This window comes from Hyperolius riggenbachi, chromosome 3 (assembly GCF_040937935.1).
Source record: "Hyperolius riggenbachi isolate aHypRig1 chromosome 3, aHypRig1.pri, whole genome shotgun sequence".
NCBI classification, from domain to species: Eukaryota; Metazoa; Chordata; class Amphibia; order Anura; family Hyperoliidae; genus Hyperolius; species Hyperolius riggenbachi.
The window spans coordinates 107,926,276-107,998,364 of record NC_090648.1 but is presented as its reverse complement, the minus strand read 5'-3'; the positions used below and the strand labels follow the sequence as shown (position 1 = coordinate 107,998,364).

The 72,089-nt window shown below is 44.5% G+C and overlaps 1 protein-coding gene across 1 annotated transcript; it reads right to left on the bottom strand.

Annotated features, from left to right (window-relative positions):
* Positions 1–28,588: 28,588 nt before the first annotated feature.
* On the bottom strand, positions 28,589–57,434 carry SFRP1 (secreted frizzled related protein 1). Its single transcript, XM_068274738.1, has 3 exons — positions 56,532–57,434; positions 31,719–31,796; positions 28,589–29,427 (listed from the first exon to the last, which is right to left on the bottom strand). Exons 1-3 carry the CDS (start codon positions 57,055–57,057, stop codon positions 29,105–29,107), a joined length of 927 nt encoding a protein of 308 aa, XP_068130839.1. The 5' UTR covers positions 57,058–57,434; the 3' UTR covers positions 28,589–29,104.
* Between the last annotated feature and the right edge of the window lie 14,655 nt (positions 57,435–72,089).

Genomic DNA, 72,089 nt, shown 5'->3' with positions numbered 1-72,089 from the left:
AGGGAAATTCATGTTATCTAGATAAGGTGTGCATTGCTAGTGTAACGTAAAACAACCCCATAGTATGTTATCCACATGTGAATTTTTGTACTTGGGTTGCTGGATGTAACAGTTGTATTAATTATGTACTATACAGTATATAAAAGTTCATTTATTTCAGAAATTCAACTTAAAGGGATACTGTAAGGGGGTCGGGGGAAAATGAGTTGAAGTTAACCGGGGCTTCTAATGGTCCCCCGCAGACATCCTGTGCCCGGGCAGCCACTTCCCGATGCTCCGGCCCCGCCTCCGGGTCACTTCTGGAATTTCAGACTTTAAAGTCTGAAAACCACTGCGCCTGCGTTGCCGTGTCCTCCCTTCCGCTGATGGCACCAGGAGCGTACTGTGCAGGCCCAGTATGATCTGTGTCTGCGCTGGGTAAATTCAACTCATTTTCCCCTGACCCCCTTACAGTATCCCTTTAAGGTGAAACTAATATATGAAATAGATTAATTACATGCAAAGCCAGCTATTTCAAGCCTTTACTTTTTTTTTTTTATTTTGATGATTATGGCTTACAGCTTATGAAAACCCCAAAATCAAAATCTCAGACTATTAGAATATTGTGAAGATGTTCAATACTCTAGGCTCAAAGTAAGTATTTTAGACTCTAATTAGCTAATTAATCCAAAAACACCTGCAAAGGGTTCCTATTTCATATATTAGTCTCATATTAGTCTTTTAAAGGACTACTGTAGGGGGGTTGGGGGAAAATGAGTTGAACTTACCCGGGGCTTCTAATGGTCCCCCGCAGACATCCTGTGCCCGCGCAGCCACTCACCGATGCTCCGGGCCCCGCCTCCGGTTCACTTTTGGAATTTCCGACTTTAAAGTCGGAAAACCACTCAGCCTGCACAGCCGCAAGCTCCCTCCTGCTGACATCACCAGGAATGTATTGCGCAGGCCCAGTATGGTCTGTGCCTGCGCAGTACGCACCTGGTAATGTCATCGGGAGCGAGGACATGGCCATGTAGGCACAGTGGTTTTCCGACTTTAAAGTCTGAAACTCCAGAAGTGAACCGGAGGCGGGGCCGGAGCATCGGTGAGCGGCTGCGCGGGCACAGGATGTCTGCGGGGGACCATAAGAAGCCCCTGGTAAGTTCAACTCATTTTCCTCCGACCCCCTACAGTAGTCCTTTAAGTAAAATTACTGAACTAAATGGACTTTTTGCACAATATTCAAATTTTTCGAGTTTCGCCTGTCTGCGAGCTGCAATACCTCTTTACCACGAGGAGAGGGAGTCTTAGTGTAGAGGTAATTGTTCTGTAAACATGTTTCAGCTTCCATGAAGTAGCCACATGATCAGATTCTGGATACCAAAGGTTACTTTGACAAATTTATAATGAAATCCATGTACAGCAGAGTACCATTTATCCAGAACACAACTAACCTGAAGTCTCAACCAACCAGAACAAATCTTCGGCAGTACTATAGTGGTGAAGGCCAATTGTTTTAGGCCTTTTGTTGGCTCTGCTGTGCTGAAACACTGGGTTCCACTTCCATGCCCCTCACAAGGTTAATATACTTTCAAATACCGTATTTTAACATTTAATAGAAAGTTCAGCAGTTATTAATACCCCAACCCATTTCTCCTACCCTCCTCCCTTTACCTGCTTTTTCCTCTCTCCCTCACCAAAGCCGCCTGACTTTTGAGCCTCCCAACATCCCAATGTACATTTAAGCTGTTCCAACCTGTACCAAACAGCACATTTATATGAAGACACGAGATCTTGTATTTCTGTTGGAGCAAAGTTATAAACAATAAATGCTTTCCACCTGATAGATCTTTTGTTGTCTATTTCTTTTCTTATGTTTGCATAATTTTAGAGAGAGCAGCCATTTCTGACTGCTGTGTTCCAGGCTTAAAGAAATCAGAAAGATTGGCTATAATGCTGTCTACCTTTTGCCATTGATAGTGGTCATAACTAAGCCAATGGGCTCTGGAAGGATGCTGAAGGAGGAGTGCACTGGTCAGATAGGTGAGAACGCTCTGCTGTGTGCACTCTGCAACAAATCGAGGCCTCGGAAGGGCCTCCATTATTTGTCACAGCATGCCTATAGTGATTCCCCTTAAAGTGAACCTAAAGTCAGTAAAAAAAAACGAGATTAACTCACCTGGGGGTTCCCTCAGCCCCCTGCAGACGATCGGTGCCCTCGCAGCTCCGCTCCGATGTCCCAGGACCCGCCGGTGAGCACTTCCGGTTTGGCCGTCACCGGTCGACAGGCATGGGAACGCGAGTGATTGTTCGCGTTCCCAGCCTGTATATCGCCCCCTATGCTGCTATTGCGACCTCCTGGCCGCAATAGCAGCATAGGGGGCGATATACAGGCTGGGAACGCGAACAATCACTCGCGTTCCCATGCCTGTCGGCCGGTGACGGCCAGACCGGAAGTGCTCGCCGGCGGGTCCTGGGACATCGGAGCGGAGCTGCGAGGGCACCGATCGTCTGCAGGGGGCTGAGGGAACCCCCAGGTGAGTTAATCTCGTTTTTTTTTACTAACTTTAGGTTCACTTTAAAGAACAAGCGACACCCATGCTAACCTAGAAATAAAAAACACATATATAAGTAGATAAATACTAGTTCTACTTACATAACAGATGCATTGTGCTATCCACGTAATGATTCCTGTGAGTTTTTTAAAGGAAAAGCAGAAAATCCTATTCTAGGCAGTGGCCATTTTGCCAAGCTAATGCTGACATCATATCCTCCCTGACTCTTGTTTTCCCCCCTTCCCTCTCTTGCTCATTGTGTATTCATTAGCTGCCCTCCTCCCAGAGTCTTCAGACACTCCCACTGAGGTGTATACTAGGAAGTGCACTGTCTTATCTTCCAATCGCTGAGTCACCTCAACCTTGCTTGTAAACACAAGTGATCAGAGGGTGTTTCAACTTAAGCAGCTAGATAGGGAAATAAATGGAAGAGGAGGAATATATTATAGATAAAAAGAACCCCCAGCATTCAACAGTTTGGCACTAGGGCCAGTGCTCCTAAAGTATGTGATAACTCCAAACCATAACAGCAGAAAAAGTTTTGCAAGTTTTAAATGCAGGATTAGCATCTTTATCACTTAATACACTCTCTCAGACCAGTTGCTGTTGAAATTTGATTTTTATGGTGACAATACCGCTTTAAAGAGGAACTGTAACAAAGGATTGAACTTCATCCCAATCAGTAGCTGATACCTCCTCTTTCCACAAGAAGCCTTTACCTTTTCTTGAATAGATCATCAGGGGCAGAGGCAGACATAGGCCCGTGCAAGCCGTGCAGCCGCACAGGGTCCCCATGTCCTCTAGGGCCCATGCAATTGCACCTGTTATGCTGGGAATACAAGATAAGATTTTTCAGCAGATTTACTGTCCGATTTTCCAATTGTATTCCTGATCTATTTCCATTCACTTCTACGAGAAATCGATCAGAAAAACAATCGAAAATCAGATCAGACATGTCGGAAATTATCTATCGAACCATCTATCTGTCAAAAAATCGCATGGTGTATTCCCAGCATTGGGGCCTGTTTATTCTCTAGACTTTTCTCCATGTATTTCTCACGGAAATTTAAGAGAAACAATGATAATAACTTGTACCCCGGTTATATACAAGTTTAAAATGTGTGCCACATTAATACAGTGCCTACAGAATGTGACCTAGTCTCATGTGCTTTTATCTTATCAGCATTGTTTGGATCCAACCATGATCTGTTATGACCATGGCCACTTACATGGGGCCCACTTCATTTATTCTGCACCGGGGCCTATCGTTGTCTTTATCCACCACTGATCAGGGGGGTCTGTATGACTGATATTGTGGTGAAATCCCACGCACGGTGTGATCCTGATATATCTTCTAGGAAGCCTTGTTGCATTGTGGGAAATAATGACTGTTTCCAACAGGCAAGCAACCAGTATCTCCCTCTTTGCCTATGTACTGTATATCCATAAAAAAACATCCTTTTAGCCTATCGCATTGTTAGGGGGTGTGGTTATAGACAGGGCAGGGCCAAGGCAGAGGCGAGAGAGTCTCCAGCCTCAGGGCACAGTGTAGGAGGGGGCACACATCTCACTCAGCTATCATTCCCCTATTATGTTTGAAGCAGAGAGAAATAAGAAAAGGGAATACATGGCATGGACTGCAAGACATATAACTAGAGATTAAGGTGTTGGGGGCCCTGGGGAGCGTCTTAGTCTAATAGCAATCAGTGTGTGATGGGATGGCTGGGGTGGGAGGGATGGAGGGGCGCACTCTGGTGTCTCAGCCTTGGGTGCTGGAGGACCTTGTCCCGGCTCTGGTTATAAATAATGGTAGTTGGTGCTGGTTTTTTTTCATGTCTGCCAGTAGTAAAGATGATTATGTGCAGGCTGAATGTGGATCATACAAAATGAACAAATTACATGGTGAATATCAATAATTTCTGTATCCCGCTTCTATTTTTTAACTTCTCACTTTGCAATGTATTGATTTATTTATTTGCCTTTTCGCTAAAGTTTCTCTTTAACCCATTAGCAACTTCAGTAGAGTTACCTCATTTGAGATAAGTGCAATGCTTTTGACTTCAATCGGCAAACCTGGTTGTGCTCTAAATTCGTGAAATGCTTTGATCACTCTGTCTCTACTAGCAAAACATATAGAAACTGAAAGCAGAAGTCCTCTGTTATTGTCTCACACTGCCCTCTAGTGACAAGTGGCCATAAATACACATTACAGCAGTACTAATTAGAAGCATGGGAATGTAACAAATAAGAAATTTAAAAAAAGTGCTAAAATAAATTGCCCAGGAACACTTGCAAGCCTCTAAATACATTGGCTGCTAAAGGGTTAAGGGGGAAGACTTGCAGCGGCACATACAGTCGACTTTGGGGCCCTAGGCGATTATCCAGTTTGGAAGTGCTGTTCCTGCTGCAGAAAGATTCATGCAGCACTGATATATGTTTGTAGCAATTTTAAAAAAGAGAGAAGATTTAGGAGAACATAAATAATACTCTCCAATCAGAGGTCAGGACAAATTCTGCGCTCCTCTGTGCTTTATCAGGAATCAGGTCCATAGAAGAGAAAGATAAAAGTGATGGAAGGATGAGTATATATTAGTACATAGGGAAGGCAGCTCCCCTCTGACAGACATATATTTACTTTGCTAGTTCCTGGAATTACATCTGGCACAGCTAACTCACGCAGTTATTGTCTTAGAAGGGAACAAATTCCATTAAAGCTCAGTAAGAAGAGCTGTGCATTTTATTCTGATAATTATCATTAATGCAAATTGAATTATCTCTTATTTGTTCCTCTCCTTGCCTGTAATAAGAGTTCATTCCTAAAAAAAAAGTAAGTACTGTAATTTCCGCACACACTGGCATATGCAGGCATGCTCAAATCCGTATTCGGGAGATACCCGGATACTTCTATAAACCTGTGCGGGGGGGGGGGGGGGGTCAATCTTACCTGTCTGACGTCTTCTTGCTCCGTCCCTCGGCGCCTCCCACGATGCGCTCCACGCGGCGATCTTGTGACTTCAAGCACTTCCTCTTTCCGGGTTGAAGGAGGAAGTGTTTGGAGTCACGCAATGCCCGTGGAGCGCATCGTGGGAGGCGCCGAGGGACGGAGCAAGAAGATGTCAGACAGGTAAGATTGCCCCCCCCCCCCTGCATAGGTTTACTGGGAGATTTCCGGATAGAACTACCCGGGCATCTCCCGAATTCGGATTTCAGCATGCCTGGGCATACGTACAGTGTGCTGGGGCTGAAACATGTATGCACAAGGAAGAGGAAAGACGTCCAAGAAAACAGCACCAATCAGATGTAAATGTTGAAAAAATATTGATACAAGATCTTTATTATAACATGATCAATAATAGTTCAATACTTTGTGATAGTACAATGCAGTTACAAACACATTAAACACCCCAATAATACTCTGCCATTGCATAATAACCAAATTGATTTTCCTGGTGCCTCCATGGCATCATAACAGCTGGGTTAGCTCCGCCCCCTAACCCCATAGGACAAAGATTTCTATAAGTTACCTCCTTATCTGCGGCCCCATATTCTTTTTTTCTGTCCTCCTTCAGGACATAGGTTTCTATGCGGTGTCCCTTTAAAATTTAAACTTTTCCCAGCAGGTTTACCTTTTCCTGCTGGATGACTTTGTGTTGAATGCTAAACGCTTCTGAACAAAGGATCCGGGTGCCTGTACCGGAATCCGTGTCCAGAGTTCACAATGTGGCTAGGTCACGTGCGTGCAAGCTGTAGGTATCATGTTATCTTTACCTCCGTTAGGATCCTTTTTAATCTAGTTTCTATTTATCTGTGCGACGCAAACATTCCGATTTATATTATATTGGTGGTTCAGTGGTATAGGTACTGTCTCTTACCAGCAGGGATTGACAGGCGGCGGGGATCAGCTCGGCGTCTTCCTGGTCCCATCAGCCTTTCAGTGACGTCTCTAGTGCACGTGCGCGCACGAGCCGGTGGATTTTGTGTAGGAGCAGGGCAGTGGGCGTTGCGCGGCTCGGCCGGTGACGTGTTGCCCTTCTATGCGTGCCGTCTGCCATGTTGCTTCAGGGCAGACGGGCGGCTACACTGAGCATCCTCAGGACCGGGGGAGGTCCTGAGTGTATTTAAGCAGCCACTAAAGCGCTCTTCTCCGAGCTAGGAGCTGGAGACGCTGGTGGATGACTGCTTGAGTATAGCAGCACTAGTTTTCTGCAGGTACTTCCCTGAGTTAAGCACGGGTATTATTAAAGTATATGTAGATATTCCTGTTGAGACGGGGTCAATCTAATTATTCCAAGAGCAACAAGTCTGCTACAACCAGCCAGGAGACCCTAGAGAAATCTTTTTGAAGGTATGCCCACCCACACCGGTCAAGTAGGGACAAGACTCACCTTGTTCACCCAGATGTGGGTGGAGAAAACAACAGACTCTTGGACTCTAAACACTGTCAAGCACGGCCACAACTGTATATTCAAGAGAAAACCACCGAACATGTTTATACAAACAAGAATTCCTCAAAATCAGGAAAAAAGACGATGTGTATTTCAATATGTGGAATCATTAGTAGCGCAAAATGCAATAGAAGAGGTGCCACTACATCACAGATTCGGAGGGGTGTATTCCAGAGTTTTCCTGGTAAAGAAAAAAATGGAAGACTGGAGACCAATGATAGACCTCAGAATGCTGAACAAACATATACTACTTCAAAAATTTAAAATGGAATCCTTACAATCCATAACATAATTAGTTCTGGAAGGAGACTTCATGCTTTCAATAGATCTAAAGGACGCTTATCTCCATGTACCAATACACCAACAGTTCAGAATGTTTCTAAGGTTCCATTTTGCAAATATCCACTTCCAGTTCAAAGCACTACCGTTCGGTCTATCCACATCCCCAAGGGTATTTACAAAAATACTGCAAATAACGATCGCACTCATCAGAGAAAAGAAGATACGCATATTCCATTATTTAGAGGACATACTAATCCTGGCACAATCAGAGACAGAACTTCTAATGCACAGAGATATAGCCCTCACTCTTCACCAAGAGATGGGGTGGTGCATAAACTGGGAAAAAAGTCAGTTACTTCCTACAAAAAAGATGGTCTACTTAGGAGCACTGTTTGACACGACTCGGACCATAATATCTCTGGCGGAAGAAAAAGCTTGCCACTTAGTGAACACTGTGAAGAAACTAATTCAATCAACCTGGGTTATAGCCAGACAATGTCTCAAGGTACTGGGACTGATGGCCTCCACTATCCCGACAGTGAGGTGGAGTCATTGGCATATGAGATCGCTACAATGTCACTTTCTGAACACCTGGAACAAAACAAATCTGTCTCAGAAAATATATATGCCGTGGGAAATAAAAGAAGATCTGAAATGGTGGATAGACATTCACAATCTTATACAGGGGAAGACGTTCTTAATCCCGAATTGGATTGTGATAACAACCGATGCCAGTGCATGGGGTTGGGGAGCCCACTGCCAAGGCCAAATGATAGCAAGACAGGATCATACCCCTTCCAATATATTAGAATTGAGAGCCGTTCGGATGGCACTGTTGAAACTAACTCCAGTATTGAGCAAGCAGTCAGTGTTAGTGATATTGGACAACAGTTACAGGACAACTGTCTCTTATATAAAGAGACAAGGTGGAACTCACAGTCGAACTCTGTTAGAAGAAGTAAAACCTTTAATGGCTTGGGCTCAAGAGAAATATTTTAGAAATCTCTGCAACATGTATTCCTGGCAAGGAGAATTTGACAGCGGATCGATTATCCAGGGGATGGCAGAACAACAATGAATGGTCTCTGTAGACAGCGGAGTACGACAGGATAGTGAAAATTTGGGGCCTACCCGAAATAGATCTTTTTGCCTTCAACCATGGCGGCCAACATTAGTTTATGCGTTTCCTCCAGTTCCATTGATTCTACATTTCTTGAAACGTTTCGAGTGGGAAAACTTGACAGCTATTGCCATAATACCGAACTGGCCGAGACGAATATGGTATCCACTCCTACTCCAACTCAACACGATGGAGCCAATCAGGCTGAAAGTGACCAAACAATTATTGACTCAAGGGAACACGTGTCATCTGAATCCAGACAGACTATTGTTAACGGCATGGAGGCTGAAAGGTCAAGGTTAGAACAATTAGCATGTGCAGAATCTGTAATACAAACACTGTTAAAGTCAAGGAAAGCAACAACTAATGCTATCTATTCCAGAGTGTGGGGAGAATTTCAAGAATTTCTAAAGGAACAAAACCTTGATACTTCAGACATAAGAACTAACCACATCATTTCCTTCCTACAAAGAGGATTAGAGTTAGAACTTGGATATAATACTCTAAAATTGCAAATCTCAGCTTTGTCAGCGATAATGGGGAGGCCTTGGGGCGAAAGATCCTCTAGTGCAACAGTTCTTAAAAGCAGTGTTAAAAATAAGACCTCCAAGAAGGGAATTCTATCCTAAATGGGATCTAACAGTGGTCTTGGACTATTTTATCAAAACCCCCATTTTTTCCTCATGAAAATTGCACTTTGCACTGCAGCAAGGATGTCAGAATTACATACTATTGGTTGCAAATAACCTTCCCTCACTTTCTATCAAGATAGAGTGGTCTTACGTCCAATGGAGCGTCTTCTGCCAAAAGTGGTATCCCCATTTCATCTTAAAGCAGTAGGATCAGCCATACTATGCCAGGGAAAAAAACACATATATAAGTAGATAAATACTTGATCTACTTACATAACACATGTATTATACTGTCCACGTTTTGATTTCAGTGAATGTTATATAGTAAATTATGAGAATTCTGTTCCTGGTGGGGGCCATGTCTTTTGCCCACAGTTAAGGCTAACTCGTGATGTCATTTCTGCCCTTTACTTTTTTTCTTGTCTCCTCCAATCGCTGAGTCACCTCAGCCTTGCTTGTAAACACAAGTGAATAGGGGATTAGGTTTCAGATAAAAAGCTGGCAGGGAAATAAAGGGAAGAGGAGGAATAGATTATAGATAAAAAGAACCCCCAGCATGCAATTCTTTGGCACGACTACTAAAGGGCCAGTGTTCCTTAAGTATGTGATAACTCCAAATCATAACAGCAGAAAAAGTTTTGAAAGTTTTGAATGCAGGATTAGCATCTTTATCATTTAATACACTCAGACCAGTTGCTGTTGAAATTTGATTTTTATGGTGACGATACCGCTTTAATGCAGAATGGACACTCTCTAACATGTATCAAGACTTGCAATTGCAGTCTGCACACCCTTTATGTGTACCTTCAATGATAAAGGCATATTTGAACTTAACAAAATCCTTTAGAGCTTCAGACCAATTGTTTGTTGTACCAACAGGCCAAAGGAGAGGGCAAGGAGCCTCCAAATGAACTATTGCTGCTTGGTTAACGAAATTGATTAAAAGGACATATACTATGTCAAATCTGGAACCTCCACAAAATGTCACAACCCATTCGACCAGAGGCATCTCCTCAGTGGCGTAGCTAAGGAGCTGTGGGCCCCGATGCAAGTTTTACAATAGGGCCCCACTATATACATAGCAATTGATACGGCACACCAAAACCTACCAATGGCAACTACAGTGTCAGAGGTGCAAGAAGGGGATGGGGAGCTGTTTGTTAATGATCCCTACTATTCAAAGCATCTATAGAAGTGATTATTATGAACACAGGACCAATAGAGAGCTAATACTGTAATTGAGGGAGGGCCCTTCAAGGCCCCTTTGGCCCAAGGGCCCCGATGCGGTGGCTACCTCTGCGCCCCTGCATCTCCTCTTCCTGGGCATGCTTAGCGGGGGTGTCTTCAATGGCAATCTGTAGATCTGCTAGTCGGTCTTCAAGGAACACTTTTGTAGATCACTATAAAATTGACTTGTCAACACTTGCTTCTGCACAATTTGTACTGAATGTAGCGAGCAATGTGAATTGTGAAAAAGTGTGAAACTTGCTATTGTGGTCCCGCCCATTATTCTGGGTAGATAGTTAGGACCCAGCTGTTATGATGCCATGGAGGCAACAGGAAAACTGGAAAATTGAATACCTACAGTAATTTTCCTTTCCTGGTGCATACTCCATGGCAGCATAACAGACCCTCCCAATGTTCTTCGGAGGAGATAGCAATTAGAATATGGGGCCGCAGATAAGGAGGTAACTTATAGAAATCTTTGTCCTATGGGGTTAGGGAGCAGAGCTAACCCAGCTGTTATGCTGCCATGGAGTATGCACCAGGAAAGGAAAATTACTGTAGGTAAGTATTCCATTTTCCTGTTATATTGCCCAAAAGACGGATACATTGTTAACATAAGGGGTTGAGATTGAACCTTCTGGGTGACCTGGGTTTAGTAAGCAGTGATAACAACCATTTTATGCTATATGTGCTAATTCAATGCATAAGTGCTAGGGATGGACGGAAATGTCAATTTCCTATTCAACAGAAATTCCAATTTACGCAAATGTCAGTTGCCGATTCCACAGATTTCTGATTTCCAACAAGTCTTTTTTTGATCATTTTTTGTATTGTCTGATTGGCCAAATACTTCTGGGTTGACTCTGCATTCTATGGTTGGTCCAATACTACTGAGGTCCGCAATTGTGGTAAAATTACCAAGTTGCAGTAATGCTGTATTTCCGCGGAAATCTTATTTCCTAGTTGCGACCTGAAATGCTGATTTCTGATCAGAAATGCGGAACTTTCAATTCTGCGGAATGTGATTGAGCATCCCTAATAAATAATTGCTACAGTGGAACAGTATCATGCTGTGAAAGGGCCAATCAAAGAGCAATTACAGTGAGTAAATACCTCAAAAAAATCCCAAATAATCACATGAAATTGTGCAAAATGTCACCATGTCACCAAAAATATGCCAAGGGAGCAGCCTATGAAGTGTTAATAAAGAGAAAGGGGGATACTTATTCCAGATAAGACCCTAGAGTATGTTGGGAAGTCCTCCGCCCATCTTTGCCAACATTCCTTGCCCACTCTGCACCTGGTTACCTTACCTGGGCTAAGTATCTTCCTTTCTTATGCACTTTATTAACACTTCACAGGCTTCTCCTTGGGCATATCTTTTGGTTACATTTTGCACAATCTCATATGATTATTTTGGATTTTTTTGAGGAATTTGCTCATTGTAATTGCACTTTGATTGGCACTGTCACCAATATACTACTGTTCCACTGTAACACTTATGCACTTTTCATGGCATAAAATGGTCGTTATTATTAATTATCTACTAAACCCGGGTTCAGTCAGCTATGTGGAGTCATCTGCATAAAGCCTCTCTCTGTGGGATGTGTTAGAGAAGCCTTGTGATTTAGGCAGGCTCCATCTTGCTCAAAGAGTCTCCTGCCTTCAGTTAGTTACACATATCAATTATAGGCTAGCACATCTGCCAAGTGCATTGATCCCTATCTGACTGGAATTCGGCCACACATTGATTAATGCCCCAGCTGTTTGGCCAACTCAATTTTGAAAGATTTTAGCAGAAATCTATTAAGCATCAAATAAACACCAAGCAATGAAGTGCAGCGTTGTGTGGGCCATTGATCTCCTACTTCTCCTGCCCTACCACCTTCACACATAGAGCTATTCCAACATGCCTGGAGAGACTTTCAAACCATAAACTGCTCAAATTTTGAGTTTGGATATGTTGGGCAATAGATGATCAAAGTGACTGAATGAGCCAGAAATCAGTTGGAAAAACAAATACATCTACAGTGGTGTGAAAAAGTATTTGCCCCCTTCCTGATTTCTTATTCTTTTGCATGTTTGTCACGCTTAAATGTTTCTGCTCATCAAAAACCGTTAACTATTAGTCAAAGATAACATAATTGAACACAAAATGCAGTTTTAAATGATAGTTTTTATTATTTAGTGAGAAAAAAAACTCAAAACCTACATGGCCCTGTGTGAAAAAGAAATTGCCCCCTGAACCTAATAACTGGTTGGGCCACCCTTAGCAGCAATAACTGCAATCAAGCGTTTGCGATAACTTGCAACAAGTCTTTTACAGCGCTCTGGAGGAATTTTGGCCCACTCATCTTTGTTGTAATTCAGCTTTATTTGAGGGTTTTCTAGCATGAACCGCCTTTTTAAGGTCATGGCACAACATCTCAATAGGATTCAGGTCAGGACTTTGACTAGGCCACTCCAAAGTCTTCATTTTGTTTTTCTTCAGCCATTCAGAGGTGGATTTGCTGGTGTGTTTTGGGTCATTGTCCTGCTGCAGCACCCAAGATCGCTTCAGCTTGAGTTGACGAACAGATGGCCGGACATTCTCTTTCAGGATTTTTTGGTAGACAGTAGAATTCATGGTTCCATCTATCACAGCAAGCCTTCCAGGTCCTGAAGCAGCAAAACAACCCCAGACCATCACACTACCACCACCATATTTTACTGTTGGTATGATGTTCTTTTGCTGAAATGCTGTGTTACTTCTACGCCAGATGTAATAGGACACGCACCTTCCAAAAAGTTCAACTTTTGTCTCGTCGGTCCACAAGGTATTTTCCCAAAATTCTTGGCAATCATTGAGATGTTTTTTTAGCAAAATTGAGACGAGCCTTAATGTTCTTTTTGCTTAAAAGTGGTTTGCGCCTTGGATATCTTCCATGCAGGCCGTTTTTGCCCAGTCCCTTTCTTATGGTGGAGTCATGAACACTGACCTTAATTGAGGCAAGTGAGGCCTGCAGTTCTTTCGATGTTGTCCTGAGGTCTTTTGTGGCCTTTCAGGTGAGTTTTCTCTGCGCTCTTGGGGTAATATTGGTCGGCCGCCCACTCCTGGGAAGGTTCATCACTGTTCCATGTTTTTGCCATTTGTGGATAATGGCTCTCACTGTGGTTTGCTGGAGTCCCAAAGCTTTAGAAATGGCTTTATAACCTTTACCGGACTGATAGATCTCAATTACAATACTTTTGTTTTCATTTGTTCCTGAATTTCTTTGGATCTTGGCATGATGTCTAGCTTTTGAGGTGCTTTTGGACTACTTCTCTGTGTCAGATAGCTCCTATTTAAGTGATTTCTTGATTGAAACAGGTGTGCTAGTAATCAGGCCTGGGGGTGACTACAGAAATTGAACTCAGGTGTGATAAACCACAGTTAAGTTATTTTTTAACAAGGGGGGGCAATCACTTTTTCACACATGGCCATGTAGATTTGGAGTTTTTTTTCTCACTAAATGATAAAAACCATCATTTAAAACTGCAGTTTGTGTTCAATTATGTTATCTTTGACTAATAGTTAACGGTTTTTGATGAGCAGAAACATTTAAGTGTGACAAACATGCAAAAGAATAAGATATCAGGAAGGGGGCAAATAGTTTTTCACACCACTGTATATACCTGCAGCTTTGATGTATGAGCACCTGGTGGTGCTGTAGCATATTGTGCACGTTGGTGGATGACAATATTGTCATAGTGATTACCTCTGAAGGAAAAGTAATCTCTGGATCATCTTTAAAGGGTACCTGAAGTGCCATGTGACATGATAAAATAAACATTGGTACATATAATATTAGACCTAGTAAGAAATTCTGTGAAGTCCCTTTCTGTTTTCCAGTACCGCAAGAGTTAAAAGAAACCTGTGTTATTTATGTGAAAGAGCTTGTCGACAGCTTGTCAAATTCAGTCCGGTTTCCTAAAAAGTAAATAGAGGCTAAAACAGTTGAGAAACAGTGATAAGGCTTCTTCTAATGAGGTTTAATTGCAGTAAAATGTAGAAAGTCATTACTTCTCTTTCATTTTAACCAGGAAGAGTAGGGATTCCAGACAGCAACTGTGACATTCTGATGCAATCTTAAAAGCCATTAAACTGACAATAAAAATATGAGACTCATTTCCATGTTATTAATGTTTTATTTATTATCCGTGCTATACATGGGATTAACTATCTCAGAAGTTTATTTTCACTTCAGGTTCACCCTAATTAGTTTTTTTTGGTTTTCATTTGAAGAAACTTGTCTAGTAGTAACGCAAAAGTGGCTTTTGATCTGGGGTCCATGCCCGGGATCGATAGCCAGCATGGCCACCTCCAGTTTCTGCAGCCAGGCTGACAGGCCTCCTCTGTTCTCACCTCTGGCCAATTTTACAACCTCCATGTAGTATGAGAGCACAATCTGTACATTGTATCACCTAGATATTTGGGTTGAAAAAAGACACACGTCCATACAATTCAACCAGAAAATAAGGTACAACACCAGCCTACTCTCTCACATATCCCTGTTGATCCAGAGGAAGGTGAGAAACCCTTACAAGGCATGGGCCATTTAGACCCAAAAGGGAAAAAAATTCCTTTCCGACTCCAGATGGCAATCAGATAAAATCCCTGGATCAACACCACTGGGAATTACCTAGTAATTAAAGTAAAAATCTATTGGACCATATACTACACAGAGGTGGCCAATCAAACGTGGATGTGTGTACCAAACTTTAAAAGTGCCACCACTTACATTTACACACAATTAATCTGTTGTATGATATGAAGAAAATCTGACAATGCAGAAAATGAGTAGGGTCACTACCATGCATACCATGCTAATGGTACCAGAAATGGATAAAAATAAAATGGGGCCTTAGGAAAGATAGCAGTTTTTGCACACCGCTGATAGTCACTTGGCTTTCTTTAGTAAGATTTGGTGGGGTCTAGCATCCACCAGGCCCCTAGACTCCCTCCAGGCCCAAGGTAACTGCCTAGGTTTGCGTTGTGGATGATCCAGTTTGAATGGTACTCCTGCATTTGCCAGCGGAACTGTCGTGTTTGCTTTACCCCTGGTTTTTACAGCATTTCCTAGAAGTTGGGGATTCTAACCTTTAATCCTAGTGATAAACAGAAGAATGCATTCTACATATTAATACAGTCCAGGTGTTTCTCTCATAAGCCAGAAGCAGTCTGTGGGGTGCTTTACAAAGGCAAAGGGGAGTACAAGGTTAATCTGCCATCACTTCATACCTGCAGTCGCTTACAGAGAGGTTTCTGGGATTTTTGTCAAGTCACCCGCCTAGGATGGGACATTTGAGAGATTTCCCTCACCCAGTGTGCGTTACATGTATATGTGCAGCATGCAATGTTCACTGCGGCCTGTGTGAGCTCTGTGGATCAGTGAAGGGTTAAATCCGGCTTTTTAATTAGAAAAGGAGAGGAATGTGCCGGGCTGAATCATGGCTCATAGGGGAAGTATTCCGGATATCTCCCTCCTGCAGGGACACATCTGACTTGTATTAAAGATGAACTCCGAGCGGAACTGTAGTGGAGCGGGTGCAGCCGCCGGCCGCTGCACACTACTCAGTCGTACTTAAAGTGCTTCTCTGCTCACAGAAATAGGACAGTGTTTCTTTGTTTATAGCCAGGCTGGAATCCAATAGCTTATTATTTATGGACATTATTAACATTATGTCCTGAGGTATTGATGCACAGATTGCTGTTGGAGAGTGTGGAGCTTCCAGGAAGCCAGAAATTTGGGTGCCCTCCCAGGTAGTGCATAGGAGCAGGGGTAGGTCACATGGTTGCAGTCCACACCGGGCTTTACCTGACTCCAATGCTTCCTCCATCCAAGACGGAAGGATGAAGTAATACAGTCTCGTGAAGTGCGGCATGGACGCTAACCTCCCCCTGTCCCTTTCAATTAACCGAGGTTCTGAAGTGTGTAGCATGACGAATTCCGGGTTTCCAAAGTAGGAAATCCAGATTTGAAAAGCAATATTAATTTCCAGCACCTGGACTAGACCATTGGACTGGCAGCAAACTATGGCACTCCCCTCTGCCAGTCCTTGTAGAATGCACTGTGGCATCTCTGTGTTTTATATACACATTAAAACAAGATAATCAAGCTGAGAAAATGCCCCGGTGTATTTTGGTGGGGAAGGGAACGGGAAGTGGACAGATAGGGTTAGGCATAATGGGGGAGGAGGGATAAGTTAGGGATGGAGATTAGTGAGGGTCAGTTAAAGTTAAGCATCGGTTGTAGTGGTTGGTTAGGGTTAGGCATTGGTGGGGGGATCGGTTAGGCATAGTTGGGGGGGTCAGTTAAGGTAAGGCATTGGTGGGGGGTAAAAGGGTATTCTAAGCTACCTTTTTGGAATGTGATCATAGCTGTCACATGACCTGTACACTTTTCAACTTTGTGGTCGCCTCCTGTCACTGAAGAAGGGGTCTGTTGTGTTGAACGCTAATGCGAATATTATAATTTACAGTAGGTACTCTACAGTGCTATGGAGGATGATGGCACCATACAAATAAAAAATAATAATGATAAGGATGGGAGCTTTTGTCAGTCTTCCAGAACACTACTTCGCAGGGCTCAGTCAAGAAGAATTAGTGCACAACAGTGGACCTGTAGTTGGACTGAGTTGGTAGGAAATGAAAGATAGCAGTTTTTTTGTTTTGTTTTTCTTTTCGCGAGTGGAATTTATCTCTGTGGAAAGAAAAATGAAATTTCCTGCATATCACTGGATGCTTTATTGGCCGGGGTAGATATATTCCTTTAGTAAAATCATATTTTGTGGCTATGAACAGATGATGTTTGGGTTGTTTTGTGGCTTAATCAGGAAATTTCACAACAGCACAATACAACGTGATATTAATATAGTGCAGATGTGCTGAAAGCACCCAAAGAGCGCAAAGCAAGAAACACTTCTGCAAGTGTGGGGAGTCGCAGCAACCAATCACAGAGAAGCTATTGTTTCATATGCAATAACAAAATTTACAATATAGGTATCTGATGATGGCAGCATCTCTAAGGGCCTATTTCCACTATCGCGAATTCGCATGCGTTGCATAGCCAGTACAAGTGAATGGGACTGTTTCCACTTGTCAGGATTTCTGAGCATTTTCGTCCGCGTCAAAAATTTGCATGGCAGAGCTATCAGAATTCGCATACCGCTATGCGGGTGTATGCAAATTTTCATGTGAATTCGCATGAAATCAATTGAAAAGCACATAGGCACGGCCACGGTTAAATTCGCATACAGCGGCATTCATGCGAATTCGCAAATGAAAATTCGCATGCAAATTTTTTCCGCGGCGATTCGCACCGCACAAGTGGAAAGTCAGACTGCATAGCTGAATTAGTTTTTTGTTTTTCTCTCTTCAGTATTCTAGTGTAGTGCAGAAGTGTTGCACAGAAGGTCTTATTGTGCATCATTAAACCATTATATTTACCTATGTGGTTTGTTCTTTATGGAGGTAAGAATTGTCTACTCCTATACAGTACTATTTAGAGATTATAATATACCTTTTGGGCGCCTCCAATAGTTTGTTTTACATTAGTTCTACCAGTATTGGACACCCGGGCCCATATGCAATTCACTTTTTCTCCTGAGTTTCCTCCTAGGTGATATTTTCACAACTTGTCATAAAAAGACTTTTAAGCCACCAGCAAGCAAGAAAAATACTCAAAATAATTTTGATAGCACTTTTTCACCTACTTTTTTGGCGCTTTTTTGTAATGCTTTTTTGTAATGCTAAAAAGCTAGTTTAAAGAGAAGATGAAAATTATCTCCTAGCAGATAACTCAGGTGAAAAATGTAATTGCATATGGGCCCCGGTGTCACAATAACACAAGGAGAGCGACCGGCCAGTATCTGCACAGCAGACCTGGGGCTTGATTCACAAAGCGGTGCTAACTGTTAGCACGCTTGTGAAAAGCCCCTTATCACGTGTAAAGAAACTTAGCACGTGCTAATTAGCGCTTGCTAATTAGCAAAGTACCGCGCGCAAAACTTTGCACACGCAAAGGTTGGTGCGCACGGAAAATGGCTCACCCTATGCGCCTATAAGGTCGCATTGGATGCGCCCTAAACGTCGCATGGGTGCGCCGTTTTTGTTGCACCCGGTGCCATGTTTCATGCGCATCGGCCTTTGCGCGCGCAAAGTTTTGCATGCAATGTTATTCAGCTTAGTACGTGCTAACTACCGTACTTAGCATCCTAGTTAGCACGCCCAAAACCTTACGGTGTGCTAACTTGGTTAGCACCGAATAGTGAATCAGGCCCAAGGATTACCGACCGGGAACGGTCAATTTCCCGTAGGCTCTGTTGGTGGTTGCAGGAGTGCAACCCACCCTTGTGAGTATATATCATCACATTATCTTCGGCTATATATCTTAACAATATTGTTACTTTAGGCTCTTGGTCTCTCTCATTGCCGAATCTTGGAGGTTGGAAGATCAACCACCAAGAGTCATCTTGAATCTTGCACAAAAGGTGTTTTCCAGATGCTGTGTAAGTGATCACATGATGAGAGACGCCAACTAAAGAGTGAGAGATGTACAGTCGCTGACGGACACTGTTGGACTGGGAGCTGGAGAAGCTGAGGAAATCCACTTGCTGGCCAAGCAGCAGTAATCAGGTGTTGCTGCTCACAGTGAAGACTTGTTGCAGGTTTCTATTGGGAGTGATAACACAGGGTCACTGCTGCTTGGCCAGCAGGTGGATTTCCTCAGTTTTTCCACCTCCCAGTCCGACACTGCTGACGGAGGGGAAGATGAAGATTTGGTGCTGGAGTGGAGTTGTGGGAGGTGAGTCACTGCTGCTCAGCTCTCTAGAGTGGTGGTGGGGCTGGCGTATGGCTACTGAGGTGGGAGGGAGCCTCTAGTGGGTTGAAAAAGCCCCAGGTACGTTACAATCCCCCAGTTTTGTATCTAGTTCAGGTGTGCGTTAAGCTCATTTTTAGTCCATGGTTCCTTTATTGCAGTTCAAAGCAGACGAGGCATGGGTACTTTGTCAGAACACCTATGCTTTTATTCTTATGTATATTGCATGAGTGAATGAATAAGGTTAAATATATTACTGAATACACTAGTCTGAGAGGTGAATACACTAGTCCAAGTAATGGATACACTAGTCCAAGTAATGAATGCACTAGTCCAAGTAATGAATGATGAACTTATAGCAATAGACAAGGGCGCTGAATTCTGATTCTTCTTGACTTTTCTGCAGCTTTTGACACCATGGGTCATGTGGAATATTAATTCAGCGATTGAAGAAATACTGCGGCCTAAGGGCTGCTGTTCTCACCTGGTTTCAGTTCTTCCTGTCTGCCTGGGCACCAACTACTCTAATCCAGTGCCACTTCCTTATAGAGTCCCACAGGGTTCTGTGCTATCACCATTTGCAGTCTACAGCCTCCCAGTGGGCAAAATAGTACAGAACTATGATATCTGAGCGAGTTGTGCACCCCCTCCTACACTGCGCCCTGAGGCTGGAGCCTCTCTCGACTCTGCCTCGGCCCTGGACAACACACTACTGTATCTGTCCTTCAAGCCTGGCTGGCACACAAGACCCATCAGCATCCATCAATGACGGTCTAGTGAAATGACAAAGTTGGATGAACACCAGCTGGTTGAGGCTGAACTCTGACAAAACAGAGGTGTTGTTGGTAGGCAGCCCACACATGATGGATAAAGTCCAAAACTCTCCCCGCTTCAAACTAGCTATTGGGGGAGATGCTGTGCTGTATAAAGACTGTGCGAAACCTGTGGGTGATCCTGGATGGAAAGTGAGCACATTAAGATAGCCGGTATCAGTTGTAGTCAAATCCTCATTCTTCCATCTGAGAAATATAGTAAGAATGAAATACCTTATTCCAAGTTGTCACGGAAGAGCCGTGAGAAACGAGAACGCAATCGGTTTAGTGCGCCGATTGCCCGTGAGTGTAGTCAGGCCAGCGATTTAGAGACTGACATTCCTGTTTTTTTAAATAGGCAGTTTTTTTCCCCTGTTAGCAGCTGGCAGGAAGACTGGCCCTGTGACTGCTGATTAAGCCAGAGGTGTAAACTCAAAGTTTGTCTAAGCTGATCTCACATTCAGATGTTAATTGAAGGAGCCAACAGGGCCTTTCATAGAGGGAGATCCCAAGAAGCAGGCACAGCTGGACTCCAGTCAGCCTGGCTCCAGCCTTAGCAGGAAGAAATGAATGTACTATATAATCTTTTGCCCATTTACAGAATACAATAAATAGGGTGGTTATGAGAGCGGTATCATTGGATCCGTAGGGTCATGCTGGATCTCTTGATACCAGTCGAGAGGGGCCCGGGGCCCCTACAACCCAGGTAAGAATCTACCCAGGACCCTGATCTGCTGCACTAGCCATGTCGGATATCATATTAATCTGTATTTTCCACCAAGTATGAAGCTGTTACCCCCCTAAATATAACGTGTATGGTTCAGGAGTTACAGCATTTCATAAGTTAGCCCTAAAATCTCTCAGAGGGAATGGACTGGCATTGGTTGGTGACTCAGAGGGGCCGGCATTGCCACACCCCCAAACCAGCTTCATCAAAAGCACCTGGCCAGCAGGCGGGCTGCGAGTCCTCCCATTCCATCCATTGCGGCCAGCCAGACTACATAGGGCTGGTGGCCATTTTGCTGACCCATCTGAAACAAAGGACACATGTGCTAGCGGCCATCTTGATTGGCATCTTCTGTAACCTGGAACAAAGAATTCTGCTGAACTTTGATTGAAACCAAGAGCTTTAAGAACTTGAAACCGTTTTGCTTGAACTTTATGATTTTCCCACAAAAGGACATATTTCCACAAACCATAAGTATTTTCTCCCTTTTTATTTCATACTGGCTATTACTGTTTTAATAATTGTTGATTTTAATAATTGTCTGTATATATTAATTATTTATATTGCTGTGAATAAACGACTTTATCCAAGTCATTCACTGTCCGCTACCCTGCTTATCAGCACACACAGAACTGATCCCGGGTCTCTGAAGATATGCTACTGTTTGTTTGTTGTTGGCTAGACAGAATATCGTGTGTTTAACCGTTTTATTCGCAGGACTAGTCAGTCAGTGGGCTCCTCGGCCCCATGGTAACCGCGGTGGTGGCAGTTTACCCTGAACCAGTGTGTGAAGTTGTAATTACCCATATCTCACAGGCTCCCTTCTGGTTTGTCTACGGCTAATTCTTAACGGTTCCTGCGCATTGCCTGCGACCAGAGTTCGCACGATCTGTGCGCTGGCACCGTTTAGAGGGCCAATTGCGGTCAGCCACCAGGGCTCCTGTGACACAAGTGAAGACCCACCTACTCTATTTCATGCATTTGTATCCTCCTGCATGGACTACTGCAACGTCCTATTCATAGTATTGCCGGATAATGTTCTGTGCCCCTTACAGCTAGTACAGAACGCAGCAGCCAGACACCTAGCCAATGCTCCCCGCGGCTCTCACATCTCCTCAGTACTGCTAACTCCGCACTGGTTGCCAGTCAGATGAAGAATACATTTTAAGAACTGCCTGCTGACATTCAAGGTTCTAAACCACATGGGACCCACATGGGAGGGGTTTGTCTCTTTGTTAAGAATTCTCTTACAGCTGTCCTCAACGATGAGATGGAGGAAGATTGCAAAGATGTGGAGTCCGTTTGGGTAAATATTCATGGTGGAAATAAAAGTTGCCAATTGCTTATTGGGGTATGCTACAGGCCACCTCTTATTAATGAAGCTGCAGAACTGCGATTACTACAGCAGATTGAAAAAGCTGCAAGTAAAAATGAGGTCATAATTATGGGCGACTTCAACTTTCCAGACATTGACTGGAGTATTGAGGCTACCCATTCTGGTAAAAGCAGCAGATTTCTGGCAGCACTACAGGACAATTACTTGACTCAAATGGTAACTGAACCAACTAGGGGGAATGCGTTACTGGATCTGATCATTTCTAATAGACCAGATAATGTATCAAATGTGCAGGTTCAAGAACATTTGGGAAATAGTGATCACAACATAATAACGTTTGATCTGGTGACTGATAGGCCACAAGGCAGAGGGACTACTAAAACTATGAATTTTAGAAAAGCAAAGTTCAATCAAATTAGGCAGGCACTAAGTTTGGTGAACTGGGATAATGTACTACAAGGGGAAGACAATGAAGGGACATGGCAAGCTTTTAAACTTATACTCAATCAATATTGTAGTATGTATATCCCATATGGAAACAAAATATCTAGGAATAAAAAAAGGCCTCTATGTATGAATAGAAAGGTTAAAGATAAAATGAAGAGGAAAAAGAATGCCTATAAGGTCTTAAAACAGGAGGGGTCCGAGGCTGCACTAAGCAATTACAAGGAGTGCAATAAAAATTGTAAAAATGAAATTAGGCAGGCAAAGATTGAAGCTGAAAAACAAATCGCTAGGGATATTAAATCTAACCCAAAAAAGTTTTACAAGTACATTAACTCTAAAAAAAGAAAGGTTGACTGTATAGGACTCCTAAAGGATGAGGGTGGGAACTCAATGGTGGATGACCAAGGTAAAGCAGAGTTATTAAATGCTTTCTTTGCTTCTGTCTTCATAAAAGAAACAGCACTGTTGCAAACTACAGAGGCGGAAGAGTCTCAATCTTCTAACTGTAATATTAAATACTTAACGCAGGAGGAAGTGAAGGCAAGACTAAATAAATTAAAAATAGACAAGGCACCTGGCCCGGATGGCATGCATCCTCGGGTCCTAAGGGAATTAAGTTCAGTTATAGCTAAACCCCTTTATCTTATCTTTTGTGACTCTCTTGCAACTGGCAGAGTCCCAGTGGATTGGCGTACAGCCCATGTTTTCCCATTATTTAAGAAGGGCAAAAAATCAGATCCAGGAAATTATAGACCTGTAAGCTTAACATCAGTTGTATGCAAACTATTTGAGGGGTTACTAAGAGATACTATACATGACTTCATAGTAGAAAATAATCTTATTTCTCAGCATCAACATGGGTTTACTAAAGACAGGTCCTGTTTGACTAACATGCTCAGCTTTTATGAGGTAGTGAATGCTAATATGGATATTGGGAATGCTGTAGATGTGATATACTTGGACTTTGCAAAGGCCTTCGACACTGTTCCCCACAAAAGTCTGGTGCAAAAGTTGAGGATGCAAGGACTGGGGAAGAGTCTGTGTTCATGGATAGGGAACTGGCTAATGGACAGAAAACAAAGAGTTGTGGTCAATGGATCGTACTCAAAATGGGAGACTGTTAGCAGTGGGGTCCCACAGGGGTCTGTTCTGGGTCCAGTGCTCTTCAATTTATTTATTAATGACCTAGTAGATGCAGTAGTGAGCAATGTTGCTGTTTTTGCAGATGATACAAAATTGTGCAGAATCATCAACTCTCAGGAAGATAGTGTCATATTGCAACAGGATCTGGATAGGATGGCTATATGGGCACATACATGGCAGATGAAATTCAATGTTGACAAATGTAAAGTCATGCATTTTGGACGTACTAATGGTCTAGCACCATACAAAATAAATGGGATACAGTTGGGGACATCAAACTTGGAGAAGGACTTAGGAGTACTCATTGACAACAAGTTAAATAATCGTACTCAATGCCAAGCAGCTGCAGCTAAAGCTAACAAAATTTTGGGATGCATTAAAAGGGAAATAAAAACTTGAGATGCTAGCATAATATTGCCCCTATTTAACTCTCTAGTAAGACCACATCTGGAATATGGAATTCAGTTCTTGGCACCACATTACAAAAAAGATATTGCAATTTTAGAGCAGGTGCAGAGACGAGCAACAAAATTGATACGTGGGATGGAAGGTCTCACTTATCAAGAAAGGTTAGATAAACTGGGTTTATTTAGTCTAGAGAAAAGACGCCTTAGAGGGGATCTAATTAACCTGCTGGGCATTCTGGACGAGCTCAGCTCGTCCAGTACCGCCGGAGCCTGCCGCTCAGGCCCTGCTGGGCCGATCTGGCTCAAATAAAAAGCAGCACACGCAGCCAGCACTTTGCCAGCCGCGTGTGCTACCTGATCGCCGCTGCAGCACGGCGATCCGCCGCATGCAGTGGCGAAAGAGGGTCCCCCCAGCCGCCTGAGCCCAGCGTAGCCGGAACAAAAAGTTCCGGCCAGCGCTAAGGGCTGGATCGGAGGCGGCTGACGCCAGGACGTTGGCCGACGTCCATGATGTCACTCTGCTCGTCGCCATGGCGACGAGGTAAGCGAAACACGGAAGGCCGCTCATTGCGGCCTTCCGTGTTACTTCTGGTCGCCGGAGGCGATCAGAAGAACGCATCCGGAGCGCCCTCTAGTGGGCTTTCATGCAGCCAACTTTCAGTTGGCTGCATGAAATTGTTTTTTTTTTTATTAAAAAACCCCCTCCCGCAGCCTCCCTGGCGATCTTAATAGAACGCCAGGAAGGTTAACATGTATAAATACATCAGAGGGCAATATAATAGCTTGGCGGATGAGCTTTTTGTCCCTTGTCCTTCTCAAAGGACTAGAGGACATGATGTGCGCATGGAGGAAAAACGTTTTAGCCATTTATTTAGGAAAGGGTTTTTTACAGTAAGAGTGATTAAGATGTGGAATGCATTGCCACAGGAAGTCGTTATGGCAAACTCTATACCTGCATTTAAAGGGGGCTTAGATGCTTTCCTTGCGTTGAAAGACATCCATGGCTACAATTACTAGGTAATGCCTAATGATGTTGATCCAGGGATTTTATCTGATTGCCATCTGGAGTCAGGAAGGAATTTTTCCCTTTAGGGACTAATTGGACCATGCCTTGTAAGGGTTTTTTCGCCTTCCTCTGGATCAACAGGGATGTGTGAGGGAGCAGGCTGGTGTTGTACTTTGCGCTGGTTGAACTCGATGGACGTATGTCTTTTTTCAACTAAAATAACTATGTAACTATGTAACATACTGTAGCGGATCTATTAGAACTAAATGCCCCTCCACGCACTCTGTAAATTATTGGAATGCTTTAATCTCTCTCTCAAGCAGAAAATATAGAAACTGAAAGCAGAAGTTCTCTGTTATTGTCTCACACTGCCCTCTAGTGACAGGTCGCCATAAATACACATTACAGCAGTACTAGTTAGAAGCAAGAAAATGTAACAAATAAAGATATAAAAAAAAATGGGATAAAATAAATTGGCCTGGAGCACTTGCAGTCCTCTAAATAAATTGGATGCTATAGGGTTAAATAACAAACATCTGAGAGAGTCACCAATGCAAAATTTATTACTAAACAAAAAAAAACAAAAAAAAAAGGCCAAGTGTTTATGAATGAATGATCATGTGTTTGATGCCATAGCTAGAACCCTGCATGAATAGCCATGATGGAATGCTAATATAATGAAGAAATTATTTTGTTGATGACTCAACAGGTGCTGAATTAGAATTGAATATACTTTGTGCACTCCCAGCAGCATTAAACCAGAAATTACAAAAACAAATAAAAACAACAACAAAAACTGAATGTTGATTTAAAAAGGCAAGCTGTTCATAATTCCAGATATGCCAAGTAACATTCCACACACACAGCTCTTTCCTCACAGCGAGAGAGAAGCGTATATGGAAACCAGTCCTTCTACCCTGACAAATGATGTGTGTGCAGCGATGCATTTCACTGCATCTTGCTAAGTGCAGAGCTCATTAACAATTAGATGGTGAAAACTGTGGAAATGACCTTGCTATAAATTCACAGTATTGAAACAGGAACTCCTAGGGTACTGTGAAAATACAACTTTAATACTAATTACTTGCAGATGTACACCATAGCCAGGCTCAGTCATGAATCACAAAGTAATAGTTGGTATGATCCACCTCATATAAAAAGATAGAAGGTTTTGCTCTCTTCCAGGCCCTTTTTGGGGGGCAATGATTTGGGGCATGGGCCCTGAATCTGAGCACTGGTGCCCCCATCCTTCTGCGGGACAAAATAGTCTCTGGATGCAGAGGGGTAGGGCAACACACTGATCACCCGCATGCCAAGGTTGTCTATAATGACAGTCTCAGATGATGTGGGTGTATAGGTGGTGCAGCCACATCATTCAGAACTTCATTATAGTACGATCTGATGGCTGGTGCGGGAGGTTCCCTGGCTGCACTGCTGAAGGAGCCAGACTGCAGGTGAGTATCCGGTCTTTATTTTTATTTGAAGGTGCTCACTCACCACTGACACCAGGGATAATGTGAAATGTTGCCTAATTATATTTAAAGGGTCAGGCTGCCTAATTTATGTGGGTTTTTTTTGTGTGTGGAGAGGGCACACTCCCTATTAATTATGTATTTTGCGAGGTTCATGCACAGTTGACTCTGCCCATCCGTCATGACCATGCCCACTTATTGGCGTGGCGAGTGTAGTGTATGTATGTTGTCTTTGATGTGGGATGTTATTACTTATGTGCTGCTTAAAGGATCATTAGATCTCAAATGGAGTGGTGATGTCATAATGTTTCAGACTATGTGGATTGTTTGTTATAAAATGGGGTGGATTGTACATGTGTTACCTTGTGATTCACAGCTGAACCTGGCTGTGGTTTTCATCTGCATACAGCTGTTATTAGAAGAGCAGTGCTAACAAGAGCTATCAGTCAGGAGAGGGAATAATCAGAAACCATAACAGCTAGTGGTGTAGCAACACATATATGGGCCCCAGTGCATAGTTTGTGTGAAAGGTGTGAGCGGGTGGAGGAAAACCATTATTTTAATGATCACCAATGAAGAATAGAGGCTGTACTGTAGAGGCAGAAGAAGTACCCTGGGGGAGGGGGGGGCTCTGATCTGGGGTTTCAGATACCATCGCAACCTCTGCATCTCCAATTTCTACACTGCCAATAACTGTTCCGACCCCCCCCCCTCCCCGAACACCAATCACCACCCGCCCCCCTGAAACCACCCCCCCACCCGAATGATGTCAATTTGGAAATTAAATCTGCCTCCCCTAGATATTTGTCACAGTATGGCTGTAGAAATGCCCGGTCCTCCTGTCCCTGTCTAGAGCCAGCTACATTATACCACAGGTCCTCTTCAGGAAGTAGATAGGAGGTAAAAGGGAGGCCTTTGCATGAATCGCTGATACAGAGATCACTACCGTATCCAATGTCCCCAAAATATCTGACTTAACGGTCCAATATTCTGTGTGCTCAGTGATAACATGATACTGGGTTTGTCTGACCTGGAGATCAGCTATTCCCTTGATGGGTCCATTGATACAAGAGCGCTATCTGTGCAATTGACAGACTACAATGAAAACATTCAGTTATGCCTTATATAACTAATGTAGTATTATTATTAGCTTCTATCTAATCAGTTAGAATAAGGGTTTGCCTCATTTCCTAGAGCTCTAGGAAGCTCATATGAGCTCCTTGCCATCTTCCCTAACTCAGAGCCCATGTCTTGTCACTGACTGTAGATCATCCAATTGTCCATTTTACTCATCAATCTCCTATATAGTTTCTTTATGTTAAGCACTTCATTATGGCTGTCACACTTACAGTTATGTATATGTATGCACGGCCTGTGTTTTTTTGAGTGAATTATAAACCGTCAATTGATGTGATTAACCAATTATAAGCTTTTAAAAGACCAGTCCACATAACTGCAGATGTGGGGGCATTCTACTGTACTGAGTCATCGACTGTTTTCTTTTATCTCGTCTCTTGGAGTTTCCTAAAGTTGCATACACATCTTTGAAGGATGTCGTCCCTTCAGGGATCAGGACCTGATCCCCTTGGGTGACATCGCTGGACCAGGCTGACAACGTGCATTGTTGCTATGCGGGGGAGGAGGGGGGGGGGGTGACGGAGGCTGCGCAAACAATGGGATCGGCATCCCTGGAGTTGAGTAGATCTGCCCGGCGGATCACTCACAGGTTGGGGTCAGTGGCTGCTGTTCACACGCCTGATTATTGGCTGAGGCAGTCATTATTGGCCGCCTCAGCCAACTTAAAGAGAAACCGTAACCAAGAATTGAACTTCATCCTGATACCCCCTTTTACATGAGAAATCTATTCCTTTTTACAAACAGGACATCAGGGGGCGCTGCATGGTTGAATTGTGGTGAAACCCCTCCCACCGGAAACTGTGAGGACCATGGTCCTGGCAGTTTCCTGTCTGTGAACCTTGTTGCATTGTGGAAATAGCTGTTTACAGCGGTTTCCAACTGCCAAAAAAGCATGCAGCAACTACTTCCACTGACATCACCTGCCAGCAGTAAAAATGTCACCATGTGATAAATGTCAGAATGTAAATCAGGGAGAGGAAAGCTTTTACAATTGGCAAACACTGACTAAATCATTTATACATAATCATTGTAAAAATGAAGCAATTTTTTGTATTACATTATTTTCACTGGAGTTCCTCTTTAAGTCAGGCGCGTGTACGGGCCTTAACATGTAACTAGGAGAGAAGATAGCATTGTGGCTATTGTTGATGGGAAGAAGAAGAAAAACATGAACAAACTATAAATCTAAAAGTGATATAAGGAGCAAGTGAATGATATAAACCATCAACTACCCAAAGCTATAAGGCCAGTTTGGAATGTACTGACTCTAAGTGCACTTAACTCCAGGCAAGTTTGTTAATCTGCTTTCTACAGGTGAGTGACATATTTATCTTCTACCAAGTTTCACGGCTTAGCAACAGTCCCATCTTCTCGGGGGAATCCCTGTCGCCATGTCTGTGGGACACAGAGAACAAGGGTGAAGCTGATATCCCCCCTGACACCATCTCAGTGCTCTGATGTGCTTCATAGTCCCAGCTCCAGTTGCAGAGACAGCATGTGGTGGGGAAGGGTTGTGTTTGTCTTTAGAGGGAAGACAGTCTCACATGAACACAGAGTGTGGCTTCGGACACATGTTCTTTCTCACTTTGCGCATAAAGCGATTAAACTCGCGATTAGCTTTGTCCCACTTGTGAATTGCAGTGAGAATGTGCTGGTTCTTCACCTTTCGCCCCAGAACCAGAAACTGGCCACTAAGCTGCTCCAGCTGGGGACACGGACAGTTGGCACCATTCTTCAAGTAGAGGACCAGGTCTCCCCACTCCTTCCTCTGGATGGGACCCCTCTTCAGTGCTTTCTTCTTCTTCAGAAGCAACTTGCGGTCTCCACCATCCTTCTTCACTTCTCGCACAGAGACCTTCAAAGCTATAGCAAAAAAAAATAGAATAAAATTCAGAAACATCTATATAGTCTCTTATACTGTAATAAATTCTCACTCCACCCAACAAGAATTCCTCCCAATATATAGTGGCCACCTTACATAATGCACCATTTTGTAGTAGCCCCCTATAGTGGCTCTAAATCACATGTGCCCCAATGGTGCTTCACCTATTCCCCTGCAGGGACCACCAGGCAGAAGCAATGCTGTGATAATTGTCTCTGCTCAATCCTGGGATGTCTTTTCCTGTTGATTGTCCTCCATCCCCAGTCTTCCTTGCTAGCCTCCAGCAGCCACCTCAGCTGAAACCTGGCCTAGTGACCTCATCATGATGTTATCAGGCTGGGACTTGGTGCACACACCAGAGGAGGCCATCAAGGAAGGCTGGGGACAGCAGCACCACAGTCTGCATCTAAAGATATTGCAAGAATTGGGAGAGGTGAATTTATTATACTTATCCGGCATGGCTTCCTGCTGCCAATATCTGGATGGGAGAAATTGGTTTGGGGAGGACTTCCCAAATGTGCTCTATGTGCTTACTGACAGCTGAAGATTTCTATGTAAATCCCTATGCCCAGGGCCGGTTCTAGACTTTTTGCTCTCTGAGGCAAACTTTTGAGGATGCGCTCCACGGGGCCATCCGGAATGATTGCACAGCACCCAATTTACCCTGCTTCATTTAATATTCTCACATGACATTCTGCAACTCAACACAACAGCACACTGGCTGGCTGTGAGTCTGTGAAAAACTAACTGCTCATCCTCTGCCACTCCATTCCTCCTCAGTCAGGACAGCAGTGCCACCTCCTCCCTTCTGCTGTACAAGTCCTAATGAAACACTGCTGCTCTCCTGCCTCCCCCTCCTCACTCACTGTCAGACTCTTCACACAGCACAGCACATCTCTTCACCTCGCTCGCTCTCCTCACTCTTCTCTCACTTCTCCTCCTACTCTGACTGCATGCTGTTAGTGTAAACACAGTACAAACATGCTGCCCCTGTAATCTCTGCGCCTGATGCAAATGTTTTACCTTGCTTCATGTGAGAACTAGCCCTGCCTATGCCATGTCTGCATTGCAAAGTGGACATGAATGTACTGTTTTAACCTAACTGATCAAGGGAATGACCAGCCAGAACCACAAGCACCCTCTTGGTATTATGACCCATCTCCTTCTGTGCAATAGAGGTAGGGAAGAGCCCATTATCATTAGCACTGGAACAAGGGCTTTTCAGTCAGTGAGGGGAGGGTATAACTTGTCCCATACAATGCCATGTGGGTTAGTATTGATCTCTCTTATCAGCTCGGGCCTCCTATCACCAATCTCTGCATTTTAATGTTTTACTTTATTTACTGTCAATATTCTTTTGCCATTAGATACGATATTATGTTTTGTAAAAAGAAACCCCAAGATTGTCCATAAGTGGCTTGGTTTTTTTCAATGTTGTCTTCAACATAGATCAACTGTAGGTCTTGAATGTTAATTCCACTCAAACCTCCATGCAGGGAATGAATACACTTCAATGGCTTCTAAGCAGATCATAGTCCTCCCTCTACTCGGCTACCTCAGTTCAGCTAATTAGAAGTGAGCATCACAGCCCTGCTCTATGACATCTCCAGTGGGATGAAAAGAGAAAGTAAATCCCCAGGCATGTGACCCGCGTGTCTTGAGCTAGGTACACACATGTACAGGTGTCCCTCAACTTCTCTGGTGGCATTGTTGGTGATCCGCCATGTTGGATTCCTAAGAACCAACCTCCATTGTTCTTCTTTTGTATTTCCACCTCTCTTTTATCCCCCCTCCCCTATCCACAGAACAGAATAGGCTGCAGAGCAGTGTGTCCAGTGGCGTAGCAATAGGGGGTGCAGAGGCAGCAACTGCATCGGGGCCCTTGGGCCAGAGGGGCCCTGAAGGGTCCACCCTCTATCACAGTATTAACTCTCTATTGGTGCTGTGCCGGTAATAATGACTTCAATAAATGCTTTGAATAGTAGTAATTCTTAACACACTGTTCCCCATCCCCTTCTTGCATCTCTGACACTGGTTGACCTTGGCAGGTTGTGGTGCGCCGTATCACTTGTTATGTATAGAGTGCTTGGGGGGGCCCCATGTAAAACTTGCACTGGGGCCCAGAGCTCCTTAGCTACGCCACTGAGTATGTCTGTACAACAGGCAGTCCCAGAAAGGGCTTTATAGGTGGCAATCATTGCAATATGTGCCTATGCAGCTTTATGGGGTTAAAGCACAGCTTGAATTATAGACAAGATAACATTTTTCTTACCAAATTCACTGGCGCACATGTGTTCATAGAGAGAGTCCGCCTTTATCTCGCCGTCACACTGCGGGCACACTTCTGTCCCTGGGAAATACAGAAAATCCAGTTATCAGTATTGGTCTATTCCAGCCACCATATGCAGGAAATCTTAAAGGGGAACTGAAGAGAGAGGTATATGGAGGCTGTCATGTTTATTTCCTTTTAGACAATACCAGTTGCCTGGCAGCCCTGCTGATCCTCTGCCTCTAATACTATTAGCCATAGCCCCTGAACAAGCATGCAGCAGATCAGGTGTTTCAGTGGTTCAGACTTATAAGCCAGATCTGACAAGACTAGCTGCATGCTTTTTTCTGGTTTTAATCAGATACTACTGCAGAGAAATAGACCAGCAGGGCTGCCAGGCAACTGGTATTGATTAAAAGGAAATAAACATGACAGCCTCCATATACCTCTCTCTTCAGTTCCCCTTTAAGCTTGTTGGAAATAACCAAAACTAAGCTATGAAGGTTCAGTTAAAGGACCACTATCGTGAAAAATTTAAAATACATGAAAACACATAAATAAAAAGTACAATTCCCCCCAGAGTAAAATGTGCTACAAATTACTTTTCTCTTGTGTTGCTGTCACTTACCTTAGGTAGTAGAAATCTGACTGAACTGACAGGTTTTGGACTATCCCATATCCTCATGGGGGATTCCCAGGGTTTCCTTTATTTTCAAAAGCTGTTACTGAACAGCTGTTGCTCTGTCCAACTGCCAGAACAGTGTACAAACAGATAGGGGGGCTGCCTGCATCTTTGTATAGATCCTTTCCAGGGCATGCTTTTGTAAATAAATGTAATACTGTACTGAGAAACCCCCATGAAGAGATGGACTAGTCAAAAACCTGTCAGTTACGTCAGATTTCTATTAACTGCCATAAGTAGGAGCAACATAGTAATTTATAGCTCATTTTACGCTGGAAGAAATACACTTATTTGTGTGTGTTAACATGTACGTTAAATTTTACATATTTTCATGATAGTCTATGACAAACATTTCGGCATTTTCAAAGAATCATATTTAAACCTAATTACCAGCCAAAGCTTTATTTATATTTGCATGGAATAGCAAAGCAACGGAACCTCTGTTCTGTTTCCTGTCTTGGGGACACCAAGGCCTCCAATGTGGCTCTTATGTGAGGTTTTCTTCTGTATCCAAAAGACGTAACAAAAAGAAAAAATAATCTTTGGGATGGAGATGTTCTCCATTAAAGCCTATTAAAACATAATGGGCCTGATATAATTGTGACATTTTCACATCTTATCAATAAAATGCCTTTTACCTTCTTGCCAACTGAGTCACGTCAATGGGTATGGCTGTGGTGGCAGCCCCAGGACCGCCTAACGCCGATTGGCGTAAGGTCCTTGGGGCGTGGTTTGCGGGCGATCATGCACGGCAATTTGCGCGCATCCCCAGTCTGATGGCTGAGCTCCGCTCCGCCTACAGTCTCCCAGCGGCAATCGCCACTGGGAGATTGTTAGCGCTGCAATGTAAGGCAGCACTGTACTGGGGACAGCCGTATAACACGGCTGTCCCCTCTGTGGGCTCGGAGGTGATCGGCTGTCATAGGTTGAAGCCTATGACAGCTGATCACGCTGATTGGCTGGTGTGGGGGAGGGAGGGGTTTGTATAAAAAAGAAAAAAATAGCCATATTTATTTAAAAAATAATGCAATAAATATTTATAAAAAATAAATAAACATCTGGGGAGCGATCAGACCCCTCCAACAGAAAGCTCTGTTGGTGGGGAGAAAAGGGGTGGGGGGAATCACTTGTGTGCCGAGTTGGACGGCCCTGCAGTGGCCAATTTAGTGAGAAATGGCCTGGTCTTTAGGGGGGTTTAACAGTCACTGTGCCAGCAGCGGCAATTACTGTGCCAGCAGCAGCAGTCACTGTGCCAGCAGCAGCAATTACTGAGCCAGCAGCAGCAATCACTGTGCCAGCAGCGGCAATCACTGTGCCAGCAGCAGCAGTCACTGTGCCAGCAGCGGCAATTACTGTGCCAGCAGCAGCAGTCACTGTGCCAGCAGCAGCAGTCACTGTGCCAGCAGCAGCAGTCACTGTGCCAGCAGCGGCAATTACTGTGCCAGCAGCAGCAGTCACTGTGCCAGCAGCAATTACTGAGCCAGCAGCAGCAATCACTGTGCCAGCAGCGGCAATCACTGTGCCAGCAGCAGCAGTCACTGTGCCAGCAGCAGCAGTCACTGTGCCAGCAGCGGCAATTACTGTGCCAGCAGCAGTAATCACTGTGCCACCAGCAGCAGTCACTGTGCCAGCAGCTGCAGTCACTGTGCCTGCAGCTGCAGTCACTGTGCAAGCAGCAGCAATTACTGAGCCAGCAGCAGCAGTCACTGTGCCAGCAGCAGTAATCACTGTGCCAGCAGCCGCAGTCACTGTGCCAGAAGCGGCAATTACTGAGCCAGCAGCAGCAGTCACTGTGCCAGCAGCAGTAATCACTGTGCCAGCAGCTGCAGTCACTGTGCCAGCAGCAGCAGTCACTGTGCCAGCAGCAGCAATTACTGAGCCAGCAGCAGCAGTCACTGTGCCAGCAGCAGTAATCACTGTGCCAGCAGCCGCAGTCACTGTGCCAGCAGCGGCAATTACTGAGCCAGCAGCAGCAGTCACTGTGCCAGCAGCAGCAGCAATAACTGTGCTTAACAGCAGTTACCATTGTGCTAGCAGCAGCAGCAGCACTCAATGTGCGAGCAGCAGTTATCATTGTGCCAACAGCAGGAGCAGTTACCACTGTGCCACTAACAGCATAACAGCAGCAGCAGCAGCAATCACTTTTCCATCGGCAGCACTTACTATTGTGCCACCAGCAACAGCAGTCACCATTGTGCCAGCGGCAACAGCAATAACCATTGTACAAGCAGCTGCAGTTACACTTCAACCAGCAGAAGCAATCACTGTGCCAGGAGCAGCAGTTACCCCTGTGTCAGCAATAGTTACCATTGTACCAACAGCAGCAGCAGTCACTGTGCCAGCAGCAGTTACCATTGTGCAGTTACCATTTTTGGACAAATGCTAAAAAATTTTCTTTTTTTACTTTTAGATTTTTCTGTTAGATCGAATATAAAGATTTTTCCAACAAATCCAATCAGATCGGATCCAATTTTTATTGAAAAAAACGGGATAATAATTTGTTTTTCTTAATCGAAACAAAATTTATTTTCAACTTTAATTCAATTATTCAATTAGTTTTGGTCAAGTAAACGGGTAAAATCAAACATTTTTATTGTACCATGTGAGGGCACTATTAGGGAGAGGTACAAGTGCCTTGCAGATGAGATTCTCACCCAGAACCTCTAGCCATCCGGGCAACAATGTTACCAAACTCCCCCCTGTGCTGCCCAAATCTGACAGCCTGCTGATATATAGACCTGACGTCATTGTCACTATTAGGTGGAAAACACAAAAGAGGGGACTAGTCAAGGCTTCTAATGAAGGTTGTATATCAGTCACCAGTCATGACAGATAGCTGCAATCCAGTGCAAATTCTGATTCCCACCAGGCCAGGGGCTGCTGCATATAGAATGCTGGCCTTTGTGACTGACAACTGCCCTCCCTGGTGGCCCTCGTCATTAACACCTCAATTGCTGGGGTTACAATTGCCCCTCTGCTGTCTTATTAAGCTATTACTCTTATCAGCAATGTCCCTTTCCCTGTAGCACCCCTATCTTCATCAATAAAATACTACAAGAAGAAATAATGATGTATAATTTGTGAGAAATGATTCCTCGCCGGTTGTTTTGAGTGCAGTACTTTATTATCAAGCATAGTTTACCTTATAAAGCACCACTACTAGTATACAGTGTCAGCAGCAAACGCAGGTGTATGACACAGATGATACAGTACGTAAATCTACCAGTAACATTTACCTAAGCCGCATTGTCTGTACAGCCATTGTTCCTGAACTGTCACCTCAAATGATCAGTAAATGATCTATTATGGGAGGAGGGGTATGAGTCTCAAGGCTCATATACACACGTCCAACAAAGCGCACGACCAACCCGACAGCATGACCAACAGTATGACAACTTGTTGACTCGACCTGTATTTCCACACAGCCAAACAAACTAAATGACCAACCAGGGGTCGTAACTAGAAATCACTGGGCCCACCTGCGAATCTTTGGATGGGGCCCCCTCCTCCCCTTCACACACATGGTGAACAGAAAACACATACAGAAAACCGACAGATGAGTGTGCTCCCAGCCTCAGCTTATTACACTCACTCTGTCCATCTTTGATAGATCAGAACTGGCTCTGGAGACTCCTCCAGCATCACTACAGTACAGAGCACTTGGGGAGGGCTAGAGAGGATGGGGACTGGGAGCTGTACACAAGACCCCGATGCACACTGAATAGGGACCGTCTACAAATCTTTGTATGATTCCTTATCAGTGGCTGAGTAGAGGCAGTCATTAGAACAATTGTGCAGACAACAGAAAACTTTTTCTCTCTGTGCCCTTAGTTGTCAGTATCTCAGGACAGGGAAAAGAAACTTCTTCCCCATGGGGCCCCCTGCTGCTTCTGGGCCCACCTGCAGCTGCATTCCTTGCAGGATCTATTGTTATGCCCCTGCGACCAACTCATTTACATTGATTTGCTGTTTGTGATAAAAAGTGAATCTTCTCTGAATCGATTCCTTTCAGAGATGAATTGATCATTTTGGAAAACTGGGTGGAAATCTATATGTGGATAGCTGGCTTAACCTTCTAGCAAACCCTCTATTTTTCAATGTGAATCAGGCAAGGCCTGCGTTCCAGAGATCCAGTGTATACTGGTGATCCAGTGATCTCCAGTATACAAGAGCCTAAAGCCCTGATCCCTCCCTCTTGACTGCTCAACCAGCGATCCAGCCTGACCTTTTGTCCAAGGGACAGCTGAAAGAATTGTTTTTCCCATTGCCCCACCCACCAAGTGACATCACTCCCATGCCAACCCCCCATAGAACAGAAAAAGTCACACACCTGCAAATGACTGATATAGTTTCACAGCCTCAGCCTTGCAATGTCACCCAAAGGATAGGGTTTCGACATTGATTGAGCATCTGTACGGGGTTTTAGTAAATCAGGCGCCTTGTATTTATTGCTGTATTCACAAAAGAGGACAATGGGCTGTTACACCAAAAGGTCATCTCTTTCCAAATGTATTTCTTTAGCTGACAATGGGATCCTTTGGTTATTTATTGCTGGGATTGAATGTACCACACTATAATGAAGGAGAAAAGTCTTTGTAAACTATTGACAGCAGGAAAAATTCCAGCACAAATCAGAGAAAGAGAACTGTAATGTGCTTGTTTGTTGCCAGACAGTTCAGCTATGGAGCAGTTAAAGGCCCATACACACGTCGGATTTGCGCGAACGACGGGTCGTTTGAACGTTCCGTCGTTCGCACGTTTCCGCATGAAATCCGGCGTGTGTACAGACTATCGTTCGGGAGATAAGACTGGTTACCAGCGATCCGGCGGATCGCTGGTAACCAGTCTTATCTCCCGAACGATAGTCTGTACACACGCCGGATTTCATGCGGAAACGTGCGAACGACGGAACGTTCAAACGACCCGTCGTTCGCGCAAATCCGACGTGTGTATGGGCCTTAAGCCTTGTATCAATTGCTATTTATAGAGTGCTTGGGGGGACCCATTGTAAAACTTGCATCGGAGCCCATAACTCCTTGGCTACACCACTGGTGGGAGCACAAAGACCTTAGCTTGCGCTCAAACAAGATAAGGACCTGGCACTCCAGATCTCTCATTGAACCATCGGGGACACCGTACACATGCCAGGTTCTCAGAAGAGGCGTCCCTGACTGTCCGGCTCGGATGAGAACATCTAGTGTGTGTGAATGCCTAATGCTGGCAATACATGGCTCGATTCTGAGCCATTTAGATGGCTCGATAGATCATTTCTCCCGCCCGATTGTTTCTGCGCTCGATTCTACATGGAAGACAATGGGAAAAGATAAGAAAAAACAGCGGAAGATAAGAGAATCGCCTGCAGAATCGAGCTCTGAAAATCTCGGGCGCGGAATCGAGTGGCAAAATCGAGCCGTGTATGCCCAGTACACTGGTTGCCAAAGGCTGATTTACCAAGACAGGTGCAAACTGAAGCAAAGGGGAAGCAGTTGCCAACAGCAACCCATCAAGTTCTCTTTGCACCTGTCTTGATAAATCTGCCGCATTGCCCTGTGCATAAAAGATGTGAAATGGGAACTGCCTGTGTTATATCTAATGAATAATATGTTTTTTTCCAGTTTTCAGATCTATGAAACATTTTGTAGATTTGAAAATAAAAGGCTATTGCTGTTTTCTTGGCAACACGGGCAGTTCCTATTTGACGGGACACAAATGCACAATGCTCCTGGCAAGCTTAAAACCTACTCAAAATATTCAGTCTATCATAATGCAACATTTGAATTGAATAATATGGAATTAAAGAGAACCAGAGATGAAGCACCCTCATGTATTTTACCTTATAAATCAGTGGGAACATGACAGTAAACACCTAATCTGCTCTTTGTTACATTGTTCTCTGTTTAATTTGCCTGTTATCACCTCTAAGATAAGAATCCCGACTAAGCAGTCGGCTGGCTTTGCTACAGAAAGATTATAGCTGAGACTGTGGTCTTTGGTGTCTTTTCAAGTCCAAGCCTGCCCCCTGCTGGCTTTGCTCAGAAATCATTATAGCTGAGTCATTATAGCAAAGCCAGACTCAATGCACAGTCCGGGATTCTTATCTCAGCTAGATAACAGACACTTTTAGCAGTGAGGATGAAACAGAGGGCAGGGTAGGTGTTTTCTCTAATGTTCCCACTGATTTCTATGGTAAAATACATGAGGGTGCTTCGTCTCTGGTTCACTTTAAGCCTGGTACACAATTCAATTATGATTGGCCAATCACTGACCAATTTTACCACTACATGAAGGTGGTAAAATTAGTTATTGATTGGCCAGTCCTAATTGAAAGTGTGTACCAGGCTTTACTCTTGTGCAGGAAGTGACATCACTGTTCACACTTCTCTGCATAGGTATTGTCAGGAACCGGCCCGCGGCACGCCTGCGTATACGGTTCCCGACTGCGGGTTTGACCAGATCGAGAGGGGAAGCAGCCTTAGTCAAGCTAAAACAAGGCTGGGACCCCTCAGAACACCTCTCACTGCCACCACTAGCGGTTCGCTAGACACTTCCACTCTGCTGTTGAGTCCTCAGCGCGCACTCCGCGTTTTCGTATTCGGGTCAGCTTTGCGCTTAGGCTGAATACGGGAACGCCACGCACCCACACACACACACAGTTGCAATCTTACACTGTAGTGAAGCAAAACCACTAACAGTCGTTCCGAACGATACTGTTAGCCACTCAGCTGTCGCTACTCGCACTGGCGTTTTTCGTACGTTGGGTCAGCTGCGCGCTTTAGGCCAACGTATGACAAACGCCCCCACACACAATGCAATTACAATTTCATATGGTAGTGTTGCTCAAGCATACAATTAGGCACGGACTTATTCACACTTCAATCTCTTCTAGGCTATGAGGGTTAGTTTAGTACAGCAGAAGTCAAGCTTATTAAATAATAATTTAATATTCCTGGAAAAATGGAAGTGGAACAATGCAGAACAGAATATATACAAAAGATTACAAAAAACAAAATAAAAAGTTACAAAGATAAAAGTTACAAAAATACACACAAAGCGATTTTGCTTACCAAAATAAACGGGGAAATAAACGTACCAGCGTATCGATCTGGCGTTGTTGCGGGAGTACGCACTTCTGGTCAGGAACCAGGTTAGTTCTAGCTGTGTGTGCTACCTCCAAGAACTACAAGTTGTGGTTATCCTAGCTGCTGTTTTATACTGTGAGATACGCCTGGAGGCTGCAACTTCCTTGGGGAGGGGAAGAACTAGTTTTTAATTAAATCTCAGACATATTCCATTTCCAGGTAAAAGTCTATACATCAAAAGATTGTGAAGTGAGGCTTTCAACTCCAGGTGGAAACTTGATTAAGGCTTTTTCCTGTCTCCGTTTTTAAAGTCTGCAGAAATTTCCACCCCCTTCCCATAGATGTGATTTACAGGGTATAGTTTGCACCTCCACCAATAATTCAATTTCCTCACAATGAAATAGTGTTTAACACACATGTCAACTTTTGGTGCAGCGACTCTTCCTGACTTAGTCTAGAGTTCTTCACTTCCTCAACAGAAGTGTAAATGTTTCAAGTGTCAAGGACTTCAACACTTCACTTCTGCCATTGTCTGATTACCCAAGCTCTATTCACTGAAGTCCTCTTTAGATGCAAATGTAGGTCTAGTGACCCACCCACATAATCACATGAACAGTCCATGAATCTAGCCTGCATATCTACACCTTTGACATACCACAGCAGATATAAAAATGGGAAAATGAAAATATATTACTGTATTATCCTTAACAGCATCAGCACCCCAATATATCACCACAGGTACTGCCACATCTAAGGGTGTGAAGACACATCCAATTTCTGATGTAGTACGAGGGCCTGCAGATTTTGTATGCCGTGAACAGATTGTGTAGGTAAGCTCTTAACCGTTTGCCGACCGCGTCACGCCGCGGTGGCAGCCCCAGGACCGCCTAATGCAGATCAGCGTAAGTGCCTTGGGGCGGGTATTGCAGGAGATCGCACACGCTTTTGCGCGCGCATCTTCGCATGAATGCCGAAACCGCTGTCTAATAAACCTGTACAGCGCTGCGATCCAAGGCAGCGCTGTACTGGGGACAGCCGTGTGACTCGGCTGTCCCCTCCATTGCCTCAGGGGTGAGGAGGGGGGGGGGGGGAGATCACTTGTGTGCTGTGTTGTGTGGCCCTGCAGCGAGGCCTTAAATATATCAATAACATATCAATAAGAGAGTTCACGTATGGTGTTGTGGGATATCTGGCAGCACTGAAGAAGGTGGTGTACACATTGGTGTATTTGGAGGCTTTTATTGCTGTCTGTGATCTTGGCAGCCACACTATATGGTGAGGACCTGTGAGACCCTGTATGTGGTGGATATACATATGAATATTGCTGGGTGTATGGAAGGAGGCAATATATCAATACAGTATCACGCTATGGTTTATTGTTTATTCTTTTCCAAGTGACATCGCTTGAGGAAGATTCCATCTGTGTCCAGCAGCATCCTGGAGTGACTTAAGAATTTATCATCACATTCCACACATCTGCTGTATATTGCATGCATGTGAACACTACCCTGCTTATTCATATCCATCCGGAAAGATGCTATTGCTCAAGGGATTTGTGATCCTCTGTCCTTACTTCATCTTTCCTTTGACAAATATCACATCCCTGTCTTCTTCAAACTCAGTGGTGTAGCTGAGGAGCTTGGGGCCCCAGTATGAGATTTACATGGGCCCCAAGCATTCTATTGATATTAATTCCCAAAGCCTACCAAGGTCAGTTTCAGTGTCTTAGAAGTGTAATCAGAGTATTAAGGAAACAGTTAAAGTGGACCCAAATTAAAAATACTAGATTTCAGAAATAAAATCTATTTTCTAAATTATAATAATAAATAGCAGCCTTTTTTTAGTTGCATGATGACAAATATAAAATATCTTACATTTATTGGAGGAACCCCTCCCCTTCCTTTCGTATTGCCGGGACAGAATCCGGCAAACTGGTAAAGTAGGTGGTGTCCGGCAAAGGAGGAATTGCTAATGGCTGCCACATGTATAACCCTAGTTATGAAAAGAGAAGGGTGAAAAGCATGCACTGAAATGCTCATAGGCTTGAAGGAGTGTTTATTTATCTTTGTATGTGTCAGAGTGGTCAAACTCATATGGAAATGTGTGCATCTTTATTTATTTAAGTATTTATATAGCGCCGACATATTACACAGCGCTGTACAGACTATATTGTCTTGTCACTAATTGTCCCTCAGAGGGGCTCACAATCTAGTCCCTACCACAGACCTATGTCTATGTATGTATCATGTAGTGCATGTACCACAGTCTAGGGCCAATTTAGGGAGAAACCAATTAACTTATCCAGGGGGATTTTTAGGGGGGATTTTCAAGGGGGGGGGGGATTCCTCAAAGGTCTCCCTCAGCCACGCACAATACAGTATAATAATATGGAAGGACATCATGCTGGGTACACATAATGCAATTTACTGTCCGACTGACATGATCTGACGATTATTTCCTGAATGTCCGATCTGCTCCTGAACGACAGCGGGATCAATTAGGGGCAGTTTGGATACAGATAATAATGAGGACAGCCGATATTAATAATGAAGGGGAAAGTGAAGCATTCACACAGCAGGGCACAGGGCTGTGCTCATACCTGACTCTGTTAAGTTCCCCAGAGCTGCTTCATGCTCTGTACACACACTGCTGCTCTATGCTCTGTACACACACTGCTGCTCTATGCTCTGTACACACACTGCTGCTTTATGCTCTGTACACACACTGCTGCTCTATGCTCTGTACACACACTGCTGCTCTATGCTCTGTACACACACTGCTGCTTTATGCTCTGTACACACACTGCTGCTCTATGCTCTGTACACACACTGCTGCTCTATGCTCTGTACACACACTGCTGCTCTATGCTTTGCACACACACTGCTGCTCTATGCTCTGTACACACACTGCTGCTTTATGCTCTGTACACACCGTGCTGCGTAGCAGGGAAAGAAAGGGGCAGTGCTGTGAGCTGCAGATATTCTGGTGTCTCAACTTGTGCCTGACGCCAGACACTGCACTGACCCTGGTCTGAGGGGGGATTCTGGGCAGCTGTAATTCCCCCCTCCCCATCCCCCTCCCGAGTTTGCCTATGTTATCTGTATGCAGGGGCATAGCAATAGGGGTTGCAGAGGATGCGACCACATCGGGGCCCTTGGGCCAGAGGGGCCCCAAAGGGCCCTCCCTCAACTACAGTATTAGCTCTCTATTGCTTCTGTGCTCATAATAATCACTTCTATAGATACTTTGAATAGTAGTAATCATTAACAAACTGTTCCGCATCCGCTTCTTGCACCTCTGACACTGTAGTTGCCATTGGCAGGTTTTGGTGCGCCGTATCATTTATGCATACAGTGCTTGGGGCCCCATTGTAAAACTTGCTTCGGGGCCCACAGCTCCTTAGCTACGCCACTGTCTGTATGTTTTTGGGATGTGGGAGGAAACCAGAGTGCTCGGCTGGAGGAAAACCACACAGACACGGGGAGAACATACATGTGGGGAGAACATACTCATCTCTATGGGAATGAGTAGAATGGCCTGGATCCGACTCCATGTATGGCCCAGTTACAAAATACAAAAAAACCTCAAATATATGATGAAATTAAATATATAAGTAAAAAATACACAAGTATAAACACTACATTTGTCAACTTGCCTGTTTCACGCTACACTGATAAAGAAAGATATCCAGGTTCCCTTAGAATACACAAAGCTGTCATAAGGCGGTTTTAGAATAAACACAAGCATATCCTTTCCAGAGTGTATTATCATTGGATCTCATTATTGGATGCACTATTATAGGTTTTATTCCCATACGTAATCATTAATTGGCTCAGCTCGCACTGAATAAAACTTATTAGCAGAAGTCTTACTGTAAGTTGACCGTAAAGGTGAAAATGTCAGGATTTTCTCTGGGCCAATCCAAAAATGTCAAACTTTTTTTTGTAAAATGTTGCTTTGGATGCAGTGAGTTAGAGCTGGAGCTCTGTCTGGTCCAAACTGATATAAACATAGAATGCCTGTCTCATAACATCTATCACATTACAATAAATGACCCCCCTAGACTGTATCAGTTGGTCTGGATATCATCTATTGCTGAAAACTGTGGGAAGAATCCTAAACACGCTACATGGAATTCAGCAGAAGCAGTCATTTGGGGCTGTCTCAACCAAGAAACTCGTCTGTGTTCAGGTGCCCCACAAAGGGAAGGTCCGAGATATTTAAAAACAAAAATCTACTTACCCAGGGCTTTCTCCAGCTCCTGGCAGCTACCCTGTGCCCTCGCCGCAGCTCTGCTCCCAGCCGGTGGTCCGAGGTCCCCTCCATTCGGTACAGATGCCGACCTCGCCAGGTCGGTATCCACTGCGCCTGAGCGAGAACTGCTCGGGGTCGTGCTGACGTACTCTGGAGTGTACTGCACAGGTGCAGTAGTTCTATGTCTGCACAGAACACTCCAGATGATGGCAGCGCAACACAGAGGCACAGTAGATGCCAGTCGGCATCTGCACCGGAGTGGACCCCCAGCGACCGGCTGGAAGCAGAGCTGGGGCAAGGGCACAGGGCGGCTGCCGGGGGCTCGAGGAAACCTCGGGTAAGTAGATTTTTGTTTTTAAATACCTCGGATCTGTCTTTTAAAGATGGTGTGCTAGGGTTGTGGGTTGGGGGGTTATTGGGGCGGAAGATTGGGGGACAGCTTCATCTAGGGCTGGGAGAGGATGGCCTTCATTTCTGCCTAGATTTTCCTGGTAGTCCAAACTGACCACTCAAAAGTTATTTTTTTACGCCTCATCTACAGGGTACAATTTTCCATCAGATAGACAGATCTATTAGATAGATCTGAAAATAAATTGCATCGTTTGTAGACGCTCAAATTGTTACAGAGCAATTTTGTGATAGATTTTGATTTGATAAGTACCCAAAATCTAACGCAGTCCGATTGGACCGGTTGGAAATTATCTAATAGATCCGTCTAATAGATCCGATCTGACGGAAAATTGTACCATGTAGATGAGGCTTAAAGTATTGAGTCTTATCTAATAGAGGGAATGGGGGTAGTAACTGAAGCGAACTGGGGAAATTCACTTTTAATCTAGAATAACCCATGGCCCTTACAAACTCTAATGCTCCCCTGTTCTGAGCTATCCACCTCCAGTGGGCTCTCAGCCTCTCAATTAACTTATCATCCCAATGCATCCACACACTTGTAACCCCCCCCCTTCCCACGCACACACACGTGTAACCCCCCCCCCCCCCCCACCCCCCCTGAACCCAGCAACTCACCTCTCCTGGCTGGTGCGCTCCTCCATTAGTCCATCCGTTCCCATCTTCATCCCGACCCAGTAGCATATTACATAATAACAGGTGCCAGGTCACTGAGAAGAAGAGGATGAAGATTGGAATGCACGGATGGAGGATAGAAGTTGGGACGGGTCAGCCACTACAATGACGAAAACTCTGCAGGGACCCCGGGGCCACAAAATCAGGGTGGGGGGGAGACCTGGGGGGCACAGCAGCTGGCTCAGGGGCCATGGGGGGGGGGGGGGAATTAGCCAGTAACAAGGAAGACCATAAAGCCACCTACAGGTGTGTAGGGGTCGGAGGGCCCCAGAATTTTGCCCAGAGACCCCATTGCAACTAGGACCCCTGGCCACACTTCCCTGAAGGTCAACCTGCTGGAAGAAGAACAGACTGGGTGGGCCACAGGGCTGTCATCTGCATTACATGTCTTGTTTCAAAGTACAGCAAAGAAAAGCTCATCAGTGCTGGAGAGTTCAGAGGCAACCCCCTCCTCCCTCAATGACTTCATTCAGTAGTTAGTGCAGTAACTAGTTAGTGGGATATTAACCATGATATCTAAAGAGCTATTCTCACCTCTCCACTAACAGTCCCCTCCCCTGCCCATTCAAATGTAAATGTTTATCCTGCTAGGCTCAGGGAGATAACATGTGTTGCACAGTGAGTAGGGACATCCACAGATGAACCCTTGGTATTTGTCTCCAGCTATACACTTCTGTATATGTCCTTTCATCCCAGCCATTTTACTACAAAGTTCTTATTAGGAGAAAACTCCTTTATGCATTAATTTAAATATCCCCAAATGTACATTCACTCACTTTGTCCTTTGTTAAAGGGGCACTATGGTGAAAAAAATGTAAAATGTTAAATATGTGCAAACATAGTGAAATAAGAAGTACGTTTTCCCCATCTATTCATGGGGGATTTTCAAGGATTTATTTATTTTCAAAAGCACTTAGTGAATGGCAGTTGCTCTGTCCAACTGTCAAAAAACTGTGTAGCGAGCAGGGAAGCTGGCCAGCATCATTGTTTAAATCCTTTTTAGGGAATATCTTTATAAAGAATAAAAGCCTTGCTGAGAATCCCCTATGAAGAGATGGACTAGTCCAAAACCTGTCACTTCTGTCCGATTTCTACTACCTCCTGTAAGTGACAGCAACATAGGAGAAAAGTAATTTATGGCTCATTTTACTCTGGAAAAAAACTCACTTATTTGTCTATGTTTGCACATATTTTAAATTGTACAATTTTTCGCCTTAGTGCTCCTTTAACCCTCCTGGCGGTCTATTAAAACCCGCCAGGGGGCAGCGCTGCCGTTTTTTGAATTTTTTTTTTTAAATCATGTAACGAGCCTAAGGCTCGCTACATGATAGCTGCTGCTCAGCGGCATCCCCCCAGCCCCTCCGAACGCCTCCGGCGATAGGCGATCAGGAAATCCCGTTCAAAGAACGGGATTTCCTGGAGGGCTTCCCCCGTCGCCATGGCGACGGGGCAGGATGGCGTCACCGACGTCATGGACGTCGTGACGTCTAAGGGAGACCCGATCCACCCCTTAGCGCTGCCTGGCGCTGATAGGCCAGGCAGCGCAGGGGTCTAGGGGGGGGGGGCTCTGCGGCGGCGTGGATAGCGGCGAATCGGCGCGGGGCGGCGGCGATCGGTGTGCTGACGCAGCTAGCAAAGTGCTAGCTGCGTTCAGCAAAAAAAAAAATTACGCAGATCGGCCCAGCAGGGCCTAAGAAAACCTCCTGCGCGGCTTACCGCCAGGAAGGTTAAGAAAACCCGGACACCTGCATAGTCCTGCAGCTTTAATGAGCTATAATATTGCATACAACAGAATGGGGGGAAATGTGATATCTCTGTTTTGACTATGCCATTATTGGGTGTTCCTGACAGGCTGGGTTGAGTATTTCTGTAGCTGCTGATCTCCTGGAATTCTTGCACAGAGCAGACTCTAGAGTTTACTCAGAATGGCAGGACACTTGAAAAATGCCCAGTGAGCAGGAGTTCTGCAATGTCAAACACCTTGTTGATAGAGCTCAGAGATGAATGACCACACTGTTTTGAGCTGGCAGAATGGCAAAAGTAAAGGTAACCAAACATCAGGCGAGTTGGAAGCTGATCGGCCATCTGATTTGATTAATATAATGGAATTGGATGAAAATCGGTGCTGCACAGAGCATGCTCGATCAACGATGGGATTCAGTTCAGGCCGAAATGGGATGCATGTATGGATCGGACATGCTGCAAGATGTAGGGCCGTCATGTTCGATCAGGTGCACAGCAGTAACGGCATGCAATATGGGGGTGAATGATGAACACAATGGAAGCCCCGGCACTGCCCCCCTAGTGTAAAATGTGCCTCGTGCATGAATACTTTCCCTGTCAGTGTTCGCTGCTGGCTCCGTTCTCCATCCTCCAACCACATACACGCTCCCCACGTGGTTACCAGCAAATACGTTGGTGTGGGTGTTACACAAGCATCCACGTTACACCGGCGACCACATGGGGCGTGTGGATGTGGATGAAAGATGGATCACAGAGCAAGTGGCGGACACAAAATATGTACAAAATCGATCAGGAGTTGGTCTGCGGTGTATGGGCAGGCAACAGATCTCTCTCTGATCAGATTCAATCAGAGAGAGATCTGTCACTTGGTCGATCGTCGGATGTATGGGCACCTTTAGCATACCTTCCAACTATTTAAGATGACAAAGAGGGCCACTTAATCCATGCCCTTGCCACACCCTGACCACGCCCCCATCACACCCCTAGTCATGCATATCATAAAGATTTCATAAGAAAAATATGTTGTTTTATCATTCAAACCACACTGGTCCTCTATATCCTGGTTCATTTTCCTTCATATTAACATTTTAAAATGTGTAATATATCAATTTAAAGGATGGGAATAAAGTTTAGAGTCAAACACATTTTTTAGTAGAGAAATATATATATATATATATTTACAAAGTCCTGAAAGAGGGGCAAATGAGGAGGAAAGAGGGACAGAGGGACCATCCCTCCAAAAGAGGGACAGTTGGGAGCTATGCCTTTAGTCGAATGATCACTGTCTACAATTGCAGAGAAAAAGCCTTTCAGAATGCATAAACAGAAAGTGTAGACTGCAGTTGGCACAGACTCGCCCAAACTGGACACTTGAAGACTAGAAACATGTATATGATGGATCTCCCTTTCCCTTGATGTACACAGACTATGTGGTGAGAGCATCATTAGATGGGCCTAAACTGCCTTCTCTTGTTGTTGGTTTGGGGGTGTCAGAGAATTATGATTTGCAGCATGACTGTGAAGATAAACCATCTACAGAAATTGCATAATGAAATCCAGTCGCCATGGACCAGAATCTCACAGGAATGTTCCCAACATCATGTGGCATCCACACCACACAAAATTTAGGCTGTTTAGAAAGCAAGGGGACGTGTTACGGACTATTAATGCAGCTTTTCTCATAGAGTGCCAAGTTTACATCAATTATTGTAATTCATTTTTAAATACCCTTACTTCAAAACATGTCATTTTCTTACAAGACTAATAAAATCATCATATCTACTGTTGCAATCTCCCTGTATCTGTGGTTACTACGCTATTAGATAAGATTTTGCATCTGAAATGCATCTGGAGATGGCCTTTAATGGTAGGGATCCGTAAACAATGCCAAAGCACCTGCGTGCTCTGCTTTGAGACATGTTGGGTCCACTCTGAGCAGAAGTTGTGAAGAGACACAGTGATGCTGTTTTTTGTTGGCCACGCACACTTGACTATATGACTGAGTAATATTTCCAACAAATAAGTAGAGGGAGGAGAGAAAGAAAGGTGCGGTGCCATGGCAACAAACACCGGCACCAGGAAGTAGCTTGAGGCAGACTGCACTGATGTTTGCGAATTGCGAGGCTACAGGGAGTAGCGCCGTGGCATGGCACCGGTGCTGGCTGAGATTCAGCCATCCGAGGTACCATAATGGGCATCCGGGGCACAGTGTGTCACCACTCTCTTGCTCTTGCCCGGGGAGGCTCACCCTGGCCGCCCCCACCTAGGTACGCCACTGCTGTAATGTGACTTGAGTCTGAATAGGCTTCTTCTACCTAACTCAGTTGTATCATCAATGTTTAGCAAATCCTCTCAGGTTAAGCCCAACCGTCAAGGGGTCTTTGGTCCTCTTTTTGCTATTTGTTGTGGTGCTGTGGCCGGGCTAAATCCCCCTGCTTCCTTGCGGGTAACGTAATCATTATTGTCAGCAATGGGATTTAGCTATCTTTCTGTTTATCCTCAAAGCAATAGCTGTAGTCTGTAACATAGGATTAGCAAACACTGGTCTAGAGTGTCCATTGAGTTTTTATTGCTGTATGTGTTTCCATACGTAAGATTTTCCATGCTTCTTGTCCTACTGACATGGGTCACCAAGGAAAGGGAAGGGAGAGGAAATCTAGGCACAGCCATCAAAGCTATTAAAGAAAAACAAACTTTCTCACTCAGTCCAAAAGAGAAGAATGAAGTACTGTATTGGCTGGAGTTATGACTTTGTTGTAGGTTTAACCCTTTAGCAGCAAAATAAAGCCAAAAAAAAATTTGATTGCAGGGCTGAATTTTTCCTGTTGCTGGGGCAGGCTAGCCGGATATGCAGAGTGGGCGGCAGGGAGCATTTATTGTTACCCGTCCAGTCGGCTGGATCGGCTTCTTCTCTCCTCCACCGCTGCAGCAATGTAACCCCGTTATGTCTTTTAGGTTCCGATCACATGATATGACGTGATCCAGAAGACCATGTCAACGTTACAGCGCCACCCGGTGGTGAAAGAAGGGTGATGGAAGAGTCTCTTCCATCTCTCCTATCACCCCTCTTCCACCACCAGCTCTCTTACTAAAAAAAGCCGGGTGACCATCAACGTTGAGCAAAAACTGCTATCTTGCCCATGGCCCCATTTCATCTTAATCTATTTGTGCATTGGGGAGCTGTGACCTAAGGGCCTGAGCCCACTGATGCAGTTGTATCCGCTTCTGTCCGCTTTTCAGCATCTCTAACATTGATGTTTAACTGAAAAGTGGACAGAACTGTGTCAGTGGGCTCAGGCCCTTATACAGTAGTTCTTGTATCATGTATTTAACTAGGTTCTGATGATTTCTACTGAGGCCACACCGTGGTCCACTTTCAAGCAGCATACATTTCCATAAACAAAATTATATAAGGCTGTATTCCCACTTGAGCAGATGCAAAGTGGACACAGTGCGCTCCGTCCATTTTGCATCCAATCAGCACCATTCAAAACGATTGCCGCTCACCTGTCTCACTGCCGCTTGGTCCCTCTATATTCACCCCGGAGGCCGGCAGGAGCATTGGGCTCTCCAAAGACTGCATTAGGCCAATTCTCCCTAACAACAGAGAATTTTCATTAGTCCACCATGAACCAATGAGAATGTTCCCTGTTGCTGAGGTCTTTTTCAGCACAGTGCTTCTTCTCGGTGTACAGGGAGCGATTGGCAGTGATCGGCGGTGGGATGCGTAGCCCGGGGCAGATGCCGACGCATCCGCCTGCCTGGGATTATAGTGGACTGCACAGAAGTGCGGCACACTTACTGCAACAGATCCTGTGGATCCATTGCAGAGTGATAAGTGTGAACTATTTATAAAATATGAGACATACACGATGAGTGAAGAACGGACAGAGAAAAAGTCCATTCAGTGCTCTGGTACGAACAGAGCCTCATCCTGCATCAACTCGGAATTATCTGCATCTCACTGACGATCCCTACTGGTGATCAACACTTTATAAATAAAGCAGTTGGCACAAACTGGTGATCTTCGGATCGCAAAGTGGCAATCGCTTATCAAAACTGATCTTTATTTAAGCTAATCACCACTGTTATAAATAAAGTGAATTGCAGAAATTACAGCGATTTTCTAGCAATCTGCAGATCACCAGCTTTATCAGTGGGTTCAAAGGATGTACACATGAAGTTTTGATGGGTGGATGTAACGCGTACGTTAAAAAAGGGCGCCGGGAAAAAAGGGCGCAGGGTTTTAAAAGATAATCATGAATAACGTTTAAAAAAATTGTGTTATATTTCGTTTAAAAATAATGTTTTATAAAGTTATAAATCATTAAATAATGTGTATAAAATCGGCAATTTAAAAAACGTTAATCTTCCCTGTTTAAAAATTGAAATTTATAATAACGTTTTATAAAACATTAATAAGAATTTTACTAAAGCTATACCTAACCCTACTCTCACACAGAACCCTCCCTGTACCTATCCCTAACCCCTAGACCCCCCTGTTGGTGCCTAACCCTAAGACCCCCCTGTTGGTGCCTAACCCTAAGACCCCCCTGGTGGTGCCTAAACCTAAGACCCCCCTGTTGGTGCCTAACCCTAAGACCCCCCTGTTGGTGCCTAACCCTAAGACCCCCCTGTTGGTGCCTAAACCTAAGACCCCCCTGTTGGTGCCTAAACCTAAGACCCCCCTGTGATAAACATTAATAACGTTTTAAAAAAATATGGTGCGGTTTTTCATTTAAAAATGCAAAAAAAAAAAACTTTGTACGGTTTTTCGTTTAAAAGTAATGTTTTAAAAAAAATATTGTACTGTTTTTCGTTTAAAAATAATGTTTTAAAAATTATAAATCATTAAATAATGTGTAATCATGAGAAACAGTTATAAAACATTAAAAGTCTCCGGGCGCCGCTTTTAAAACGTTATTTTTCTCCGGCGCCCTTTTTTCCTGTTGGGCGCCGATTTAAACGATATTTATTATGGGAGTGAATGGCGGCGCCCTTTTTGTCCACCTGCCTCATGCGCCCAAATTTCCTGCTTCCGGATGTAACCACTTCCAAGTAGCCTGAGATCTGATGTACACAAACTGTTCATAGCTTTACAATCTGTTGAACTTCATACTACATGGAGGTGGCAAAATTGGCCAAACATATGACTACCCCAAACAGTTGTTAGCAGGAGGAGCTTCTGCAAGAGTTTACAACACTGGGGTGGGAAATACTCCACTGCTAGAGATTGGGGATGGTCAATGACATGCCCATAATTCCGAGTTGATGAAGAATAAATGTAAATTTTGAATGCAAATTTAGTTTTGCAGCTTGAAAATGGACCAACCAAATCCTTCCATGGAAGAATTAGACTGGCCTATTTTTGAAACTGCATACATTCCATACAAAATCTGCATAATCCTGCATCAACTCAGAATTATTTGCTTCTCATTGAGCATTCCTATCCTTTACTGAATATTTCTTGGCTTAGGGTGCATTCACACTATGGACGTTGTGGTGCATTAGAACGGAAGTTCTAATTGAACTGCAATGTGCTGCCACGGTCCTACAATCCAAGCATTCACATTGGCACATTGCCTTCCTGATGCGTCGGCTTCCATTGTGATTTATGATGATGTGGGCCTAGCTGTGCTTTACTGGACATGGCGCAAATTATGCCCCCGATGTAAATGAAGGTACCATGCCTTACGGTGCAGGCATTGCCGTAATACACCAATTTTGACAAGACACAGAATATTTATATTACGCTTTTCTCCTGGCGAATCAAAGGCACGTTTTAGCCAGTAGCTGTGCTAGGGAGTCTTGCCCATGGTCACCTTACTTAATAAGTGCAGTTTTACCAAACAAGAAGAGCCAAGATTCGAACCCAGGTCTCCTGTGTCAGAGGTAGAGCCCTTATCCAGCCCTTAACACCCTCAGACTTATGTCTTGGTTGGCCCTTCTATGAACAGGAATTACTGTGCAATTCGAACTCTGGTCTCCTGTGTCAGAGGCAAAGCCCTTGAAATCTGTTGCCATGAGCAACATGCACATCGTGACAGATACAATGTGAACTTACCCTTAGGGAGGGTTCACACTAAGCCCACGGAAAATGACTGCAGTTTTCTGTGGATACATTTTCAAATAAAAATTGCAAACGGTGTGGAATATTATGCGGCAGTTTTTATGCTACACGTTATCTTGCAGTAGCCATATCTAAATGTAAATGACGAGCCCATTGCCTCACATGAGCGGTCACATTTAATGAGATTCTCCATGCGGAGAAACTGTGTGCGATCCCCTCAAGTGTGAACCCTGCCTTAATGAAACCCTTCACTGAACTTCAGCAAAGACCAGGTGATTTTAATCATAGCCGTGGAGGAGAGTATTGTGTATCTCCTGGAGTGGGCTGAACAGAAGGTACAGTGGATTATCCACTAGGATCAGAGGATTGCTGCACATGCCAGCAGAGAGGAGGGAAGGGGGGAGATTTCTCTAACACAAAAATCCCAATTAATTATTTTTCACATAGAAGAAACAATCATTGTCAGGCAAGGTTCCCCAGCCTGGCTGATCATTTTACCTCAGTGACTTGTACTCAGCCAGTGATGAAGGGAAACTAGTGACTTTCATCTCCAGTCTGCATACCCCCAACATAGGACTCTACCTCTGAACTCTCCACACCCTTGCTGACTGAAATCAACTGGCTTATGGTTAAACCCTTCACAAAGATCAACCAAATCCAGGTGATTTTAATATGGAAGGAAGTGGGACATTCAGGAACTACATTTTTTATTGAAGGTCTATAGGTATGGTACCTTTAATGGTTTGTTTAATTCATCTGTCTGCAGTGGAGCTATAAGCCCATAGTTACACAGCGTAACTATATAACCACGTATTTATAACAAAAGAGAACCAAAACCTGCCTTCTGAGGACAGCCTCATATGTTACAGAGAACTCGGCCAAGAGGGAACAGTGTTGTTGTGCATAGGGAACAGTGTCTGTTAGTATACTCAGGGCAGGGCCAGATTTACCATAAGGCACTGTAGGCACGTGCCTACATGCGCCCAATGATCAGGGACGGATTTCTGGCAAGGCCACATAGGCCATGGCCTAGGGCACCAGAAGTTTAGGGGCGGCTCAGTGAGTGGCAGTAAAGCTGTTCTATGCAGCCATCCTTATCTGCAAGTACAGCTTTAACCTTTAAACTCACTGTCCTGTACTTGTGATGTCCCTGCAAGATATGTAAGCTCTATCCTGCAGGTACACATCAGCCTAACTCTCATGGTGACACATTGGGTCCATCATTAACAAGATGGCAAGCATACCATAAAAGTTCAAAACATAACATGTAATCTATACGCATATTACTAAAATAGCTATTGTCTGTGACACCAATAATGGAAAGTAAGGATAATTCTCGTTGGGGCACACAGAGCTAACAACCATACAGACGATATAGTTGGCCTTGGGCGGTAAAAAGTACAAATCCGGCCCTGCCAATGATGGAAAGGCGGCTCACTTCCCTCCCCAAGCACCTCTATCTCTTTTCCTATGCAGAGTCCTGGTGAGAGTGTAAATAAGAGGTTACTCGCCCTGCTCTCTGCATTCCCTTCAGTTAGGGACACCTCTAACTACCTAATACTGAGGGAACCTCTGGATACCTAATACTAAAGGGCACCTGTAGCTACCTATGATGATGGGCAAGGGAAGTAAGGGAGAAGTGATAGCTGGGATAGTCAGCACACTTGCGGTGCAGTTCGGTGGGGATTAATAGACTCATGGAGGGCGGAGTCTAGGGTGTCAGGACATCTGTGCCTATAGGCTCCTGTGCGGTAAATCCGGGTCTGACTCAGGGCCAGTGTTTCCAGAGCGTTGCCGGTCTCCCCCCAGGTCTCCCCCTGCTTGTGCTCCTTGGTGCCTCTACAAAGTTTTTGTCAGCATATCAACTCACCTGTCCTGGCGCACCGCTCTGTCTGTGTTCTGCCCCATTTGCTGCCTTTTCTCCATGACCGGTCAAGTCACTATGCAATAACATGTCATTGAGAAGCGGCACTCCTGCGAGCTTGAGGACTAGAATGCACGGACAGGTGAGTTGCTATTCTAAGAAGAATGAGGCAGAGGTCCAGGGAGCACAGTAAAGTTGAGATGGCAGCCAGCTTGGGGGCTCGGTGGGGTGGAGGGAATATGCTGCTGAATATGGGGGGGGGGGGGGGGGGGGCGGGCAGGGGGCCATCATGTTAATTTTGACACCAGTGTGGCTTCCGCAAGCCCTGAGTATAGTTTCCTGATTTGTTCCTTGTTTCAACTGCAAGATAGTCTCTCACTATGATTTATATTTTTTTCATTAACTTTGCATGATGGAGAATGCAATGGAACTAGTAAAATAGCTCAATACATTTCCTTAAAATTTTGTTTAAACTTCAGATTATTTGCATCCTCAGAACTGAACTTATTTTAGGCTAAGCCAACTTTTTATGACCTGCAGATATTGAAATATGGTGTTAGGTGGACAGCACAGTGGTGTAGTGGTTAGCACTCTTGCCTTACAGAGCTGGGTTCTTGATTCAAATCCAAGCCAGGGCACTATCTATATGGAGTTTGTTTGCTCTTCCCGTGTCTGCGTGGGTTTCCTCCAGGCACTCCAGTTTCCTCCCACATCCCAAAAACACACAGATAAGCTAAGTGGCATCTCCCTAAAGTGACCCTGGACTATGATATATACACTACACAATACATACATAGACATATGACTATGGTAGGGGCTAGATTGTGAGCCTCTCTGAGGGACAGTTAAGTAAAACAATATACTCTGTACAGCGCTGCGGAAGATGTCGGTGCCATATAAATAATAATTATAGCTTTTTCCTGACTGATTCATTCAAGTACATCATTTTGCAGTTTCCCTCCTAAGCTATAGAGTGCTATCGAGGAACTCTAGATCAATTCATTGGTTATGATCAGTAAAACTGATATTCAATCTTGGCGACAGAATCACAGAAATCAGACATCCAATCATGTTGGTAGGGATTAGATTGTGAGCTCCTTTCAGGGACAGTTAGTGACAAGATATATATATATACACTGTACAGCACTGCGTAATATGTCGGCGCTATATAAATACTAAATAATAATAATAATAATAATGTTCATAGCAGTTTAGGATAGGTACCTCTGAATGATGATATCAGGCAAACACAGGTTAATTTCAGTAACTGGTATTGACTCATAAAGGTTAAGTTCATGCTGACGGTTTTAAGGGTCGTAAACTGCAGCATTTTACTGCCCTCTAAGCACCGGTAATGTGTTAACCACAGGGCCAGCACAGAGGTATGTAGTTAGAGGGAGGATCGCTTGCTTACAAAATGCAACTTAGAGCCTTCAGGTTATGGCAACAGCCCTGCACTCAACCTTGTAAATGTGTATAGATTGTGGTGGTATTTTCACCAGTGAACGCAATGCATGCAACCTCTTACCTACTGAAAGTCAGCTCACAAACGCCTAGAAAATCACTACATATACGGTTTTCAAGGTATTTGAAAAAGCCATGAATGTTAATTTTCTTGCCCATTATATTTGTCCAGTAGATAAGACACAGAATATTTATATCACCCTTTTCTCCTGGCGGACTCAAAGCGCTTGAGCTGCAGCCACTAGGGCACGCTCTATAGGCAGTAGTAGTGTTAGGGAGGCTCGCCCAAGGACTCCTCACTGAATAGGTGCTGGCTTACAACAGGAAGAGCCTAGATTTGAACCCCGGTCTGTCTCCTGTGTCAGTGGCAGAACCCTTAACCAGTACACTATCCAGCCACTGCAACCACAGTTCAGGTAACCACAAAGGAGTAGATTGTAATAAAGCAGGAACAGAATCAGTCACTGAAATAGGTAATGGTCACATTATGTTACCACAATGAAGATTCAACAGAGAGTATACCAGTCATGTCAGAGGCATCAAGAAATGTCAAGCTTGGCAATGTGGCAGTACTTACTTCGTGGACGTGGAGCCTGGGTGGCATTTGGTGCAGCGATGCAGACGTCATCTCTTGGGAACTTCTCGCAGCGAAGCATATCTGGCCACGGATAGCCGAAATATTGCATGACTGGCTCACAGGCATCTCTGACCTCTTCACACAACCAGCGGCATGGGTAGAGGGGCTGCTCCAGGCACACTGGGGAGAAGAGGGAGCACAGGAACACCTGAGTACCCGGGTGGCAGTTCTTGCTCAGCAGGGGAACCCAACTACTGGCTTGGTACTTCACTTCCGCCATGCTCTCGTGGTCCAGGAGATTGGGCAGCACCATCTTGCTGTAGCCCACACCATGGCACAGCGCAAGATCTTGAGGGATGTCCACGCACTGCGGCGTCCTAGAGTAGAACCTTCCATTTTGGTAATTGCGAACCCTCTCCGGCTGAAAGCCCACATAGTCATATTCGCTGGACTGAACCTCCTTGTCAAAGGACCCTGGTGTTACCCAGAGCAGTAGAAGGGTCCAAAGGCCACCCTTCAGTGACATTATCCCTAAAAGGCTTACTCACCGTTTAAACATCAAAAAAAAGTCAGAAAAAGTTTAAGTGGAAGTTTCCGTTTCTTAAAAGAAACCTGGAATAACTTCAGCCTTAGCTAACCAGTGGAAGTATAGTGCTGACAGAGCAGTGGTGCAGTCTCTAGGTCTGTTGAATGGAGCTGCTGGCAGTATTTGCAGATTTTGTTATTGGAGAGAGAAGAGCAGAAAGTGTTAGCCAGGAAAGAATCAGAGAGATCCAATGAAAAGTGTGCAGTCCCTCCTCCTCTCCACCCTCTCTCTTCCTTGTGTCACACTTTTTACCTCTCACATTGCTGCTGTCCTGCTGCTCTTGTCTCCTTCTTGCATACTTCTTACTCAGCTCTTTCTTCTCTGACCACTGGCATTTTTTCCCACCCTTTCACATCACCCCATCCTCCCCAGTGTGACTTCTCTCCTCCTCACTGAGACTCCTGTTCCTCCACACACCTCCCCTCAATCACCTTTCCTCAAGGCATAATTAATTTACAAGTGTCACTCACAGCCACTGGGAGCTGCACACACACAAAATTAACCCCACGTGCTGAACGGTCTACCTGCAGCTGTCGCGCGCTGCTCACAGCCAGCTGGGAAATGTTTTACCAAGTTTCATATGTGCATTCACCGAACCCTTAATAATCTGAGCCACTTGTAGTTGGAAAAATATATTTTCAAATTTGAGATAGCTAGATAGCTAGATAAAACGTTAATATTAGTGCACTAAATGAGCCATGCATCCGATGCACATCAAATCTCTGCGTTCAAAGAACAAAACCAATAAAACATGAATTCAATACCTAAGATAAAGTGTGGTCATTGCAGCACTCGCTGTGTTTAACTACCACCCAACCACAGTTTTTCCCCTTAAAAAAACAGCAATGTTTGCATCATACGCCTCACATTCATTCACCAATAACTTTATCGATACTTATCACACCAAAATTATCTATATATTGTTTATTTTTTGCCACAAATTAGGCTTTCTTTGGGTGGTACTTTTTGCTAAGAATCATTTTATTTTATATGCATTTTAAAGGGAATAATAATAAAAAAATGAAACAAATCATTATGTTTTTTGTTCTCAACCATTATAGTTTTAAAATTAAATTTGTCGCGGTAGATAAAACTCATACATTTTATATACCCATTTGTCCCGATTAGTACAATGCATTAATTGTGTCCCTTACTCGTAATACATGTATGTATGGTGATAATATTTTATCTGGAAATAAAGGTGTATGGTTTTTTTTTTTAATACTATATCAATAATTACAAGCCTTTATTCACAAAAATAACAGTAATATACCCTCATGACATACCTATTAAAAAGTCCATAAGGTTACTATCAATTTATTTATTTTTAAATGGTGTTATTTTTTTTTATAAAGGTTTTATTTTGGTAACTATAGGGTGTCTGTGAGTGCATTTTTACTTTTTGGCCACAAGATGGCACCACACTTTGGTCCCGTGTACTGTAAACAGCACACAGAAAGTAGTAAGTGTCTCTGTTTTCTTTCAATTTGTTAATGAATGCTGTCCTCTAGCTGATGTTGGCTTTCATTGATCACAGCCACTGTGATCGAGCTTGGGAAAAACAAGCTGCTTTAAAGGCAGGCACCACGCTCTCACCGTCTTACCCATGAAAGCATTTCTCATATGGTAAAAAACAAAATGTTTATTTTACATCAATAAAATAAAAGGATCAATGAAATAAAAAAAAATCAAATTATATAATCTTTGTTATATATGAATATTTGTCATCAGGGTTTAAGTGGAAAAGTATGCAGATCAGGAAATACTGAGGCTGGTTTCACACTAGAATGCGGTGCTGATGAAGGCTACCGCCGAAACCCTGGTCGGGATGTGGAGGCTATTATTGTAGCGATGTGCAATTAAATCAAGTATATACCCTGTAAGTGATCTCCCCTTGCGTGGTCCTTTCAGCCGTCAGTGTACACTATTGTGTGTTATTTTGTTCTCCACAGCCAGGAAGCGCTGTAGGCTATCTCTAGCTAGGAGTTACATCGTAGCTACTGTGGAACCCAGAGCCGGCGAAAGGAGAAAGTGCGGGGAACCACGTGACTGGAGGACGGGAGACTGGCCGTCCTGCTGATGAACGCAGCGCTGCTATTATCAGAGCAGCGCGGATTTTGGGATTACAGCAAGTTACTGCAGGCTCCATTTCATCTGTACACAGCGCATGTTTGTTTCTGTCTGTGCGCTGTATCTACAGGATAAGGTACTGTAGCCCTTTGTATGCAAGCTAGCGGCAAGTGCTATGGTCTCAGACTGTCATGTATGATCTTTCCTGTTGCGCTGAGGTAAGACTTTCTGATCTCCTTGGTTGTTGAGGGTGAGATAGGCCTCATTTACATAGAGGGTTTTTAGGGTGGAACACTGGTGTGGTTGAGGGAGGGTTAAGGTTAGACATTGAGAGGGTGCTTAAGGAAGGAGACACGGTTACCCCCCACTCTCCATGTGTAACCAAACTGTACCTGAGATGGGGCCTTAAAAAGAAAATATACAGTGGCTTGCAAAAGTATTTGGCCCCCTTGAAGTTTTCCATATTTTGTCACATTACTGCCACAAACATGAATCAATTTTATTGGAATTCCACGTGAAAGACCAATACAAAGCGGTGTACATGTGAGAAGTGGAACAAAAATCATACATGATTCCAAACATTTTTTACAAATCAATAGCTGCAAAGTGGAATGTGCGAAATTATTCAGCCCCCGGAGTCAATACTTTTTAGACCGACCTTTTGCTACAATTACAGCTGCCAGTGTTTTAGGGTATTTCTCTACCAGCTTTGCACATCTAGAGACTGAAATCCTTGCCCATTCTTTTTTGCAAAACAGCTCCAGCAGTTTTCAGATCTTAGTACATAGCAAGGAAATGAGCAGCGCTACTTAAAAACAGACTAGTGCCTACCTGCAAAAGAGTGCAAGCCCCACTTGTGGGGTCGAATACACACCGAGCATACACATGACCTGTCTACCACTAGAGGAGGATGTTGGTTTCCATTAACAGCTTGCATGCAACCTATTAAGTACTCGTCCCTCCCACTGCGAAGAAGTCAATCCTCCATGGGAGGGGCCTAACACTAACTAAATCCTAACCTATGTATATGCATAGCCTGGGTGCGGCTAATCAAATAAAATCGAAAATTGAAAATGGAGGCCATTCGGAGGCGGCCTGGTGTTGCGCTGATCCACCTTTTGCGCAATTTTCAATTTTCGATTTTATTTGATTAGCCGCACCCAGGCTATGCATATACATAGGTTAGGATTTAGTTAGTGTTAGGCCCCTCCCATGGAGGATTGACTTCTTCGCAGTGGGAGGGACGAGTACTTAATAGGTTGCATGCAAGCTGTTAATGGAAACCAACATCCTCCTCTAGTGGTAGACAGGTCATGTGTATGCTCGGTGTGTATTCGACCCCACAAGTGGGGCTTGCACTCTTTTGCAGGTAGGCACTAGTCTGTTTTTAAGTAGCACTGCTCATTTCCTTGCTATGTACTAATGTAATTCGTTTTTTTTCAGCTGCTCCCACTTAACAGCCATGCTTTTGGTGTATATGCAGAGCTTCTGTTTGGGTTCAAGGTGCGTTTGTAGTTCCTGGGGGGGCTCAGCGCATCTCTGATGGAGGCCATTCGGAGGCGGCCTGGTGTTGCGCTGATCCACCTTTTGCGCAATTTTCAATTTTCGATTTTATTTGATTAGCCGCACCCAGGCTATGCATATACATAGGTTAGGATTTAGTTAGTGTTAGGCCCCTCCCATGGAGGATTGACTTCTTCGCAGTGGGAGGGACGAGTACTTAATAGGTTGCATGCAAGCTGTTAATGGAAACCAACATCCTCCTCTAGTGGTAGACAGGTCATGTGTATGCTCGGTGTGTATTCGACCCCACAAGTGGGGCTTGCACTCTTTTGCAGGTAGGCACTAGTCTGTTTTTAAGTAGCGCTGCTCATTTCCTTGCTATGTACTAATGTAATTCGTTTTTGGTCAGCTGCTCCCACTTAACAGCCATGCTTTTGGTGTATATGCAGAGCTTCTGTTTGGGTTCAAGGTGCGTTTGTAGTTCCTGGGGGGGCTCAGTGCATCTCTGATGGAGGCCATTCGGAGGCGGCCTGGTGTTGCGCTGATCCACCTTTTGCGCAATTTTCAATTTTCGATTTTATTTGATTAGCCGCACCCAGGCTATGCATATACATAGGTTAGGATTTAGTTAGTGTTAGGCCCCTCCCATGGAGGATTGACTTCTTCGCAGTGGGAGGGACGAGTACTTAATAGGTTGCATGCAAGCTGTTAATGGAAACCAACATCCTCCTCTAGTGGTAGACAGGTCATGTGTATGCTCGGTGTGTATTCGACCCCACAAGTGGGGCTTGCACTCTTTTGCAGGTAGGCACTAGTCTGTTTTTAAGTAGCGCTGCTCATTTCCTTGCTATGCACTAATGTAATTCGTTTTTGGTCAGCTGCTCCCACTTAACAGCCATGCTTTTGGTGTATATGCAGAGCTTCTGTTTGGGTTCAAGGTGCGTTTGTAGTTCCTGGGGGGGCTCAGCGCATCTCTGATGGAGGCCATTCGGAGGCGGCCTGGTGTTGCGCTGATCCACCTTTTGCGCAATTTTCAATTTTCGATTTTATTTGATTAGCCGCACCCAGGCTTTGCATATACATAGGTTAGGATTTAGTTAGTGTTAGGCCCCTCCCATGGAGGATTGACTTCTTCGCAGTGGGAGGGACGAGTACTTAATAGGTTGCATGCAAGCTGTTAATGGAAACCAACATCCTCCTCTAGTGGTAGACAGGTCATGTGTATGCTCGGTGTGTATTCGACCCCACAAGTGGGGCTTGCACTCTTTTGCAGGTAGGCACTAGTCTGTTTTTAAGTAGCGCTGCTCATTTCCTTGCTATGTACTAATGTAATTCGTTTTTGGTCAGCTGCTCCCACTTAACAGCCATGCTTTTGGTGTATATGCAGAGCTTCTGTTTGGGTTCAAGGTGCGTTTGTAGTTCCTGGGGGGGCTCAGCGCATCTCTGATGGAGGCCATTCGGAGGCGGCCTGGTGTTGCGCTGATCCACCTTTTGCGCAATTTTCAGTTTTCGATTTTATTTGATTAGCCGCACCCAGGCTTTGCATATACATAGGTTAGGATTTAGTTAGTGTTAGGCCCCTCCCATGGAGGATTGACTTCTTCGCAGTGGGAGGGACGAGTACTTAATAGGTTGCATGCAAGCTGTTAATGGAAACCAACATCCTCCTCTAGTGGTAGACAGGTCATGTGTATGCTCGGTGTGTATTCGACCCCACAAGTGGGGCTTGCACTCTTTTGCAGGTAGGCACTAGTCTGTTTTTAAGTAGCGCTGCTCATTTCCTTGCTATGTACTAATGTAATTCGTTTTTGGTCAGCTGCTCCCACTTAACAGCCATGCTTTTGGTGTATATGCAGAGCTTCTGTTTGGGTTCAAGGTGCGTTTGTAGTTCCTGGGGGGGCTCAGCGCATCTCTGATGGAGGCCATTCGGAGGCGGCCTGGTGTTGCGCTGATCCACCTTTTGCGCAATTTTCAGTTTTCAGATCTTGCCACAGATTCTCGATTGGATTTAGATCTGGACTTTGACTGGGCCATTCTAACACATGGATATGTTTTGTTTTAAACCATTCCATTGTTGCCCTGGCTTTATGTTTAGGGTCGTTGTCCTGCTGGAAGGTGAACCTCCACCCCAGTCTCAAGTCTTTTGCAGACTCCAAGAGGTTTTCTTCCAAGATTGCCCTGTATTTGGCTCCATCCATCTTCCCATCAACTCTGACCAGATTCCTTGTCCCTGCTGAAGAGAAGCACCCCCAGAGCATGATGCTGCCACCAACATATTTGACAGTGGGGATGGTGTGTTCAGAGTGATGTGCAGTGTTAGTTTTCCGCCACACATAGCGCTTTGCATTTTGTCCAAAAAGTTCCATTTTGGTCTCATCTGACCAGAGCACCTTCTTCCACATGTTTGCTGCGTCCCCCACATGGCTTGTGGCAAACAGCAAATGGGACTTCTTATGCTTTTCTGTTAACAATGGCTTTCTTCTTGCCACTCTTCCATAAAGGCCAACTTTGTGCAGTGCACAAATAATAGTTGTCCTATGGACAGATTCCCCCACCTGAGCTGTAGATCTCTGCAGCTCATCCAGAGTCACCATGGGCCTCTTGACTGCATTTCTGATCAGCGCTCTTCTTGTTCGGCCTGTGAGTTAATGTGGATGGTCTTGTCTTGGTAGGTTTACAGTTGTGCCATACTCCTTCCATTTCTGAATGCACAGCTTGAACAGTGCTCCGTGGGATGTTCAAGGCTTTGGAAATCTTTTTGTAGCCTAAGCCTGCTTTAAATTTCCCAATAACTTTATCCCTGACCTTTCTGGTGTGTTCTTTGGACTTCATGGTGTTGTTGCTCCCAATATTCTCTTAGACAACCTCTAAGGCCGTCACAGAGCAGCTGTATTTGTACTGACATTAGATTACACACAGGTGCACTCTATTTAGTCATTAGCACTCATCAGGCAATGTCTATGGGCAACTGACTGCACTCAGACCAAAGGGGGCTGAATAATTACGTACACCCCACTTTGAAGTTATTGATTTGTAAAAAATGTTTGGAATCATGTATGATTATTGTTCCACTTCTCAAGTGTGCACCACTTTGTATTGGTCTTTCACATGGAATTCCAATAAAATTGATTCATGTTTGTGGCAGTAATATGACAAAATGTGGAAAACTTCAAGGGGGCCAAATACTTTTGCAAGCCACTGTGGCTTGCAAAAGTATTCGGTCCCCTTGAAGTTTTCCACATTTTGTCATATTACTACCAACCACGGCCTCAGAGGTTGTTTTTAAAGAGAATATTGGGAGCAACAACACCTTGGGTTTCCTCCAGAACCCTCTGGCCTGATTTCTTCCTCATCGTCCTCAGTCGGTGCCTGGTTTATCTGCAGCTGTCCCCGGTAAGTCATCCAGTAGGGGCCAGGTGGCACAGTCCGGCCATGACCGCTGCCCTTCCTGCACAGTCATAGAATGCTCCAAGCAACGGGAGCGCGCGCACGTTGGCTGCGGACCGGAGGACTTTCTGGGGCTAATTGCTGAAGAACGAGGAGGTGGAAGAGGATGACGAGGGAGCCATCTCAGGGGGAAGCCGGAGGAAGCCCAAGGTACGTATATTTTCTTTTTAAGGCTCCATCTCAGGATCTCTTTAACCCTCCCTCTTTCCTTAACCCCTTTCCTAAGCATTTTCCCTATTTTCCCTAATTAATTACACTTCCCCTAACCCTGTTCCCTAACCTTCCCAATACACATTTAACCCTAACTAATTCTCACTTTTCATTGTCTTAACCACTTCAGGACCACAGTCTTTTCGCCCCTTAAGGACCAGAGCCTTTTTCTCCATTCAGACCACTGCAGCTTTCACGGTTTAATGCTCGGTCATACAACCTACCACCTAAATGAATTTTACCTCCTTTTCTTGTCACTAATACAGCTTTCTTTTGATGCTATTTGATTGCTCCTGCGAGTTTTACTTTTTATTATATTCATCAAAAAAGACATGAATTTTGGCAAAAAAATGATTTTTTTAACTTTCTGTGCTGACATTTTTCAAATAAAGTAAAATTTCTGTATACATGCAGCGCGAAAAATGTGGACAAACATGTTTTTGATTAAAAAAAACCCATTCAGTGTATATTTATTGGTTTGGGTAAAAGTTATAGCGTTTACAAACTATGGTGCCAAAAGTGAATTTTCCCATTTTCAAGCATCTCTGACTTTTCTGCGCACCTGTCAGGTTTCATGAGGGGCTAAAATTCCAGGATAGTACAAATACCCCCCAAATGACCCCATTTTGGAAAGAAGACATCCCAAAGTATTCAGTGAGAGGCATGGTGAGTTCATAGAAGATTTTATTTTTTGTCACAAGTTAGCGGAAAATGACACTTTCTGACAAAAAAAAGAAAAAAAAAAAGTTTCCATTTCTTCTAACTTGCAACAAAAAAAAATGAAATCTGCCACGGACTCACTATGCTCCTCTCTGAATACCTTGAAGTGTCTACTTTCCAAAATGGGGTCATTTGTGGGGTGTGTTCACTGTCCTGGCATTTTGGGGGGTGCCTAATTGTAAGCACCCCTGTAAAGCCTAAAGATGCTCATTGGACTTTTGGCCCCTTAGCGCAGTTAGGCTGCAAAAAAGTGCCACACATGTGGTATTGCCGTACTCAGGAGAAGTAGTATAATGTGTTTTGGGGTGTATTTTTACACATACCCATGCTGGGTGGGAGAAATATCTCCATAAATGACAATTGTTTTATTTTTTTTACACACAATTGTCTATTTATAGAGATATTTCTGCCACTCAGCATGGGTATGTGGAAAAATACACCCCAAAACACATTATACTACTTCTCCTGAGTACGGCGATACCACATGTGTGGCACTTTTTTGCACCCTAACTGCGCTAAGGGGCCCAAAGTTCAATGAGTACCTTTAGGATTTCACAGGTCATTTTGAGAAATTTCGTTTCAAGACTACTCCTCGCGGTTTAGGGCCCCTAAAATGCCAGGACAGTATAGGAACCCCACAAATTACCCCATTTTAGAAAGAAGACACCCCAAGGTATTCCGTTAGGAGGATGGTGAGTTCATAGAAGATTTTTTTTTTTGTCACAAGTTAGCGGAAATTGATTTTAATTGTTTTTTTTCACAAAGTGTCATTTTCCGCTAACTTATGACAAAAAATAAAATCTTCTATGAACTCACCATACTCCTAACGGAATACCTTGGGGTGTCTTCTTTCTAAAATGGGGTCATTTGTGGGGTTCCTATACTGCCCTGGCATTTTAGGGGCCCTAAACCGTGAGGAGTAGTCTTGAAACCAAATGTCGCAAAATGACCTGTGAAATCCTAAAGGTACTCATTGGACTTTGGGCCTCTTAGCGCACTTAGGGTGCAAAAAAGTGCCACACATGTGGTACCGCCGTACTCAGGAGAAGTAGTATAATGTGTTTTGGGGTGTATTTTTACACATACCCATGCTGGGTGGGAGAAATATCTCTGTAAATGACAATTGTTTGATTTTTTTTTACACACAATTGTCCTTTTACAGAGAGATTTCTCCCACCCAGCATGGGTATGTGTAAAAATACACCCCAAAACACAATATACTACTTCTTCTGAGTACGGCGATACCACATGTGTGACACTTTTTTGCAACCTAGGTGCGCTAAGGGGCCTAACGTCCTATTCACAGGTCATTTTGAGGCCTTTGGATTCTAGACTACTGCTCACGGTTTAGGGCCCCTTAAATGCCAGGGCAGTATAGGAACCCCACAAGTGACCCCATTTTAGAAAGAAGACACCCCAAGGTATTCTGTTAGGAGTATGGTGAGTTCATAGAAGATTTTTTTTTTGTCACAAGTTAGCGGAAAATGACACTTTGTGAAAAAAAAAACAATACATATCAATTTCCGCTAACTTGTGACAAAAAATAAAATCTTCTATGAACTCATCATACACCTAACAGAATACCTTGGGGTGTCTTCTTTCTAAAATGGGGTCACTTGTGGGGTTCCTATACTGCCCTGGCATTTTACGGGCCCAAAACTGTGAGTAGTCTGGAAACCAAATTTCTCAAAATGACTGATCAGGGGTATAAGCATCTGCAAATTTTGATGACAGGTGGTCTATGAGGGGGCAAATTTTGTGGAACCGGTCATAAGCAGGGTGGCCTTTTAGATGACAGGATGTTTTGGGCCTGATCTGATGGATAGGAGTGCTAGGGGGTGACAGGAGGTGATTGATGGGTGTCTCAGGGGGCGGTTAGAGGGGAAAATAGATGCAATCAATGCACTGGGGAGGTGATCGGAAGGGGGTCTGAGGGGGACCTGAGGGTTTGGCCGAGTGATCAGGAGCCCACACGGGGCAAATTAGGGCCTGATCTGATGGGTAGGTGTGCTAGGGGGTGACAGGAGGTGATTGATGGGTGTCTCAAGGTGTGATTAGAGGGGGGAAATAGATGCAAGCAATGCACTAGCGAGGTGATCAGGGCTGGGGTCTGAGGACGTTCTGAGGTGTGGGCGGGTGATTGGGTGCCCGCAAGGGGCAGATTAGGGTCTAATCTGATGGGTAACCGTGACAGGTGGTGATAGGGGGTGATTGATGGGTAATTAGTGGGTGTTTAGAGGAGAGAATAGATGTAAACAATGGATTTGGGAGGTGATCTGATGTCGGATCTGCGGGCGATCTATTGGTGTGGGTGGGTGATCAGATTGCCCGCAAGGGGCAGGTTAGGGGCTGATTGATGGGTGGCAGTGACAGGGGGTGATTGATGGGTGGCAGTGACAGGGGGTGATTGATAGGTGATTGACAGGTGATCAGTGGGTTATTACAGGGAATAACAGATGTAAATATTGCACTGGCGAATTGATAAAGGGGGGTCTGAGGGCAATCTGAGCGTGTGGGCGGGTGATTGGGTGCCCGCAAGGGGTAGATTAGGGTCTAATCTGATGGGTAACAGTGACAGGTGGTGATAGGGGGTAATTGATAGGTGATTGATAGGTAATTAGTGGGTGTTTAGAGGAGAGAATAGATGTAAACAATGGATTTGGGAGGTGATCTGATGTCGGATCTGCGGGCGATCTATTGGTGTGGGTGGGTGATCAGATTGCCCGCAAGGGGCAGGTTAGGGGCTGATTGATGGGTGGCAGTGACAGGGGGTGATTGATGGGTGGCAGTGACAGGGGGTGATTGATAGGTGATTGACAGGAGATCAGTGGGTTATTACAGGGAATAACAGATGTAAATATTGCACTGGCGAATTGATAAAGGGGGGTCTGAGGGCAATCTGAGCGTGTGGGCGGGTGATTGGGTGCCCGCAAGGGGTAGATTAGGGTCTAATCTGATGGGTAACAGTGACAGGTGGTGATAGGGGGTGATTGATAGGTGATTGATGGGTAATTAGTGGGTGTTTAGAGGAGAGAATAGATGTAAACAATGGATTTGGGAGGTGATCTGATGTCGGATCTGCGGGCGATCTATTGGTGTGGGTGGGTGATCAGATTGCCCGCAAGGGGCAGGTTAGGGGCTGATTGATGGGTAGCAGAGACAGGGGGTGATTGACTGGTGATTGATGGGTGATTGACGGGTGATTGACAGGTGATTGACAGGTGATCAGGGGGGATAGATGCATACAGTACACGGGGGGAGGGGTCTGGGGGGGGTCTGGGGAGAATGTGAGGGGTGGGGGGGGGGGTGATCAGGAGGGGGCAGTGGGCAGGGGGGGGGATAAAAAAAAAATAGCGTTGACAGATAGTGACAGGGAGTGATTGATGGGTGATTAGGGGGGTGACTGGGTGCAAACAGTGGTCTGGGGGGTGGGCAGGGGGGGGTCTGAGGGGTGCTGTGGGCGATCAGGGGGCAGGGGGGGGGGGAAATCAGTGTGCTTGGGTGCAGACTAGGGTGGCTGCAGCCTGCCCTGGTGGTCCCTCGGACACTGGGACCACCAGGGCAGGAGGCAGCCAGTATAATAGGCTTTGTATACATTACAAAGCCTATTATACTATTTCCATGCGGCGATCCGGGTGCTAGTAACCCGCCGGCGCTTCCGAACGGCCGGCGGGTTACTACGAGCGGTGGGCGGAGCCAGTCCCCGGCGGCTGATCGCGTCACGAATGACGCGATCGCCGCATAGCCACCCATGCAGCCGCTCCCGCCGATGGGCGCATTGCGGTCGTTTGGGCCCGGACTTTGCCCCCGCCCATCGGCTGGGGGCGGTCCTCAAGTGGTTAATTTCAGGTTCAGTGTGGGTGCCCAGTCCTCTGCCCCTCCACCATAATCTCCTCAGATGCCCAAAGCAGGAGGTAAAGCTGAAAACCAGCACCATAAAAACGGATTTGCCACAGGTGTATATAATATGTGATCCATTCCTACGGCAGTAGTGCTTAGCAGGAATCTTCTATTCTGGCACTGCTGGTGTGGCTTCGGCTTTGCATGACGATGCCTCCATTCACGCATTCTTTCATAACGCGTTTACTTTTTCCCGCAGACAAGTCACATGATCACTCTGAGCTTTGTGACACATAACCTGTGTGCTGACCCCAGACTGTATCCCCAGCAGAGATCAGGTTAATCTGCAAGTCTGGCTGGTTAGATAAGTATTGAATAAACATGTGTTTCTAATAATTCTGCTGTTTATGTGAAACTGATCTGTTTATTGCTTCAAGCTTAACTTTTGTTCCCAGTAAAAATAACATTTTCCATGGTGGGGAGTATGATATGGAAGGATATAACTACCCATATAGCCTGTGAGCAGAATATACATGTGAGCTGCAGGGCAGTCATTGTATCCTTGTGGAGGAAGATTCATAGGGTAACAGTTTATATATAACCCACACACCAAAGTATAGAAGGTATGCATACTCCTGTTACTATTAATAAAAAAAAAATTCTACCTTTCCATAATACATGTAAATGTGCAGAATGTCAACATAAACTGCTTCTCTTGCATGAATCCACCTGGATAAGTAAGGGCTGGTGCACACCAAGAGCACTTCTGAGCCCTTTTAAAACAATTGCGCTTCAAAAAGCACTTTGCTAATGTATTTGAATGGGATGGAGCACACCAGAGGTATGTTCTTTTTTCCCTAAACGCAAATGCGGGTCCTGCAGCATTTTTGCTGATTTCTGAGGTGATTCAGCCTTAGTGTTAAGTATAGGAAAGTGGAAAATCGCTCTAAAAATCGCTAGATCCAAGCGTTTTTTGTTATAGAAACTGTTTAGTTACAGCTCTGCTGTAACAAAATATGAAAAACCCTACACAAAAATGCTCCAAAAATCGCTAGGCATGTTTAGAAAAAGCGTTCTGCACATGCCCAGAATCGCTCTGAAAAATCACTTCAAAAAGCGCTGAGCGTTTGCGATTATGCTGGCGCTTTTTGGTGTGCACCGCCCCTTAGTCATGGCTGGCCTCACCCTCCTGTTCTAACACATGACTATGCTGCCTCTTCCTTCATCATACCTCCCAACTTTTTTAATATAAGAAAGAGGGACACTTTAAGACCACGCCCGTTCCACACCTCAAATAATTCAGAATCAATAGATTGTTGAATTGTTTTATCCTTCGAACTACACTGGTCCTTTCTATTAGCATTAGTTTTTCTTCATTTTAACATTTTTAAATGAGAAATATATAAATTTAATTGATGGGGATAAAGTTAAATTCAAACACATTTTTCAGTAGAAAAATACATATATTTACATGGATCTGTACATTAGTTTTGAAGAGGGACAAATGAAGAAGAAAGAGGGACAGGAGGATTTGGTTCCAAAAAAGGGACTGTCCCTCCGAAAGAGGGATAGTTGGGATCTATGCTTTTCAGATCTCTTCAGGGACTATGTGACATCATTCTCCCACAATGCACCTGTGAGTCAGTCACTGAGCAGCACTCCCTAGGCAAAGTCAGTTGAAGGAAGCACCAAGGCTGCATTTTATCACCTAAACATTTTTTTTTAAAGAACACAGTATATACAGTCATGGCTGAAATTGTTGGCACCCCAGAACATTTTTCCAGAAAATCAAGTATTTCTCAGTAAAAATTATTGCAGTAACACATGTTTTGCTATACACATGTTTATTCCTTTTGTGTGTATAAATTGTACATAATGTCACACAAAACTCCAAAAATGGGCTGAACAAATTTATTGGCAACCTTAACCCTTGGCGTTATGATTCTTTCTGGATTTTAGGGTCTAAAAGCATTGCAATTTTTTTTGCACCCTTTCAGACCCTAATCCTGGTAATACACGGTGCGATTTTTGCGCTCGATTCCGACCCCAATCCTTTTCACGCTCGATTCTGCGGGCGATTCTCTTATCTTTTGCTCGTTTTTCTTATCTTTTTTTATTGTCTCCCGTTCAGAATCGAGCGGGAGATTGGAAGTGTCGGAAATGATCAATCAAGCCATCTAAATTAGAGTGACCAGATGTCCCGGATTGCCCGGGACGCATCCCGGATTCGGGGTCCGCTGTCCCAGGCTGCATGAGGTCCCGGGAAATGTCCCGCTTTCAGCAGCGGGACGTCCCGGCCTCGGGACTCTGGCCACTCTATACTCATGAACTGGCAGCGGCGTCTATAGACGCCGTGCCAGTTCATTGCCCGCAGCCCCGCTCCAGCCTAACTGTCTTCCGGTGTTCCGACACCGGCAGGCGAGCAGGGCTACGGCAAGATAGCTGCCGGAGCCCTGTACTGGAGACTATTTGTGTCTCCAGTACAGGGCTTCGGGCACCATCTTGCCGTGGCCCTGTCAGCGCGGGAGACGAGCAGGGTGGTCCAGGGAGCAGCGCGCCAGAGGCCGGAGACTTCTGCCAGGTGAGTAAATGCTTTCTTTTCCAGGTGAAATGTTTGCCCGCATTGCAATTCTTTTCTGGTGAAATGTTTGCCCGCATTGCGTTTCTTTTCCAGGTGAAATGTTTGCCCGCATTGCGTTTTTTTTCCAGGTGAAATGTTTGCCCGCATTGCGTTTCTTTTCTGGTGAAATGTTTGCCCGCATTGCGTTTCTTTTCCAGGTGAAATGTTTGCCCGCATTGCGTTTTTTTTTCCAGGTGAAATGTTTGCCCGCATTGCGTTTCTTTTTTGGTAAAATGTTTGCCCGAATTGCGTTACTTTTCCAGGTGAAATGTTTGCCGGCATTGAGTTTCTTTTCTGGTGAAATGTTTGCCCGCATTGCGTTTCTTATCTGGTGAAATGTTTGCCCGCATTGCGTTTCTTTTCCAGGTGAAATGTTTGCCCGCATTGCGTTTTTTTTCCAGGTGAAATGTTTGCCCGCATTGCGTTTCTTTTCTGGTGAAATGTTTGCCCGCATTGCATTTCTTTTCCAGGTGAAATGTTTGCCCGCATTGCGTTTCTTTTCCAGGTGAAATGTTTGCCCGCATTGCGTTTTTTTTTCCAGGTGAAATGTTTGCCCGCATTG

Excerpts from the sequence above, each read along its gene's own strand:
- SFRP1 (XM_068274738.1), bottom strand. The coding sequence starts at position 57,057 with ATGTCACTGAAGGGTGGCCTTTGGACCCTTCTACTGCTCTGGGTAACA. Across the intron at positions 31,797-56,531 it reads CCAGGCTCCACGTCCACGAA|GGACAGAAGTGTGCCCGCAG; the intron begins GTAAGTACTGCC and ends TGTATTTCCCAG. Across the intron at positions 29,428-31,718 it reads CATGTGCGCCAGTGAATTTG|CTTTGAAGGTCTCTGTGCGA; the intron begins GTAAGAAAAATG and ends TTTTTGCTATAG.